The sequence below is a fragment of the Budorcas taxicolor genome, chromosome 11, assembly GCF_023091745.1.
Source record: "Budorcas taxicolor isolate Tak-1 chromosome 11, Takin1.1, whole genome shotgun sequence".
Lineage (NCBI taxonomy): Eukaryota > Metazoa > Chordata > Mammalia > Artiodactyla > Bovidae > Budorcas > Budorcas taxicolor.
Window position 1 is genome coordinate 68,107,277 of NC_068920.1, and position 72,089 is coordinate 68,179,365.

Here is a 72,089-nt window from a genome sequence, read left to right on the forward strand (position 1 = left end):
GTATCATGCATTTGCTCACAGGATATAAAACGTATATACTAATTCGCAATAAAATGTAACAGCTGTCAGTGCATTTTCTGCTCTGTTACTTCAATAAATTGGAACTCTGACTAGAAAATGGGAATATTGCATTTTTACACACCCTGTAATGTGTTTGCTTTTTTGCAAATACAATTTATTTTTTTCATGACAAAAATTGTGGTTTGTTATTACTGCTAGTGGATAAATATTCCTGTATCAGAATGAATTACATATGGTATCTGTAAAGAAGTAGTAATATTTTCTGCTTTTTATTGTAGCCTGTCTCCAGTAAACAAAATACACTTAACCTACTTCTGTCACATACTGAGTGTGTGTGTGTGGTTTTTTTTCTTTTTTATTCATTATAATGTCTGTGTGTAGGGGGTAGGGAGAGGAAATAGGAATTTGTTTTTTACCCTACCTTCTCAGGTGACTGGGTTGATCATTAACATTTATTTCCACATACCATCATTCCTTTCAAAGCTTTTTTTCTTTTTCTTTTTTTTTTTAAGTTTTCAATCTTTTCTTTCATATAGGGGCTAATCAGGTTTCCTTAGAATATGAAGCAGAGGCTCTGAGTTTTATTTAAAATAAAATGCCTGCACATTTCTGTAATTTTGTTACTTCAGGTCAGACTTTTCACAGATAATTAGCCTTTTACACACTGTGAAATCAACCTGCATTGGTTATTTGGCTAGATTCTTTGCTTCTGTTCTTTATTTCCCAGAAGGTTAACGTGCTGAAAATCCAGCTTCCAGCTCCTAGTACTGCCTCTTTGTGTTGCTAATTATCCCGTTGCATAATTATTAATATCAGGAGCAGGAAGAGGAAACAAGAACACCAAATAGTCGTGAACGCTGGTGTTCTGGCAGGAAGCACGTCCTGCAGTAATAAAATGTGCCCGTGCCATCACTATCACAGGAGATAGGCGCGTTCCTTGTTAAGGATCATTTATTAACTGAGATCATCTTTTAGTTCGCCTTGGGGTAATGACTAATGTCAATGGCAAATTTCACAGTTGTCTAGAGAAATGAATTAAATTTGTAATAAAAAGCCCTTCGGCTTGTTGTACATGTTCATTTATTGGAGTAGTTGAACTAGGAGGACTGTAAGGCAACCAAGAACATCGGCTTAATTTTCCTTACATATAATAGTGACCTTTAGCTCCATATTGAAAAAGTTACCTATTATGGATGGGTAAATTAAACGAGAAGTTCCTCTAATGCAAAATAAACTAGATGGCTGAGCTAAGTTAAATGGCCTTTGAGCCTATAAGATTCCTCATAGAAAAATCTTCCTTTTTTTAGTATGACTCTTCTATTTAGACCATCATAAAATAAGTTGCTTGACATATAAGCAGGAAAATAAGGTAATTTAATGTGAAATTTCCTGCAGTGTTACACCTACTTCGATTCCTGTAAGTTTTTGGATGGTTTCATTTTCTGCTCTGGTACAGAGTTTTTGAAAGCGTTAACACACTTTTCAGTTCTAAATATACAGTGTGTTTTTTATTTACTTGGCATAGCATATTGGTGCTGTAATTATTTATGGGGATTTTTGTGTTGCGTTATGTAGTTGAGGAAAAGCATATTTCCCAGGAGAAAGAACAATTACACCACTATCCCTCTTTCTGATTTAGAAAGACTAATTCCAGATTGCTTTTCTGAGAGAGAATTGGACTTGGAAAATGATAATTACTTTTAAAACAAGCACTATGATCAAGTATGATATTCTCATTTTATAGCAGAAAATATAGAAACCAGTCTCCTTAAGCAATCTGTTATCTATATCGTAGTGCACTTGAAACAAATTATCCTAATCGGGGTACCAGCCCAGCTAATGATGGCAAGTGAAAAAAAATGGACATTATTTTCAGCAAGTAAAGGCAATTGCAACATGTATGAAAATTGAAATGTGATCTTTCTTTCAAAGAGATCAACTTTCATCCCATTTTTAACTTTAAAATAATGCCTAAATATTTTCACTTTTAAATCTCATTAGGAAAACATTTTCACGGATCTACAAAAGCTTCATTTCCTTTTACAAGGGGACCATCCAGACTCAGAAAAATACACATGGACTTCATATTATTGACCTACGAGACGTATTATTAAAGATGAATAAAAAATATCTAAAGGGCCCATGGGATTACAGACAATAATAAAAACAAGCCATCGGAAATGTCGATTTTAATTGCCCTTCTTTTTAATCATATTTGAAAATGCTTGCTTGGAGTTTGTTTCCTCCAAAATTCCAGGTTTCTGGAGCAAATTTCTTAATGTAAATTATTTTCCCAACTACTTCTCTCCACGCATTCCCTTTTAGCCTGATGTTCACTGTACGTTATACCAGCTATCGGATCCTGCAGAAGTGGAGGGGGTGCCCTAGAGTTGTTTTGTCTCTGCAGCTTGCTGGCTACACTCTGGGGTCTACTCTCTACTTATTCATGGCTTAGGAGAGTCTCAGAAATTTGAACTTCTGTTCCCCCTCGTTCATGCAGATGCTCACAGCATTCCTAATAAGGCCAGGAAAGGAGTTCACAGTCTCCTTTTAGCCACTCTCTCACCTCAGCCCTTTCCAGCATGTAACCTTATTCTCTGTGGGATTACTTGGTTGAAAACCAATTAGAGAGCAGCTCGCAAGATAAATGCATACAGATTACTCCAGATTGAACACAGTCCATGCCAACTAATCATAGAGTGTATGATGCCCTGAATGGAATAAATATTAAAGAGTCGAGAGGAAATGGAGACACGATACTGAGAAAAGACTCCGGATGCCAAATCAGAGCTAATGTGACATGCCACCGAGTGTGTCAACGTCCCTTCCACCCCACTCCTTCTCCCTCCTGCTTTTCTTTCTTTGTGGAGAGGTGCCCACGGGCCTCCCGAAGTGTGTTCTCCTCTGCTAATCCTGCCGCAAAAGTCTCCACGAGTTTCTGAGGGGTCCCCCATGCCCTTCTTTCGGGGACTGCCAGGTCCTGTCTAATAAGCCAGTCACCCTCCCTGCCTCTTGCAGACGGCCTCATTCTCAAACTGGGAGGGACAGGATCTCAAAGGCTAGTACAGCGCTGAGAATGACTGAACAGGCCGATCAGTCATTAGTGGCCCTGCTTTTCAGCCTGCTGACTGAAGTGAATGCAGGAAAGAAGCGGGAAGAGAAACTTCCAAGATCCTTCAGGCTTTCAGAAGATGGTTTGGAAGCCTCTCTCGAGTGGCAAACTACAACCAACGTTGACGACGAACATGACCCTGTTGATTATGACTCTCTGTGGATCCGCACTTAAGACTACTCTGGTAGCTGGAGGAGCAAGGGTGTGTCTCCGTTCCCTTGCTCATCTGTCTCAATACAATGCCTCTTTCTTTCTCTCCTCTCTTCCATTTTGTAGAGTATGTGGGTAGCTTGCAAGCTAAAAGCATCAGCCCAGTAGCAGCAGCAGCAGCACTCTTTGATCAGATACTCAAACATTCCCTCCCCACTCTTAGGTCTTTCTACCTAATGATTTTTTTTTAATATATTTCTTTTTTATGTAGGCCATTTTAAAAGTCTTCATTGAATTTGTCACAATATTGTTTCTATGTTATGTTTTGGATTTTTGGCCGCAAGTCATGTGGGATCTTAACTCTGTGGCGAGGGATGGAACCCGCACCTCCTGTACTGGGTCACCTGGGGGAAGTTTCTACCTTTAAGTTCATATATGAGTTGAGTTCTTCTGCTAAAATTAGAGGGGTGGGAACATTCCGGGACTTCACTGAGACTACTAGATCCATGCGCATCTTGTCTCCATTAAAGTGAACCCACCTGTCTTATCATAAGTACTAAGTTGAATGAGATACTCTGTATCATAATTATTTAGTCAGATCCTTCCAAGTGAAGCTGGGTGACTGATACATTGGGGTGTGTGAATAATGGTTATAATAAAGTCACTGATAAGGTCTGCAGGATTTGGCAGAGGATTGGTGTGTCCAGTTTTAACCTTTTTCTGTCTTCATTCCCTGTCGGTTTCACTAGCTTTTCATGGGATCAAAATCTGTGAGTCTTTTGACAGTTACAAGTTAGAATACTGAAAGCGAGAGGCAAATATAGTCCTACTTTTTTCCAAATACTGTATGAAAGTGACATTCATAAGCGTTTTATTTATTTTAATTTTAATTTTTACTTTATTTTACTTTACAATACTGTATTGGTTTTGCCATACATTGACATGAATCCACCACGGGTGTACATGCATTCCCAAACATGAACCTCCCTCTCACCTCCCTCCCCATAACATCTCTCTGGGTCATCCCCGTGCACCAGCCCCAAGCATCCTGTATCCTGCATTGGACATAGACTGGCGATTCGTTTCTTACGTGATAGTTTACATGTTTCAATGCCATTCTCCCAAATCATCCCACACTCTCCCTCTCTCTCTCCCTCTGAGTCCAAAAGTCCGCTCTACACATCTGTGTCTGTTTTGCTGTCTTGCATACAGGGTCATCATTGTCATCTTTCTAAATTCCATATATATGTGTTAGTATACTGTATTGGTGTTTTTCTTTCTGGCTTACTTTGCTCTGTATAATCAGCTCCAGTTTCATCCATCTCATTAGAACTGATTCAAATGTATTCTTTTTAATGGTAAGTGGAAAGAAAAACAGAGATGTCCTTATAAAGTCACATTTCAGGAGAAAGGAAGCTAGAATGCTTGTTTTTTTGTTTTTTTTTTTCCTGTGTACAAAGGGATTACTGATTACTTTTGCTTTCTTCTAATATTTTTCTAGCTTCCATTGATTTTCTGCAGTAAGCATCTTTTGTAAATATTTATAGATAGTGCGAGTGGTAAAGAATCTACCTGCCAATGCAGGAGACCAAAGAGATGTGAGTTCAATCCCTGGGTTGGGAGGATCCCTTGGGAGAGGAAATAGCAATCCATTCCAGAATTCTTGTCTGGAGAATCCCATGGACAGAGGAGTCTAGTGGGCTACAGTCCATAGGGTCACAAAGAATCGGATACAACTGAAGCGACTGAACATGCAGGCATGCACATAAATGTTTAGGGGAAGACAGCAATAAGATGTGTTTTAAGTGTGCTGGTTTTGGATGAAAGCAAGGATTGCAAAGCTTAACTGACTTAGGATCATTTACCTGCAAATTCCTCATACTAACTCCTGTCAGTTTCTAGAATTCATCAATTTTCTGCCTTTGAGGCTTTGTATAGTCCGTTCCCTCGATGGGAAATATTTACGTATCTTCAGCTACCCTCATCACCTCTAAGTTTCACATATTTGCGCCTCTGTTAATATGTAACTTCCTCAGAAAGGCTTTTTCCTCACTCAATTGATATGTGGTCATTTCCTTCATAAACTGACACACTGATTACATGCTGGTATGTTTCCTGGTATAGTGACATTTATCTTCCAGTCCAGACTGTCAATTCTCCAGAGGTATGATGCCTGCAAATTTGCACACACACCTGATAATTACACAAGGACTATGGCACCCCACTCCAGTACTCTTGCCTGGAAAATCCCATGAACGGAGGACCCTGGCAGGCTGCAGTCCATGGGGTCGCGAAGAGTCGGACATTACTGAGTGACTTCACTTTCACTTTTCACTTTCATGCATTGGAGAAGGAAATGGCAACCCACTCCATTGTTCTTGCCTGGAGAATCCCAGGGACGGGGGAGCCTGGTGGGCTGCCGTCTATGGGGTCGCACAGAGTCGGACACGACTGAAGCGACTTAGCAGCACATGGCAGTTCCTTAAAACTGTTGTCAACTTAATGAATGGTTAAATAAGTTGTGAAATCACAGTCAAACTCCTCATCACTGCTAAACCTCAGTTTTGTCATCCTTAGAATTAAGATACTTCCTCCTTTACAGGGCTCTTATAAAGGAAAAAATAAGATACTGTTTATAAAGTGCTTAGACAATGGTGGTAGCTAGTATTAAGATTGTTGTATCCTATATTGCTATTTTATGAAATTTGTTTATATATATATGATTACATAAATGTATATTTATATAAATAAAATAGTAGTAATAAAGGGAAGCAGAAGGTTTAGAGGATTTGTGAATAAAATATTTAACAGCTAAAAAAAAGACTATAAATTCTAGGAATAGCTTGTAGCAGCTGGCCCTTCTGTGTGTAATAGGGGAGGAGTAGGCAAATTGGACCACTTCCTTGTTCATTCGTATCCTTTCTCTCCAGCAGTCTGAACCCTGGTTTTAACCATCATCCATTCATGTTCATAAATGTTCAACTCCAGTATACTGGCGTGTGTGTGTGTTAAGTCATTAAGTTGTGTCCAACTCTTTTGTAACCCCATGGACTGTAGCTGCCAAACTCCTCTGTCCGTGGGATTTCCCAGGCAAGAATAGTGCCTGGGAAAGAGTGGGTTGCCATGCCCTCCTCTAGAGGATCTTTCCGTCCTACCGAACCCACATCTCTTACGTCTCATGAGTTGGCAGGTGGGTTCTTCACCGCTGAGCCACCAGGGAATGTGTCCTTCCTATTGTCTTTGGTCTTACAAATTCTACTCATGTCTAGCACTAGTTCAGAACCATTTTCGCCTGTCCTCTTTAGTGGGGTGTGTTCTCCGTTTCCAAGGAGCTGGGTGCTCTTGTCACCTTCTCCACAGCATCATGGAAACCATGGGTGTGCTTACTCTCTTGCTTGTCTTCCTGGAATGGCATATGATTGGAATCATGCAGTGTACAGCATATTCAGACTTCTTTTACTTATGAATATGTATTTAAGATGCATCCACATTTTTTGTGGTTTGAAAGTTTTCTTTTTAATGCTAAGTAATATACATATTCTATTGTATATGTGTGTCATAGTTTGTTTATTCATTCACCTATAAAAAGGAATCATCTTGGTTGCTTCCAAATTTTGGTGATTATGAATAAAGACGCTATCAGCATTCATGTGCAGTTATTTTGTGTATGGATATGTTTTCAAATTAGTTGGATAAATGCCTAGGAACCTGATTGCTGGACTGAATGAATGACTATGTTTTGCTTTGTAAGAAAATGCCTTCCAAAGTGGCTTCCAAACAGTCTTCCAAAGTGGCTGTACATTTTGCATTTTCACCAGTAAAGAACAAGAACTCGACACCCTCACCAGCAATAGGTACCAAGAGTTTTGAATTTTAATTGTTCTAATGGATGTATAGTGATCTTTCATTTTATTTTGAAATTCTGTAATGACCATTGACATTGGTCATCTTTAATATGAGTATCTGCTATCTTATATCTTTGATCTTATACCTGTTCAGATCTTTGGTTTGTATTTAAACATTTGGTTGTTGGTACTTACGTGGAGTTTTAGGTTCCCTGGACATTTTGCCTACAAGTCCTTTATCAGATGTGTGTTTGGCAAGTATTGTCTTAGACTGTCAGTTGATTATATTTGTGTGGGTCTATTTCTGTGTTTCCTGTTCTTCCACACTGATCCAATTACCTTCTTTTGCAAATACTGTGCAGGCTTAATTACTGTTGCTTTTCGGTTAATCCTGAAATTTAGTTTTGTGAATCACTTAACTTAGCTCTTCTTCAGTATTACATTGTTGTTGATACTGTTCAATTGTTAAGTTGTATCCAACTCGCCATCCCACAGGTAAGGTTTCCCTGTCCTTCACTATCTCCCAGAATTTGCTCAAATTCATGTCCATTGAGCTGGTGATGCCATCCAAATATCTCATCCCCCATCACCCTCTTCTCCTCTTGCCCTCGATCTTTCCCAGCACCAGGGTTATTTAATGCTAAGCCTTTGGCCTTTCTGTACAAACCTTGAATCAGTTTGTTGATGTCTACAGAGATTACTGGGATTTTGATTGAGATGAATCTATAGATCAACTTGGAAAGATATGACATTTTAACAGTATTGACTTCTTTAATGCACGAACATGAACTATCACAACACATATTTAGATCTTCTTTAATCTTCTCTATCATAGTTTTAAAGTTTTCACCTATAGATGCTGTATATATTTTGAAAGTGTATACCTGTGTAATTGTGTGTGTGTGTGTATGTGTGTGCAACCATGAAAAATATTTTTATGAAAGTCACATTCCAAGTTGTCACTGCTGGTATATAGAGAAACAGTTGACTTTTGTATATTAACCTTGTATTCTGCAAACTTACTGTACTTGTTTATTAGGTTTAATAGATTTTTTGAAAATGTATTCTTTGAGATTTTCTACATAGATGACCATGCCATCTGTGAACAAATACAATTTTATTTCTTCCTTTCTAATCAATATATTTTACTTGCTTTCCTGTCTATTGAATTGACTAAGGCCTCTAGTACTCTGTTAAACAGAAGTGGTGGGAGGTGACAGCATCTCCTTAGTCCTGATATTTAAGAGAAATTGCCCACTTTCTACTGTGATGAGTAATTTTGCATGTCTGTTTAGGTTCAAGGTGCCTAAATATTTGGTCAAACATTATCCTGGATGTCTCTGAATGAGATTAATATTTAAATTGGTAGACTGAGTAAAGCAGATGTCTTTCCCAGGAGAATTCCTCCTACTCCATGGCCTCCAAACTGGGATATTGGCTTTTCCCTGCCTTTGTGCTCAGACTAAAGCATCACTCCTTTTGGGTCTTGAGTCTGGAGTCTGTTGGCCTTTGGATGTAAACTAGAACTTTTCTGATTTTCAGACTTTTCGACTTAGGTTGAAGCTAAACCATTGATAGTCCTGGATCTCCAGCTGCCCTCACCCTGTAGATCTGGGACTTGCCAGATTCCTTAACAGCATGAGCTAATTCCTTTTAAATTTGATAAATCTATCTTTTTATAAGCTATCTATCATCTATTTATCTTTGTCCACTTGTTAGTGGTAAAGAATCCATCTGCTAATGCAAGAGACCCAGGTTTGATTCTTGGGTTGGGAAGATGCCCTGGAGAAGGAAATGGCAACCCACTCCAGTATTCTTACCTGGGAAATCCCATGGACAGAGGGGCCTGGGGGGCTACAGTCTATGAGGCTGCAGAGAGTCAGACATGACTGAGAAAAAAATCATCTGTCTATCATCTCTCTATCTATCTATCAACCATCTATCCTGTTGGTTCTGTGTGTCTGGAGAACCATGACTGATACACTGCTGCTGCTGCTGCTGCTAAGTCGCTTCAGTCATGTCTGACTCTGTGTGACCCCATAGACAGTAGCCCAACAGGCTCCTCTGTCCCTGGGATTCACCAGGAAAGAACACTGGAGTGGGTTGCCATTTCCTTCTCCAATGCTTGAAAATGAAAAGTGAAAGTGAAGTCTCTCAGTCGTGTCTGACTCTTCGCAACCCCAAGGACTGCAGCCTCCCAGGCTCCCCCGTCCATGGGATTTTCCAGGCAAGAGTACTGGAGTGGGCTGCCATTGCCTTCTCCCTACTCACCATTAAGTGCGGTGTGAGCTGTGGGCTTTTGATAGATGTTCTTTAGCACCTTGAGGAGGTTCCCTTCTATTCTTCCTTGCTGAGATTAAAAAAAAAAATCATAAATAGATATTGTTTTTTTTTTCAAATGTTTTTTCTCTGAGCACTGAATACATTTTCTCCAATTTATTTCTTTAGTTGAGTGAAGATAAAAGGACAAATTGCTAGGAGGTCTTAAGGAGAGTGATGTATAAACTATTTTTTGAGTAGTTCTTATTGTTACCATTATTATCACAAACATCATAATTGTTCTTATTCACAAAGTTCAGAGTTCATCGCATTTTGATAAATAGTTAACTCTTACATGCTGGTTATTCAGAATGAGAAACACAGTTGCAGAACTATAAATAAAATGATCACCCAAAGCATGGAATAAGAAGTAGAACCATGCTCAGTACAAACCAAATATTTCTAAAGTTTGCCCAGATTTGCTTCTGAAAGCGGAAAATCTTTACCTCTCTCTTCCTCCATTTGATCCCTACTCTCAGATCCTAAGACAAAGTTCCTGTCATTAATATAATCTCTGACAGGCAGCAGCGGTAATTTACAGGAGACTGGGTCAGATTCACTTGCAAAAGTAAATAAGTAAATAAATTAAAGAAATATTAACCTCTGACATATAAATGCTTATGTTCTACCTATAGAACTCAATTGCTCTTCATTATATTGATCCCCTTGGAATGAAAATGAACTTCAGTTTCAAAACCAGTGTGTGGGATACATTTTTATTTTTTTTCTTTTAAAATCTGGGACCAAGGCCAAGGAGATGAAGATAAGACTTCAGTAAGGAGAACTGGCTCTTTGAATGCCCAAAAGAACAGTTATGACACTTAGATTGCTGTCTCTTTGTTCATATGCCTCATTTCATGTTGGGTTACATGCTGGTTTTGTGAGACTATGACTGTTTGCTCATTTTGTACCATTGAACATATTCTTGTGTAAGTTTCATGCATTCAGGAATAGCCTCATACACTTTTCCATTCAGGGAGCCAAAGATATAGAAAAAGTCCAAGCCAGAATTGGATGGCAAATGAAGATGGAAGTCTTTTAAATTCGGAGAAGCAAACCATATTCTGGCCGAGTTCATTATTTTTCAAACTATTTAAGATATATCCTTCAGTTTTTCCTTTCCCCTACCAGCTCAAAGAGGAGAGGAACTAGATTCATTATTATGGTCTGGGCTCTTCCATTAATAGATATGCTCAAACCCTGCAGTGGCCAAGGAAGAATGCCTTTCTGAAGAGGAGCTCCCACTGCAGTCCAGATATGACTTTCGCTGGATGCTATTATCCTAGAGAGTCACCCATATTCTTCTTCTCATTGCAACTCCTGCGGCCATCCAGCCAAGCTAAGCAGAGTGCTTGCTGGCCATTAGACCAAAGGAAGAAAAGAAACAAGAAAAAGTTGGAGTTAGCATACGAGACACTGAAATATACATTTGCAAGCTTTATCTTTTGTTAAATAATTTTCAATTATATGCATTTATGGAAAAACTTGTCTGTTAATCAAATGATCCACTACTGTCCCCAACATTTCACTAGGTAGCCATTTCAAACTTTCTTCTATCAAAGCTATTTTTAAAAAGCTAAAGTAAGCAGTTTGAAATGTCTTATCCTATTATCCTAAATGTCTTATCCTATCCAGATTATTAATCATCATTTTAATGAAAAAGAGAAATTTTATGTCATGCCCCCAAATAGCCAATATTCACCTAGGATTCTGAAAGCTTAATTTCTCTATAATATTCATAAATGTCAAATTTTTCTTACTGGCTAAACTGAGAAATAGATGTTACTAAATAGAGATGGTTACATGTAGGAAAAAATAGACTTGCCTGTATCCAAATGTTTGTTCTACAGCTCAGCTGTGTGATCTTGGGGGAAAATGAACACCCTTTTGAGCCTGAAAGTCTTCTTCCTTCCTAACATGAGGACAATTAACACCTACATTGTAGGAGTGCCCTGAGAATTAAGTGAAATAATTCATGTAGGATGCTTAGAATCACATATTTTACATAGTAAGACTTCATCAAAGATTTTAAAAAACAAATTTCACATCCTAAAACTGCAAAAAACTTTACATGGCTCAAATTCTTTCATTTGAGGACTCAAGAGATAGGCTAGGGTCTTTACTTTTCTTTCTCAGATGGAGTTAGCTTTCTTTTCAGGCTGAATTAAGTTCTGTTTAGTACAGAACCATATAGCATCAGATGGATTTGTTTGGGAGCAACTGAACCTCCATGTGCAGCGACTTTGAGTCAGAAAGTGAAAATAAAATGTGGAGAGTTGTGTTCAGGTAAAAGTAGGGCAGGGCTGCTTTTTAGGGATAGAAAAATAGCAAAAAAGAAAAAAAAATTTAATTAATTAATAAAAGCCCCAATTTTCTTTCCGCTGTTATATAGGCAAGATGAAGTCTCAGCAACATCTATCCCAAGTGATTTTTAAAATACCAGTTTTATAAAGAAACCAGACCATGGCACCTGTATATTTTCCTTAACAAAATTATACACAAGGTTTAATTAATGCATTTTGTAAATTAGAGTCGTTTCGTTCCATCAAATCATATGCCAAGCACATACCAAGTTGATTCTGATTTTGTTTGTAGTATCCTCAATATAATTTCAAAGAACCATGTGAAGATGAGTGTTTGGGCTTCACACGGTGAGTGCTAAAGAATTCTATGAGAAATAACAATTGTGTTATGAAACATTTTATAGTTTACTATTGTTCATTAATCACTAAGTGATTTATATGAAACATGTTCATTTTTACTTCAATTAAATCTGGTTGACTAGAAACAAATATCAAGGTCAAAATGTATTTTACAAGTTTTGATAAAGCTATCTCTCAGCAGGACTGATCCTCGAAACCATTTTCTTGAAATGTCTACACAAAACAAGACGCACTATTGACCCAGGGGGCGTGTTGGTAGAAGAGAAGCAATGGTTTTGTGTTCCATATGACAATAAAAAGGCATATAGAAAGAAAGTAGGGAAGGGTTATGCAGGAGCCCTAAGTTAGTTTTGTGTATGTTAGAGTGTCTTTGGGTACAGCCACAGGCATGAACACACATACTTGCACACACAGACACACTCATCTGTGTTCTCCAGAAAGCACAAAGCCTGCTATCACATAACTGTTATTTAATGAAGGTATTCGGAATGCACTGCAGACAATTATTACTGGTGTTATGGCTAGCATTTCCGTCAGCACCAACATCCCCACTCTGAGCTATGCAGGATGATGGAGCCGTCCGTCACATCTGCCTGTAGGCGCACAGTCTCAAGTCAAGAAACTGACAAATATGCTGAGACCAGGCAAAGGGGAAAAGGTGGGTACCAGTCCTGGGCAGAGAGAAGGAATGTATAATATCACAGAATCCATTTCAATCATCTTCAGTCCTTTAGTTTTATTTTGCTTTAATTTTACATAAAGAATTGTATTGTTAGTGGACATTTGAGGAAATTGACAAAGACAGAAGGAAAGAGGAAATGTCCCATTTTGCAATTAATTGGGATGTTCTTAACAGTAAAGCATATGTATCTGCTCAATGTTACGTGGCAGCCTGGAGGGGAGGGGAATTTGGGGGAGAATGGAGACTGTATATGAATGGCTGAGTCCCTTTGCTGTGCACCTGAAACTGTGTACCAACATTGTTTGTTAATCGGCTATACCCTAACACAAAATAAAGAGTTAAAAAATAAAATGTAACGTTTCTCTATTTCAATAAAAATATGTGAATAAAAGAGTTAGATACACTAAGGAAAGTGACATACCCAGGAAACTGAAGAGAGAGTGGGACAAATATAAGCAAGACAAACCTGTGGGTATGTCTGAAAGTTTATAAGAAATGTATGTTCATTTTCTCCTGGGAGTCAGGGGAATTACTTTAGAAAGTGATTCTTATATATGTGTTTGTTCATATATCGAAAGACCCTTTCAGAATGTTCCTGAAATCGTATGAACTCACCCAGGGGTCAGTCAAGCTCAACATGGAGAAATATCGGAGTTCCCGTTAGGTCAGACTGTTAAAATAGGTAAATATATTCAAGATATCCTGAGGCCTGTTTACGGGCTCCCCACACCTTTTTACTAACTAGGAGGTTCTACCCAATTGTTCATTACACGTGTTATGTTCCTCTCTGCTTCCCTGATGCTTACTATACGAAAGTACAAACATTGATGAACACAACCATGAACATGCTCTTTGTGAGACAAGAGCTTATATATTTAAAAAGACAGGTTATAAAATGCATCTGCATCCAAATGTTTAATTTTGCTTTCTCATGCCAATTCTATTTTCTTCAAAGAAGAAACAAATAAAAGCATCAGTCAAAAACTTTTTAAAAAATCTGTACTTTTCCTAGCCAGGAGCATGTAATTGACTCATTGTTATCCCATGTAAATCAGGTCATTTGGATTAATAAGTGTTTCTTGATTGCTGGGTGTTAGGCACAGTGGAGAGCACCAAGAAGCTACTTCTTTGAAAATCTTACTGTTCTGGAAGTAGTGGTCTTGACTGAGGACAGGCTGATATTAGTTAAGCATCATATCAGTGACTAAAATGTCTGCTGAGGTGTAACAGCATCATTATAACTAAGAGCTAAGATGTAAGGTGTTGGAGGGACAGGCAGATTTATCCATCATCATTCCACCTAGCCTGATCCCAAAGAGACTGTTCTGTTTTAGCAGATCACATCCCCCAAATTCTCACCTTTATGTTTTAAAAAGAGTTGAGGTCCTATTTCCATCAGGTTGAGGGAAAGATGTAAAAAAAATATTTTAAGCAACATGAAACTGGCTTACATGTTTTTGTACAATCTAAATTTCTTTGTGGAGCAAAGAAGAGCTGTAAAGAAATTTAAAAAAATTAACAGGCATTTTTGTGTTATCCTCAGCATTCTGCAGTGTTAGTACTTATTATGAGCTCTTTAAGGGTATGTTAAGTAAATGAAAATTCAGGTGTGGCTGTGTAGATATACATAAGCCCTTCACGATGTCGTTGTGATTGACAGCTGGTCTTGCTTCCAATGTAGATAGACTTTCTATCTTGATGTCGTCCTCCAAAATCTATGATCATTCAGAAAGTTTCAACAATAAAAGTTTCACTTATCAAGTCTTATGACATATTTCTTTTCAATTAGAGGAAATGTTTCATTAGAGTTTTTTGTTTCCATTCTACTCGAATAGTAAATTATGATGCTTTCAGTAATGAGGAAGAAAGTGATTTGAATTGTTTTTCTAAACAATTCTAAACTGAAAATCCAATCCATTCTGTATCTATGAAATTATGATGGTTGTTGTTCTTGTTGTTCAGTTGGTAAGCTGTGTCTGACTTTCTGTGACCCCATGGACTGAAGCACACCAGGAAATTATTCCTATCTTTTACTAAATCTGATTTCAGTCTGTCTTTCATAGGGAGAGTTTTTTAAAAAATTGAGTGATGCAGAAATTGAAGGAAAATATTTCTTCAGAGGGCCCTCTATTTTATTTTTAGTCTTAAATTCTTTAATGCTAAATTATTTGAATTTTAATATTTTGAGTCTCAGTCATCATTGTCAGTGTTCAGGGGTTCATTTATGTTTATTTAATATATATGTATGTAATGTTAAATTGCTTGTCTTTGAGAGTTTTAAGACATTTAGCAACCATATTTGAGCTATTTAAAATGACTAATCTTTTCTCTATTTCATTATGTTTGCTGTGTTTATTTCTTTAATTTTTGTCTTGTGGTGTTTATCTTGTTTTAGAAGAATCAGTTTTGGAGGCTCCACATGGAATTCCTTATAATCTAGTGTATCGTGGGGTAGATTGAAATTCAACCAGTGTCTTACTTAGGTTTTATTTTACAAAATAAGTGGAATTCACTGGTAATCTTCAGAGTGTTTCTCTATACTGTTAATCAGCTAAACATAACCATCAATTATAAATGCAAATTTTCAGGGTTAAATTGAGTGTTCAGATGCTCTAATGTAGCTTTTATTGGCTGTACATTGCCAAGTCTACACAACACAAAATAAAGTGTTGGGTCAATATTTATTTTTGAATTGGTGCTCTACAGTGAGCTAATATGGGGGTAATTCAGGTCAAGAAAAAAGAAATAAGGGTGTTACAAATGCAATAAGAAGGGTTTTTTTATTTGCGTATTTTTGCATGAATTATCTGGATTATGTCAACTGTGTAGACGTCTGTCTAGGAGTAGGATCTGAAAAGTTTATTCAAATGCTGACATTTGCAGAGAATAATATGAAGAGAGCACAGAAATCAGGAAAACATATTTTCATATGTGAGGAAGATTAAAAAAAATCATGGAAATTTTAGAGTATTTTTCATATGGTCATTCTTTGCCCACAATTTTCTGATGAAAGCCTAATTAATTATCCATTTTCCTATTAAAATTTTATAAAGAAAAATAAGCAGAGCTTAATCATACAACCCACGTTTTTTTCTTTTTTATCAACATCTCCAGAATAAGAATCATTTGTAAGCTTTGCTAGCAGTATACCATAGTGACAGGCTTCCAAACAAGGAGAAATAATTTATTAGCTCACGGTGTTTTTCCAGCCTTCCCCCCACCCAACCCTGAGGTGGCATATAGGTGGTACAATGAATAAATTAAGTGCATTTTCTGCCTTCTGCTTGGCATAAATCATTACTTTTCCAGGACCAAAGGGTGAGTGACTATTTGCAAGACTATTCTGAGTTAAATAAGCTTTGTAATCAAGTAGAGTGTGGATTTCATTTTATTTATTTATTTTCTGGCAAAATATTTATTTGCAAGATAGCTATAATGATTAAAATCATAGTCTATTGTGAAAGGAAAAAATAATGTCACCAAAAAAAAAACAAAACACCAAACAAACCAAACCAAGAGAATTAATCCATGTAAAATCAAATCGGTTTGCTGGGGTTTAATTTAATGTAAGGATTTTCCCTTTACTTACAACTACAGCTTTTACATGAAACATAACATATCCTAATGTTATTTTTGTGATTATTATTGCAGCTAATCATATCACAACCTACAAGGAGAATTTTCTCCACAAAGATAGTTACGCACATATAAAATGTATCTTATTTTATAATATGCTGTTTCATGTATTCCCAAGGAGACTGACTATTACTGAAGAATGTATTTTAATGTGGAACCACTGAGTTAATGTTTTAAGGGAAGACAATTAAAACCCTAGTCAGTGATGTGTATTTATACATTTTATAGCCATTTTAGATCTTAATAAACTAAAACAAATGGCAATTTTTCTCCTTAATGAAGATTTTAGGAAAAATGAAGATCATAGTCTCATCTGTAGCTTCTTTACGCTCAAGGCACTGAACTAAAATTTTCAAATCAGAGCAGCAGATACAAGTCATGCATTGCTCCACCAGACAAGGCGTATGCATAAAGGGTCTAGGACTCATTCTTGCTTATCAACCCTAAATCTTGATTAAATAAGGAACAGAATGAGTCTTCAAAAGTTTAACCAAAAGATGTAAAGTGATTGGCAATAGTAAAACGCAGGTTAATTTAAAAATAAAGATGTTAAGATAAATTAAATAGTGTACATCCGTTAAAGATGATTTTGTCGACGATAAACATAAGATCAAGGGATGGTGCCAAAGCAAGTTATGAAAGTCACTACATACATTCTAATAGAACTCTTCTCAAATTTCGTGGACTTTTAGAACTAAGTGTGGAAGGCAGTATACAGAGATTTTAATATTTTATTCCTCAGATTTATGCTGTGATGACCTGTTGCATGCTATTTTTCCTAGTTGTTCTATAACAAGAAGAGTAGGCTTGCTTCAGTATTAAGAAACAATAAGTTGCTTTGGAATTTGGAAGTACATACTAATTTTAGGGTTTTTTTCACAGATGAGTGAAAGATTTTCCTGATCCAGTTCAGTTCAGTTGTTTTGTCCTGTCCAACTCTTTGCAACCCAATGGACTGCAGCACGCTAGCCTCCCTGTCCATCACCAACTCCCGGAGTTTACTCAAACTCATGTCCATTGAGTCGGTGATGCCATCCAACCATCTCATCATCTGTCATCCCCTCCTCCTCCTGCCTTCGTCTTTCCCAGCATCAGGGTCTTTTCCAATGAGTCAGCTCTTCGCATCAGGTGGCCTGATTACCACTATTCAATAGCAAAGCATTTTATGAGGAGCAAACTTTAACACATTCATCTGTTTTGTCATCAATTTATTTATTCTGCAGTGCACATCAGTCACTGTGCCTGGATAGCATCGAAATAAATAAGCATAAGTTACGCTTTCATGGAGCTTCGAGTCTGGCTCTGGTTAGGATGTTATTTCACTCTGTAGACACCACCATGGATTTGACTTTGGAGATTCCGCTCCCATATTTCTAACTAGCATACCATGAAAAACATTAACTTTTTCAGCATAGTGAGACCCAAATAACATTCAAGGACAATATGTGTGTGAACATCTGAGTGTACTTGAATGCATTCTTTTCTTTGGGTTGCTCTGGGTCTTCGTTGCTCTTGAGAGCTTTTTTCTAGTGTGGTGTGCAGGGGCTGCGCCCTAGTTGCAGCACATGGACTTCTCATTGCCGTGGCTTCCCTTGTTGCAGAGCACGCAATCTAGGCACACGGGCTCCAGGAGTTGTGGCTTTCTGGCTCTAGAGTGTGGGCTCACACACTCAGGGTTGTGGGGCACAGCTGTACTGTGAGTTTATCTGCTCTGCAGCACGTGGAAGCTTCCCAGAGCAGGGATTCAACCTGCGTCCTCTCCTGTGACAGAAAGATTCTGACCCAATGTGCCCCCAGGGAAGTCCTCTTAAAGAAGAGCATCAGAGTTGTAACAAACAATTGCAAAGAAAGAGTTCATAGATATAGAAAGATTAGAAAGCATTTTGCCTTGACCTGGTGTTGAGATATTATTTCAGAATCCATGAAGAGAAAGCTTCAGGAAATTACAGGAAAGAGAGATAACAGGAAAAAAATGACAAGACAGAGCAATTACTTGTATGTTTTTTATACTGACTTTATTTGCCAACCAAAGATATTAGAATTTCTTCCTAGAGCTTTATTGATAAAGTGTAAGAAAGTGTCTAGAGTATGTTGAACTAGATATTTTAAGGTGACTATATAAATAAAAAGCACCATGTTATTTGTGGTTAGTAGATAGGGAAGATTGTGAGTCTTATTTTTTCTTCTAAATAATTTAAGTTTAATAATTTTCTGACATTTCAATTATTACAATGAAGGATGCATAGAACTGGATTTCTGAAAAGCTTGTGATTTTTAAATTCTATGCTGTAGTATCTTCCCACTAAGAGCTCTCTGGAAGATTCCCCTGGGTCTGGCAGAGGCACGGTGTGTTGAGTATACATGGACCAGATGCGAGGCTGAGAGCCATTTGGAACAGGAGCAGAAGGGCATCTAGTCTGAAGGATCCAACCGATGAAACAGTGGTCTGCTGCAAAAAGTTACGATCTGGCTGCCATGCTTAGTTAGGGAGTGCTCAAAAGGAGCTTAGAGTTGTGTTTGCTTGTTGTGATGTTCTTTTTTCCCTTTTTTGGAGAAGAGGTATGCTGCTCACTTCATACATACTGGCTGTTGTTGGTTAGTCACTCAGTCCTTTCTGACTCTTTGTGAGCCCATGGACTGTTGCCCACCAGCCTCCTCTGTCCAAGGGATTTCCCAGACAAGAATACAGGAGTGGGCAGCCATTTCCTTCTCCAGGGGTTCTTCCCCACCCAGGGACCAAACCCACGTCTCCTGCACGGCAGGCAGATTCTTTACCACTGAGCCACAAGGGAAGCCCTGCCATTCTGTTTCATTATAACAAAATATTTAGTATTGATCTGTGTCCTGAAAGTCATGTGATCTCCTGGCAGTTGAGTCCATCTACAGAGAATTTCAAGGAGACATCTTACCCCCAAAATGAAATCCTAATTAGAACTGAACTACAATGAACCATCTGCTTCTGATCTGGAAGAGACACAGAGAAAGTCACTTCCACTTTTCCTGACTTCTCCTGATCCTTCTTCACTCGAGAGCAGGAAGGAGGTATTGGAATTAAGAGACAAAATCTGGGACTTTCCTGGTGGTCCAGTGGTTAAGACTCTGTGCCTCATCTACAGGGACCATGTGTTTCACCCCTGGTTGGAGAGCTAAGATCCTGCATGCCATGTGGTGCAGTCAAAAAACACAAAAAATTAAAAATCAAAAAAAAAATTAAAATAGAGATGGAATCTGAAGGGTAAGCAGACTATAGGATTTTTTTCTGCAAATCCTATATTTCACTTCTCAGTCACATAAATATTTCATTCTTGAGTCATATAAAGCAGTAGGTTTCCTCTTGTTTATAATCTAAGCCTTTGGTTAAACAATAGAAATTTGACAGTAAGACTATTCTTTTTTATTTTTCTGAAAAAGAATTATTTTTTTTCAGTTGTTAACCTACATGTTATTTTCACAATGTAATTGTACCTTCAGTGATCCTCCTTGTTTGGGGAAAAAACAGTAAATTTTATCAGTGAATAATGATATAAAGAAAAAATGGGATATGTTAAAAAAAATCTTGCAATTGGTACAAAGAGGCTATATTTTGAAAAGAGTTGCTAATCTTACCATCAAATGAGAGATGGAGCACTTTGTTAAAATTATGGGGAACATCTCAAGTACGGGGCATTAGGTTCGACTTTGCAGAGTCATCAGTATTGAAAAACTGACTCCTACCTGTGATCTTGGGAAAATAAAATGTGACATGGATTCATGAACATATTTGGGACCAACCTCCTTGAATGAAATACCAACACCTGGTTGGATTCTAACTGGACTGGAGTAGAGAGTGAGGGCTAAGGTAGGGGTCATGGTGAACCATGGGAGATCATGCCCACGTGGGTTGTACTGTGGGGACATTTTAGGGGTTTCAGCCAGGCAGGAACTTCATAGCAGCTGGTGAGATGAAAGATGCAAAAATGCTGGGACATGAGGATTCTGTTAAGAGTCATAAATTGATTTTCTGTGAGAGAAATGGAGATGGGATTCTTTAAATATTTCTGACGGCAGGCCAGGTATCTTGCAGTTCTTCGAGCAGCTGTGTCCTGTGGGTTCCTTTGGTGTTGAGGGCTGGCCTAAAGCACCAGACCTCTTCCAGAGGATGAGATCTGTCTTTTATCCAACACACATGGTACTGACTCTGGGATGAAAATTGCATTCATCCTTGCTCAGTTTTACTAGCTGGTGTTGACCAGGTTTTTAATCTGGCCATAATGTATATCATTTTTAAAATTATTATTGGAAAGGTAATGCTCTTTGCTTCCTAAAGTTTAGACAATATTGGAGAATAAAATGAAAAGGTATTAACTAAAATTCTATCACTCTGAGATAACATTTGAAAGACTAGTATGTTTCCATCCAGGCTTTTTTTCTCCTGAGGTTAAACACACACACACACACACACACACACACACTCAAACACAATGCATGTATACATACATTCATTGCCTTTCAAAATATATATATATGTATATGTACATATACATATATAATGGCATTAATCTTCAAAAACATTCTTTTAATGGCATCATAGTATTCGATCCACAAATGCTGGTCAAAGAGATTTTCTTTTAAATATTTTATTCTTTTAAGATTTTTAATATGGACCATTTTTAAAGTCTTTGTTGAATTTGCTACCATATTGCTCATTTTATGTTTCAGTTTTGGTGGGATCTCAGTTCTCTGACCAGGGATCGAACTCATAGCCCTTGCATTGGAAGGCTCCCAGGGAAATCCCCAAAGAGGAAATGTTGAGGAAAACAACTAGAAATGGAATTTTTCTTTCTGATTCTTATGAATCAATTTATCAAGCCTCAGTGGTGTTTATTTAAAGACTTTTGTATTATGCAGTGAGCATTTCTCTGTTGTGTCCAAGAGAAAAGACTGAGCATCATTGTTTTTCCGAAATGCCCGACTGAAATCAAGTTAGACTCTGTCAATGGCGCTCCCCTCATCTACCACTTGTTAACCATATCAAACATGGAAATGAGTTTAGTTTGGCATAAGTCATAATGTCATTCGGGAAGAAGGCAGAAGGAGCAGTGCCAATGTTAATGTGCACTGTGTGAATAATTTACTTTAATTTCAATTAAAGCACCAGGAGGAGGTGTAGGAAACCTTTCCTGTGGCTGCGCTAGGCTCTGGGATTTAACTTGGTTAGCAGAACAATTTAGGTAGCTTAGGGACCTAAATGTGGAGCCAAGATGTTGTGGGAAGGACACAAAATAAATAGCAGGCTCCGCAATAGGAGAATGAAAAGCCAAGAGGAAAACAACAGAGCAGCTAGACTGGGGCTGTGCATTAGTAATCTCTATGAAGGGCAAGTGAAAGAGAAGAATGAAATGGGTCAAGAGGTCCATTAGGAGAGGTGAAAAGAGAGATGATGGGTAGAGAATCACAAGAGAATGCTCACCTTGCCTTTGTAACCCAAAGATTCAAGGCTGTCCCTGTTTGTTGTGGAATTTTATCGTTGCTAATTACCTAAAACTTTCGGCCAGCTTGACTTACAATCTCCCAGAACATTAACTACCATCTTCTAGGATAGCTAGGCTGATGGGGTCATATTTCTAATTTTATAATCTCTGTGCTTATTCTTCATTAAGTTTTTTTCAATTTTTAGTGGAGGATAATTGCTTTACAATATTGTGTTGGTTTCTGCCCTACACCAACATGAATCACGATAGGTACCCCTATGTCCCCTCCGTCCTGAACCTCCTTGCCACCTTCCACACCATCCCAGCCCTCTAGGCTGTCACAGAGCACTGGATTTGAGCTCCCTGCATCAGACAGCAAATTCCCACAGGTTATCTGATTTCACACATGGTAATGTATATGTCTCAGTGCTATTCTCTCAGTTGCCCCACCCTCTGCCTTTTTAGAAAAGGCAGAGGAACCAGACATCAAATTGCCAACATCCGCTGGATCATCGAAAAAGCAAGAGAGTTCCCGAAAAACATCTATTTCTGCTTTATTGGCTATGCCAAAGTCTTTGACTGTGTGGATCACAACAAGCTGTGGAAAATTCTGAAAGAGATGAGAATACCAGACCACCTGACCTGCCTCTTGAGAAATCTGTATGCAGGCTAGAAAGCAACAGATAGAACTGGACATGGAACAACAGACTGGTTCCAAATAGGAAAAGGAGTACATCAAGGCTGTATATTGTCACCCTGCTTATTTAACTTATATGCAGAGTACATCATGAGAAATGCTGGACTGGAAGAAACACAAGCTGGAATCAAGATTGCTGGGAGAAATATCAATAACCTCAGATATGCAGATGACACCACCCTTATGGCAGAAAGTGAAGAGGAACTAAAAAGCCTCTTGATGAAAGTGAAAGAGGAGAGCGAAAAAGTTGGCTTAAAGCTCAACATTCAGAAAACAAAGATCATGGCATCCAGTTCCATCACTTCATGGGAAATAGATGGGGAAACAGTGGAAACAGTGGCAGACTTTATTGTTTTGGGCTCCAAAATCACTGCAGATGGTGACTGCAGCCATGAAATTAAAAGACGCTTACTCCTTGGAAGAAAAGTTATGACCAACCTAGATAGCATATTCAAAAGCAGAGACATTACTTTGCCGACTAAGGTCCATCTAGTCAAGACTATGGTTTTTCCAGTAGTTATATATAGATGTGAGAGTTGGACTGTGAAGAAGGCTGAGCGCCAAAGAATTGATGCTTTTGAACTGTGGTGTTGGAGAAGACTCTTGAGAGTCCCATGGACTGCAAGGAGATCCAACCGGTCCATTCTGAAGGAGATCAGCCCTGGGATTTTTTTGGAAGGAATGATGCTAAAGCTGAAACTCCAGTACTTTGGCCACCTCATGTGAAGAGTTGACTCATTGGAAAAGACTCTGATGCTGGGAGGGATTGGGGGCAGGAGGAGAAGGGGACGACCGAGGATGAGATGCCTGGATGGCATCACGGACTTGATGGACGTGAGTCTGAGTGAACTCCAGGAGTTGGTGATGGACAGGGAGGCCTGGCGTGCTGCGATTCATGGGGTCACAAAGAGTTGGACACGACTGAGCGACTGAACTGAACTGAACTGAACTCCTTCCCCAGCTATATCCATAAGTCTGTTCTCTATGTCTGCATCTCTCTTGTTGCCCTGCAGATAGGTTCATTGGTACCACCTTTCTAGATTGCTTATACATGCATTAATATACTACATTTGCTTTTCTCCAGGTTTATTCTTATTTTTAATGAATTTGTTATAATTGGAGGGTGATTACTTTATTCTTTAGTGTTCTTCTGCTGTCTTTGTCTTTCCTCTCAGAACTACACTGATGCTGGAGTTGATGTTTAACCTACACACTCTCTTGGCCTAGACAGACCCAACCAGTTATGGACCTCTCTCTTCCAGTACCTGCAATGCCTTCTATTTAGGGCACCTTGAAATCTTAAAGGTGCAACCGGTCACTTCTTATGTCTTCAAAATTGATCTTAAAATCATAGGCAATGTAAAAACACTTAGCCTGCGAATGTCAGATCAGGGGCAAAGTGGATGATTTCCACCCATTTTCAAAGACTGCAGTGCTGAAATATTCAGTGATGTGCCTAAGATGATTTATTCAATAGAAAATGAACTGCTGATAGAAGCCATGACCCCCTAAGTCTCTGATTACTTTTAACCTCCTCAACCTGTCTACTCAGCTATTGAATGAGGTAAGATACAATGATGAAGATTACACAGAGATGCAATTCTGTTAATTTAGGATATAATTTATGCACAGTAAATGCTATTACATGGTTTTGAAAGTAAGGGCAATATTGAATATACTTGAAAAATATTTTGAATATTGGTTAATCTAAATTTTAATTGACATATTGTTGCTGTATAATTTATAAATATATAATATATAAATTTTCCTATATTAAAAGAACAGACTGATCTCTAGTCCTCTATCATGGGGCTTAGCAAACTCAGATCTTGGGCCAAGTCTGGCCCATCACCTGTTTTAGGCAATAAAGTTTAATTAGAAAATAGAAATATGTATTCCTTTACATATTTTCTGTGACTGCTTTCAAGATAAAATAGGATGAACCTAGAACCTATTATACAGAGTGAAATAAGTCAGAAAAGCAAATGTTGTATATCAACACACAGACACACATATACATACATGGAATCTGAAAAGATGGTACTGATGAACATATTTGCAGGACAACAATGGATCACAATAAACTGTGGAAGATTCTGAAAGAGATGGGAATATCAGGCCACCTGACCTGCCTCTTGAGAAACCTGTATGCAGTTCAGGAAGCAACAGTTAGAACTGGACATGAAACAACAGACTGGTTCCTAATAGGAAAAGGAGTACGTCAAGGCTGTGTATTGTCACCCTGCTTATTTAACTTCTATGCAGAGTACATCATGAGAAACGCTGGGCTGGAAGAAGCACAAGCTGGAATCAAGATTGCTGGCAGAAATATCAATCACCTCAGATATGAGATGACACCACCCTTATGGCAGAAAGTGAACTAAAAAGCCTCTTCATGAAAGTGAAAGAGGAGAGTGAAAAAGTTGGCTTAACGCTCAACATTCAGTAAACTAAGATCATGGCATCTGGTCCTATCACTTCATGGCAAATAGATGGGGAAACAGTGGAAACAGTGGCTGACTTTATTTTTCTGGGCTCCAAAATCACTGCAGATGGTGACTGCAGTCATGAAATTAAAAGACGCTTACTCCTTGGAAGGAAAGTTTTGACAAACCTAGATAGCATATTAAAAAGCAGAGGCATTACTTTGTCCACAAAGGTCTATCTAGTCAAGGCTATGGTTTTTCTAGTAGTCATGTATGAATGTGAGAGTTGGACTATAAAGAAAGCTGAGAGCTGAAGAATTGATGCTTTTGAACTGTGGTGTTGGAGAAGACTCTTGAGAGTCCCTTGGACTGCAAGGATATCCAACCAGGCCACCCTAAAAGAGCTCAGTCCTGGGTATTCATTGGAAGGAGAGATGCTGAAGTTGAAACTGCAATAGTTTGGCCACCTCATGCGAAGAGTTGACTCATTGGAAAAGACCCTGATGCTGGGAAAGATTGAGGGCAGAAGGAGAAGGGGACGACCGAGGATGAGATGGCTGGATGGCATCACTGACTCAATGGACATGGTTTGGGTAGGCTCTGGGAGTTGGTGATGGACAGGGAGTCCTGGCATGCTGCAGTTCATGGGGTCGCAAAGAGTCAGACACGACTGAGCGACTGCACTGACCTGAACTGAATGGAAATGCAGACTTAGAGAACAGTCTTGTGGACACAGAGGGGGAAGGAGAGGGCGGGATGAGCTGAGAGTAGTCTGGGAACATACACATTACCGTATGTAAAATAGATAGTCAGTGGGAATTTGCTCTGTGATGCAGGGACCTCAAACCCAGTGCTCTGTGACAACCTAGAGGGGTGGGATGGGGTGGGAGGTGGGAGGGAGGTTCAGGAGGGAGGGGACATATATCCACCTGTGGCCGATTCATGTTGATGTATGATAGAAACCAACACCATATTGTAAAGCAGTTATCCTCCAATTAAAAATAAATAAATTTTAAAAAACAGAGAAGTTATGTGATTGCAACAGAGGATATATGGCCTCCAAAGACAGAAATTTTTACAATCTGCTCCTTTGACAAAGAAGCTGGTTCATCCATGGCCTTCCACTTCGGACTACATACAGAAATTCAAGTGACGGATAAAGATACTAAAACATCTTCCACATATCATACAGTCACATATTACAGAGCACCTATTCTCAACACTGGGAATATAAAAATGATGGAGCCCATATCTCCAGTCTCTTAGAATGGAACAGATTCAACAAGAAATTATCAGGAGATGGTTTAATCAAGATACATGGGGAAAGCAGAGTGTTTGCCTTGCATGGTCAAGCGAGTTGTAAAACAATACCCCAAAGACAAGAAGAGCTGAACTGATCCAGACAGAGGAAAACATCTAGTGCTGAAACTGTACTGTGCCTGTTTCTTTTGCAAAAGGTCTAAGCAAGGGAAATATCAGTGCCTTTCAGATAATAGGAGCTGGTTGTGGAGCTGGCACTGTCCCCAGCCAGCCAGGTGAGGGGCATCGGAATCTCGACCTTCTGTTCTACACACCAAAGACTGGTCCAGGAAGTCTCTCCTCCACTCCCCTACTCCTCCTCTCTTCTTCTCAAGTCTGTGACTCTACAGTTCAACCAGGAATTCCTGAGATTTAAAATAAGAATGCCAGGCTCCCTGTGTCAAATGAAACTTTACATGAAATTTTAGAACCTCCAAAGACCACATGGCTGGCTTTCTTTGCACAGATGATTAATCATGGGTTTTTATGGCCTGTTGTTCTCGGGGTACTTGTTTGACTCATTTTCATGGAATGCTTTTGTCCCAAGATGTGCAGAAATCATCCAGTTATTTTCGAATGACAAATGCATGCATGGTTTATTCATATATGCTCTTAAATTTAAATATTCAAAGGTTTCAAGTAAAAAAATCTTGAAAGAATCAATTTCGCTGCTTTTCAGTACATTGAAGATCCCTTCTCACACCATTTGCTCCTTAAAAGTTGATGTATGCATAGCAGTGGTCCCGGTTTCATATGGAATCATCACCTGGCTTCATCTGCTCATGCCTATATTCAAGAAACACATCTTAAACAGCCTCCAATGTAATCCTCAATCCTCTCATCCCCCAATAATGAGTTATGAAACTTTCCATTGAGATGAATTCATCCAAGAACATCTGCTTCATTTGCTCTTCTTTAAAAAAAAATTTTTTTTAATTAAATTCAATATCAGTGTTTTCTTAAAAATAATTATTTGGGGTGGTGCTGGGTTTCTGTTTCTGCATGCAGGCTTTCTCTAGTTGCGGCAGGCAGGGGCTGCTGTCCAGTGGCCATGTGCAGGCTCCTCATTGCAGTGGCTTCTCCCGTTGCTGCACACGGTTCCAGGGTGCTCGGGCTCAGTAGCTGTAGCATGTGGGTTCAGACGCTGTGGCTCCCAGGCTCTAGGCACAGGCTCAATAGCTGTGGCACCCAGGGTTTGTATTTCATGGCAGATGGGATCTTCCTGGATCAGGGATCAAACCCATATCTCCTGCACTGACCAGAAGATTCTTTGCCATTGAGCCACAAGGGAAGCCTAGTTCTCCTTTTTTTGTAAAAAAAAAATTTATTTTTACTTTATTTTGCTTTACAATACTGTATTGGTTTTGCCATACATTATCGCTGGGCAAATAAACTGAATCTTGTAAGTGATTATCAAGTCTCTTAATTGAGATTTGATAGAAGTGTGCTGTGTAGCTACAGAGCTGGGCATGAGGAACTTGGGAAACTCCAAGTGTAAGGATAGAAGAAGACCAAGTGGAACATTAATCAGATTCTGTGTCTAAAGTTAAAATCTAAAGAAACAGGGAATGGCAAGCCACTTCAGTATTCTTGCCTTAAGAACCCCATGAACAGTATGAAAAGGCAAAATGATAGGATACCAAAAGAGGAACTCCCCAGGTTATTAGGTGCCCAATATGCTACTGGAGGTCAGTGGAGAAATAACTCCAGAAAGAATGAAGGAATGGAGCCAAAGCAAAAACAATACCCAGCTGTGGATGTGACTGGTGATAGAAGCAAGATCCGATGCTGTAAAGAGCAATATTGCATAGGAACCTGGAATGTCAGGTCCATGAATCAAGGCAAATTGGAAGTGGTCAAACAAGAGATGGCAAGGGTGAACGTTGACATTCTAGGAACCAGTGAACTAAAATGGACTGGAATGGGTGAATTTAACTCAGATGACCATTTTATCTACTACTGTGGGCAGGAGTCCCTCAGAAGAAATGGAGTAGCCATCATTGTCAACAAAAGAGCCCGAAATGCAGTACTTGGATGCAATCTTAAAAATGACAGAATGATCTCAGTTTGTCTCCAAGGCAAATCATTCAATATCACAGTTATCCAAGTCTATGCCCCAACCAGTAACGCTGAAGAAGCTGAAGTTGAACGGTTTTATGACCTTTTAGAACTAACACCCAAAAAAGATGTCCTTTTCATCATAGGGGACTGGAATGCAAAAGTAGGAAGTCAAGAAACACCTGGAGTAACAGGCAAATTTGGCCTTGGAATGCGGAATGAAGCAGGGCAAAGACTAATAGAGTTTTGCCAAGAAAATGCACTGGTCATAGCAAACACCCTCTTCCAACAACACAAGAGAAGACTCTACACATGGACATCAACAGATGGTCAACACTGAAATCAGATTGATTATATTCTTTGGAGCCAAAGATGGAGAAGCTCTATACAGTCAACAAAAACAAGACCGGGAGCTGACTGTGGGTCAGATCATGAACTCCTAATAATGAAATTCAGATTTAAATTGAAGAAAGTAGGGAAAACCGCTAGACCAGTCAGGTATGACCTAAATCAAATCGCTTATGATTATACAGTGGAAGCGAGAAGTAAATTTAACGGCTTAGATCTGATAGATAGAGTGCCTGATGAACTATGGAATGAGGTTCGTGACATTGTACAGGAGACAGGGATCGAGACCATCCCCATGCAAAAGAAATGCAAAAAAGCAAAAAGGCTGTCTGGGGAGGCCTTACAAATAGCTGTGAAAAGAAGAGAGGCGAAAAGCAAAGGAGAAAAGGAAAGATATAAGCATCTGAATGCAGAGTTCCAAAGAATAGCAAGAAGAGATAAGAAAGCCTTCTTCAGCGATCAATGCAAAGAAATAGAGGAAAACAACAGAATGGGAAAGACTAGAAATCTCTTCAAGAAAATTAGATATACCAAGGGAACATTTCATGCAAAGATGGGCTTGGTAAAGGACAGAAATGGTCTGGACCTAACAGAAGCAGAAGACATTAAGAAGAGGTGGCAAGAATACTCAGAAGAACCATACAAAAAATATCTTCATGACCCAGATAATCACGATGGTGTGATCACTCATCTAGAGCCAGACATCCTGGAATGTGATGTCAAGTGGGCCTTAGAAAGCATCACTACGAACAAAGCTAGTGGAGGTGATGGAATTCCAGTTCAGCTCTTTCCAATCCTGAAAGATGATGCTGTGAAAGTGCTGTACTCAATATGCCAGCAAATTTGGAAAACTCAGCAGTGGCCACAGGACTGGAAGAGGTCAGTTTTCATTCCAATCCCAAAGAAAGGCAATGCCAAAGAATGCTCAACCTACTGCACAATTGCACTCATCTCACGTGCTAGTAAAGTAATGCTCAAAATTCTCCAAGCCAGGCTTCAGCAATACATGAACCATGAACTTCCTGATGTTCAAGCTGGTTTTAGAAAAGGCAGAGGAACCAGACATCAAATTGCCAACATCCGCTGGATCATGGAAAAAGCAAGAGAGTTCCAGAAAAACATTTAATTCTGCTTTATTGACTATGCCAAAGCCTTTGATTGTGTGGATCACAAGAAACTGTGGAAAATTCTGAAAGAGATGGAAATACCAGACCACCTAACCTGCCTCTTGAGAAATCTGTATGCAGGCTAGAAAGCAACAGTTAGAACTGGACATGGAACAACAGACTGGTTCCAAATAGGAAAAGGAGTACATCAAGGCTGTATATTGTCACCCTGCTTATTTAACTTATACGCAGAGTACATCATGACAGACGCTGGACTGGAATAAACACAAGCTGGAATCAAGATTGCCAGGAAAAATATCAATAACCTCAGATATGCAGATGACACCACCCTTATGGCAGAAAGTGAAGAGGAGCTAAAAAGCCTCTTGATGAAAGTGAAAGAGGAGAGTGAAAAAGTTGGCTTAAAGCTCAACATTCAGAAAACGAAGATCATGGCATCTGGTTCCATCACTTCATGGGAAATAGATGGGGAAACAGTGGAAACAGTGGCAGACTTTATTTTGGGGGGCTCCAAAATCACTGCAGATGGTGACTGCAGCCATGAAATTAAAAGACGCTTACTCCTTGGAAGGAAAGTTATGACCAACCTAGATAGCATATTCAAAAGCAGAGACATTACTTTGTTGACTAAGGTCTGTCTAGTCAAGGCTATGGTTTTTCCTGTGGTCATGTATGGATATGAGTGTTGGACTGTGAAGAAAGCTGAACGCAGAAGAATTAATGCTTTTGAACTGTGGTGTTGGAGAAGACTCTTGAGAGTCCCTTGGACTGCAAGGAGATCCAATGAGTCCATTCTGAAGGAGATCAGCCCTGGGATTTCTTTGGAAGAAATGATGCTAAAGCTGAAACTCCAGTACTTTGGCCACCTCATGTGAAGAGTTGACTCATTGGAAAAGACTCTGATGCTGGGAGGGATTGGGGGCAGGAGGAGAAGGGGACGACAGAGGATGAGATGGCTGGATGGCATCATGGACTCGACGGACGTGAGTCTGAGTGAACTCCGGGAGATGGTGATGGACACGGAGGCCTGGCGTGCTGCGATTCATGGGGTCGCAGAGTCGGACATGACTGAGCGACTGAAGTGAACTGAACTGAACAAAGACTCCTTAGAAACCAGTGATCTGAAGAGAAATATACCATTTCTGTCTCATGTAATAGTCCAGGGTGAGAACATGGGTATATTGGAACGCAGTCATACAGGACTCCTTTTTCTTGCATTTTGTTTTTATACCAGTTGCATTTTGGAGAAGCTTGGATGCCCTGGTAAAAGTGGCATAAAGCACTTGGATTAAAGATGTGTTCCCTCACTCCAGATTTCCACTCTCTAATGCTTCTATTTTTCCCTTCCTTTATTCTTTTGAAGTGATTCCTTACTCAAGTGGAGAGAAAGGAAGCTCTACCTCCTGTGAGGGCATATCTCCATTTTTTTCCTTTTTTTTTTTGGTATTTGTGATTATTCTGCAAGGAAAATGTGCCTTTTATTTCCATTTATTTATTTATCCTGATGCTGGGAAAGATTGAAGGCCAAAGGAGAAGGGAGCAGCAGGGGTGGGATGATTAGATAGCATTACTGCCTCAACAGACGGTGCAAACTCTGGGAGAAAGTGAAAGGCAGAGGAACCTGGTATGCTGCAGTCCATGGGATCACAGAGAGTCGGACATGACTTAGCAATTGAACAACAGCAAAATTTATATATCCTGTCATTTGTTTATGTCAACATTGACTTGTGAATATTTCTTTTATTCACTGGGCCATAATCCAATACTTTAGAATCCTAGAGTGTAAGTGAGTGGGGCCATCAACTGATCAGGCGTAGATCTGGCAACTATGTAAAGGCAGTAGAAGAAAGAGAAAGGTAAGTTCTGATAATCCTGAAAAACCATAACCATAGCAATTACCGTCAAATAATCATCTCCAAAAGGAAAGAACCCATCTCTGAGATGCGTCTTCAGCAAACAATATCTGAAAATCTGGATAAACTGGAAGAGCAGTCGTTTTTGGCTCCACATTGCAGGTAAGTTCAAAACAGGGAATGGAGCTTTCTTAGGTACTTAGTGACACACTAGCGCTCTATTGTGTTTTTAATCTGTTTTCTGACGGTTGGTAATTGAGTGTCTTTTTATGTGGTGACTTGCCATCTATATATCCTCCTCCTCACTGTAATACTTCTTTATGACTTTTACCCAGTTTCTAGTAGGACTGATTAGTGTTTCTATCATTGAGTTTTGAGAGTGTTTTATATCAGTTCAGTTCAGTTCAGTCGCTCAGTCGTGTCTGACTCTTTGTGACTCCATGAACTGCAGCACACCAGGCGTCCCTGTCCATCACTAACTCCCAGAGTTTACCCAAACTCATGTCCACTGAGTCGGTGATGCCATCCAACCATCTCATTCTCTGTCGTCCCCTTCTCCTCCTGCCCTCAATCTTTCCCAGCATCAGGTTCTTCTCAAATGAGTCAGCTCCTCGCATCAGGTGGCCATACTGTTGGAGTTTCAGCTTCAGCATCAGTCCTTCCAATGAACACCCAGGGCTGATCTCCTTTAGGATGGCCTGGTTGGATCTCCTTGCAGTCCAAGGGACTCTCAAGAGTCTTCTCCAGCACCACAGTTCAAAACCATCAATTCTTTGGTGCTCAGCTTTCTTTATGCTAATTCTATGTCAAATAGATACATGGCTTGCAAATATTCTCTCCCAGTTTATAGTTTGTCTTTTCATTACGTTCACAGAGTTTTTGATACAGTTAAACATTAATTTTGATAGATTCAAGTTTTCAGTCTCATTAGTTTCAGGTGTACAGCAGCGTGATTCAGTTATACCGCATGCTTGTGTGTAGTCTCTCAGTAATGTCCAAATCTTTGTAAACCCATGGACTATAGCCCACCATGTCCATGGTATTTTCCAGGCAAGAAAACTGGGGTGGGTTGCAGTTTCCTCCAGGGCATCTTCCTGACCCAGGGATCCAACCTGCATCTCCTGTGTCTCCTGCATTGCTGGCAGATTCTTTAGAAATTATCCTCTTTCCCTTCTGTTATCTGTTTCTAGCTGAGTTCTTTATGGTCAGAGAATACACTCTATATGATTTCAACTCATTTAAATTTGTAAGGCTTGTTTTATGGCCCAGGATATGATCTACCTTGATAAATGTTCCATGTGAACTTGAAAAGAAAAAAGTGTGTTTGTTGTTACTGTAGAGTACTGTGTTATTTCTTTCTGGCATCCAGAGTTTCAAATGAGAAATTTGCTGTCATTAAAATTTTTTCATAATGTAATTTGTCATTTCTCTTTGGCTACCATTAAGAGTTTTTTCTTTGTTTTTAGTTTCTGGAAATTTACTTATTATATACCTTCGTGTGAATTTGAATTTATTCTTTAGGGATTTTTCTTACATTTTTTCAAACTTGTTTTCCAACAATTCAGAAAGTTTTCAGTCGCTAATTCTTTAAATGTTCAGCCCCGTTCTTTCTCCTTTCCTTCTGAGATTTAAAGAAATCTACTGCTATCTCACAGATTTCTGAGGCTTTGTTACTTGTTATTGTTTAGCCGCGAAGTTAATCATGAAATTTCCCAGGCAAGAATACTGGAGTAGGTTGCTATGACCTTCTGCAGGAGATCTTCTCGACCCATGGATTAAACCTGCATCTCCTGCATTGGCAGGCAGGTGCTTAACCACAGAGCTACCTGGAAAGCCAAGGCTTTATTTATTTGTATTTCTTTAATTTATTATTTTTCCTCTGTTCTTCTGATAGGGTCAATTCTATTGATCTGCCCTCAAGTGCTCAGGTTTACTGATTCTACTCATGCCATGAAAATCTCCTTTCATGTTGCCATTCATAGGTGTTTTCTTTTTGAAATTCAGTGTCATTTTAAATACCTATTTACAGCGACTATTCAATAATTTCTGCTGCTGGATTAGCCTGCTCTGAAATTACCACTTGTCTTTCATCATAAGTTCTTACAAAAAGTCGTTAATAATATTTGCCTAAAATAAGATAGACCCAGTTTCCAAAGGCTAGTTCTTGTCCTAGGAAGAAAAAAAGCATGAGTTACACACCCCCCTCTTTTTTTTTTTTTTTTAACAGATATTGTACTGTGATGGCAAGTAAAAGCGTGTGCCTTGGGGCTATGCCGAGTCTGGGGGTTGTCTAGACTAGAGACGGTGCTACTATTTTATGATTGTACAAGATAACTGTCTGAATCATCCTTTGTCTGAACCACAATGCTCAATGTCACCCTCTCATTTTCAGAAGGCTTCTTCTATACTTTCTGTCTTCTCCAATAAAATGATAATTTTGAAAGCTCATTTCTGATTTCTCATGTGCTCTTCTCAGCATTTTGAGTAGACACCCACTGCCACTTTGACCAAGAATAGGGGTGAAATTCTGGAGTGATAAAGTTCTGAACAAGTTAATCTCCTCTCCCTGGATTTCATAGAATTGCTTAGTGACACAATTATATTCAGTTTCCAAAATTAGATATAATCATTTTCTTCCTTGTAAAGGTTAATAGACACTTAAAAGCAACAGCAAGTGATTGGATAGGCTTCTAAATTTGGGATTCCAAGATCAAATAATGTGCCTTCGTGCTACACAAAAATATTGAAATAGTTTCTATTTTGATGTTACACATTCCATGCACGAGCTAGGTCCCGAATTTATTTATTTAAAGAAGACCACTACACCCGTGGTGGATTCATGTCAATGTATGGCAAAACCAATACAGTATTGTAAAGTAAAATGAAGTAAAAATAAAAATTTAATTTAAAAAAAAAAGGAACTCTAAACTTATACAATAAACTGCATGCTTAGTTGCTCAGTTCTGTCTGACTTTTTGCGACCCCATGGACTGTAGTCTCTTTCCACGGGATTTTCCAGGCCAGAATACTGGAGTGGGTTGCCATTTCCCTCTCTAGTGGACTTTCCCAACCCAAGGATCAAACTTGAGTCTCCTGCATTGGCAGGCAAATGCTTTACCACTGCGCCGCCTGAGAAGCCCCAAATATGCTGGCTGCCAAGTAAGTAGAAAGAAAACTTAGCAGGTATCAATAAAACCCTTACTACACTTCTGGCCTACTTGGCTTCCTTCAGTTTTCACCATTTCAATTAATGGGTTATTCTTCCTCTAGTTCTTCAGATCCCAAATTGAATTCCATCTGTTTGTTTGTTTATCCCTAAATTTCTGTGTGGCATCAGTAAGGTACTAAGAATCTTAACATTTCTCCTTCTCAACCTCCCTTTCTTCTTGCTCTTCTCAGCTTAAAATATGTGCACTGGATCACTTTGCAGCCCTACCCACCCTGTGTTTTGTTAACTAATATTTTATCTCTAAGCTGCCTTTGCTGTGCTCCGAAAAGAAAACAAAATGTAATGCTATAGCTGCAGGTGAAAATAACTCGATGTGTCCAGATCGCCTGTGATCACAAAGCATGATAAACTTCTTAGAGGCAAAGTTTAAAACATCCAGCAGGCTTAGATTTCATGATTAAATTTTGAAGCCAAACATTTCTATTTCCTGTGAAATTTTAGTGTCCTTTAGAGTTGGAGCATGTTTGTTTTGTTAAAAGCAACTTTCCCTTTGATTGCTGAAGCGTTTCATTCTCTCTATGAATGTTATAGCAAATCTCCATAGTTTATGTTTTCCATTTTTTTTTCCCCAAGAACAGTCAGCAAAAATTGTGTTCTCAAGTGCCCTGAGAACAAGGGCATTGGTCGCTCCAGTTGGAGTTTTAGGCCACCTTCTTCTTGTCACTCTCAGCTGTAATTTAAGATATCAGCTTTAAATTATTTAGCAGCTTATAAGTATAAATAATTTACCAGTCAACAACTCAGGCGACAGCCCATTAATCAGTCTGTGAACGTGCGCACTGATGTCATGCCGTGGTCTGTGCCGGGCTGAGTCTTGATGAGATCCATGTGCCCAGAGCCCCTTTCCTCCCCTCCCCTCCCTAAGATGTGACCTGTCTTGCTTGCAGATTGAATTAATTGGGGCTCACATTGACAGGTGCGCTCAAGAACTCTCACCTCCAGAGGTGGGACCAAACTTTGTTACAGCAGCAGGTGCAATCGTGGCTTTGCTGCCACTGACTGATTATGGCTGCATTGTGGCATCCCTGAAGGACATGTGTGGAGAAGATAAGTTAAGGAAAAGCATTTTACCAGAAAGGTGTGATTTTTTTTTTTTTTAATAAAGGATGTGTAGTAATGTTGAGTGTTTATTTTTATCTTCTTGTCTAGGTGCTGGGTTTTTAAGTTTTGACTGATCATTTTTTTCAGGAACTACATTTCCTTCCTCCATCCCTGTGCTCTAATGACAAGGTGGCGGTTTCTTTCCATAATCTTTGGGCATTTCATTTTTCATTCAAGTTTTTTTTTTTTTCCTTTTCTTTTTTTAAAATTTTTTGGCTGTGCTGTAGGGAATGCAGTTTTCTTAGTTCCTTAATCAGGGCTCGAACCCATGTCCCTTGCATTGGAAGATCGAGTCTTAACCACTGGGCCATCAGGGAAGTCCAGTTTTGTGTGTGTGTGTGTGTGTGTGTGTGTGTGTGTGTATATACACATATAATTCAATATATAACATATAGTGTGTATATATATTTAATTCAATATATATAATATATATAATTCAAGTTATAGTTGGACCTTTTTTTTAACAATAATGTTAGTACTCTTTTAAGTCTCATTAGCCTTATAAGGATATACAACATCTTCATGTAAAAACTATGACTTATTAATATAAAACACATTCAAAATTTGTACAAAAGACTGATGGAGTAATCTTTTGGTAAAATTGTAGACTCTCTTCATAGGGTAACTAGTAGCCCAAGTTATTGCGTGGTTATGCAGACCCTGCTTTTGAGTATTAAGATGAAGAGAAGTAAACCATCGACAGAGTACTCTGGTGGCCTCTCCAGGCACTGTGCTTCTAGTCTCTGTCTTCTTCAAGAACTGCTGAAAGCACAAAGTCAGCTCCAAGGTTCTGGTCTGCCCTCCCCCGCAGCAGTGTGCATCAACCCTGCCTGAGCTCTGGGTGTTCCATGAGAAGGTGCCCCCAGACACAGTCCGGCTTCTCTCTGTCTTGCTGTGTCCTTGTTGGTTCAAGCTTCACTGTGGCCTGAGAAGGACATTCGTTTCCAGCTTTAGCTTTCATTTAACATCCTGGACCAGAGATTGTGCGGTTTCTGTCCAAACCCTTTTGACACTATAATAATTAGACCACTTTGGCTTTCACTGAGGCAGACACAGAGGCTAGTTTCAAGGTGGTGTCCAAAGTTTACAGTGAAATTTTATTGGAACTGTTTTCCAAGCTGGAGCAGGAGCCCTCTACCTGGGGTGTCTCTCCCTGGGGATGCCACTTGCATTCAACCCTGCCCTGGATCTCCTGGGGTGTCTCTCCTTGGGATTCCACGTTGTATTCAACCCTGCCCTGGATCTCCTGGGGTGTCTCTCCTTGGGATTCCACGTTGCATTCAACCCTGCCCTGGATCACATAATCCTCACTAAGCGGAAGCTCTTTACCCAAGCTCACCACAGACGTAAACTCCTGTCTACAGAGACCATCTGCCCTTTTCAACCAGTTTCCTGACTCAACCAGCTGCCCTTCACCTTACTGTAATCCACGTAACTCCCATAGGATGAGGGCTTGTTACATGCCAGGCACTAACGACGTAGCTTTGCAGACAATTTACCACTTAATGTCCCTCACTACACAGACATGTTAATGAGGATGCTGTAGGATACTGAACCGAACAGCAGGAGAGTGAAGGTCCAAATTAGGCCTTCAAAGTTCACACTGGGTACTCTTTACTTTGTGGTCCTAGTTGTGGCTGACTCTGCAACTGCATGGACTGTAGCCCATGAGGATCCTCTGTCCATGGAATTCTCCAGGCAAGATTACTGGAGTGGGATGCCACTTCCTCCTCCTGGGGATCTTCCCGACCCAGGGATTGAACCCATGTCTCCTGCACTGGCAGGTGGGTTCTTTACCACTGAGCAACAAGGAAGCCCCCTGTGCTATACAGTAGGTCCTGTTTTAATGTTAACCTCTTGAATCCGCTCCATCTCCTGATACTCCGTATAGCTTTCTTCTTGAATTGCTGTTTGCTAGTCTCCCACTTTCTTTCCATCCTTAGCTGTCCATGGAAACCATGTCCATCTTCCACTTTACTAAGCATCGCATGTCCCATGTCTCTTTGTATTGACTTGTTCTCTGCCCTCTCTGCCCAATGCCAGGGATTTTTCAAGCCAAACCTCTGCCAAGGACTGTTCATAGGTTTTCCTGTATAAAATCAACCATATATATAAGAGATAAATTATGCTGTATGTCTAGAAGACAGTTCTTCATACATATTGTCCAATCAACTATTTGCTGAGTGAAGACACACACTTCCTGTACTTGCCATTAATGTTGGCACACAATTAAAAATAATCTGGAGTGTATGTAACAGTATCAAATCAACTAGCCTATGTATGTGTCTGTGTGTACTCAGTCGCTCAGTTGTGTCTGACTTTTTGAGACCCCAGGGACTCCTCTGTCCATGGGATTTCCCAGGCAAAATGCTGGGGTGGGCAGCCATTCCCTTCTCCAGCCACTAGCCTGTGTTTAAGTGGCTAAATAAGCCACTTTATAGTCACTTTGAAACTTCCACAACAACTTTCTGTAATAGCAGATGCCGGGCTGAGCAAAGCAAGTTATTTAGATATTACTGAATTAATTTTACTCAGCACACAGTTCCAATCGCCTACTGCTCTGAATGAGTCCAGAGAATGAGCACAGAAAAATGTAAATATGCACAAGGCTCAGTCTTGCTGTTCCTCTCTATACAGGAGGCTCACCCCCTCCCCAGGCCCACCACCTGGGCGAGTTCTGGCTCTATTAAAGATTTGCCTTAAGCTTCAGTTCACCAGCAAATCTTTCTCTAGACTTAACTCCCTGGCGATGACAATACCACCTTCATTTCTCTAAATCCAGTGCCTACACGGCATCTGCCACAGAATTGCCACTCAGTAGGTATTTGTTCAGTTAATTTAAACCATGATTCTGTACTTAACAAGTTCACAGGACTGATTCAAAGCACAGCAGTCTTATCTAAAAACAATACTGATCAATTGTTCATTTCTTAGGAGAAAATGATAGCACAATCAATCATTAACACTTGGCCAAATCAGATGTTAAATATTTTTTAAAAATATTTTGCTTTGTTCTGTCATGATCTGTGTCAAATCCTTCTCATTAATCATAGGCATACTATTATATATTCAGCAGATTTGGGACCCATCCTGAATAGTAGTAAGAAAATATGACTTTTCAGTAGAATAAATGCTTTGCTGTCCCCATGATAGGTTGCTAAGCAGTAGAGTGGCTGGGGAAAAAATTCTCAACATCTCAGGAAACTATGAGAAAGTTTAAAATATATAAAAATAACAAAACAGCCAGAAACAGGACCCAAACTGGAAGTGCACTCAAAAGTAAGTAAAACAGTTACTCCCAACAACAAGACAGATACTGTAGTAACATCTTCCACTTCAGTATTTGTGACTTTTATTCAAATAAATACAGAATCACCTTTGGAAAATGCATTGGTAAAGAAGCATTTTTGTAAATAATTGCTAAGAAAGCCTGGACTTTTAAATATCAAGCTTTATTGTGTAATGCATAGGAGTATATAATTTTCTTGGGAGAGGATTCATATGGCTCCTAGAAAGCGTCTGCTTGAATTGGTGTTCCCAGCAACCTGAGTTCTCCTATAGCTGCAAAGCTCCTTGTGTACATCTTGTTGGTTGTGGAGTAACAATTTCTAAGTGGTCAATTATTAGAACTATTCTAACAGGGTAAAGAGGACCCCAAGAATCCCCATTTCAGGCCTGGGCACAGTGGTTTGACTGTAGTGCTACATGAAGCCCCGCAATATTTCTAAGGAAATTCTTTTCTTAATGGACAAGTAATTTCTCTTAATGGACCATCATAGCCTAAATATCCAGCTGAAAATATTATCTAGATATATTTCCTTCTCCTTCTTTAGGATATTTTGACTAGCTTCTTGGCCTTTTGGCTAAGATCAGGTATAGTGTGGGGGCTTTCCTAGTGGCTCAGCGGTAAAGAATCCACCTGCCAGGGAAGGAGAAGCAGGTTCAGTCCTTGGGTTGGGGGTATCCCCTGGAGAAGGAAATGGCAACCCACTCTATTATCCTTGCCTGGACAATCCCATGGACAGAGAAGCTTGGTGGGCTAGAGTTCATGGGGTGCAAAAGAGTCAGACATGACTGAGCATACATACACAGTAGCTCTTCACGGCTGTGAATACAAAGAGGATGAAACCCAAGATGTCAGCTGTGTTCACCGTTTGGAAGTTCCATAAAGCTTGTAGATATCTTTAAAATGTGGAAATTCAATATGCGAGGTTTATTTCTGGTCATAAATAAAAGTAATTGAATGTTGATGATTTTGTATAATGCCTATTCACAGCTTTTTAAATTTTGGAGATTGGTTTGAAATAGTGAAAACTATGGCTTACAAGGTCTTGGAATGGCAAGTGATCTCGATGCAAAGAGGATGCTTAGATTAGAAACCTAGGAGATTTATAGACCCAGAGCCTAAATCTCCATTTTCTGGCATAGAGTCATTTGAACAACTAAGAACACATTCAATTCATTTCAGGAAAACAATAGGAATATTCAGATAGATATTTAATTTTTTTCAGAAGTGATCTCCTCACAAAAAGTCAGTCCAGTACTTGCAATTACATTTAAACCCATTAATTTCCCCCACAAGCTTGTTTATAAAGATACTCTGATGAGTGAACATCACAAGAGACAAGCAGAATTGTCACAAATTATATGTCACTGACATCAAAATAATGGGATTTTGACAGAGTTATGAAAACATAATTCTTCATGCAACTTATCAATCCTACAAAAATGTGTGAATTACCTTTGTGTGTGTGTGTGTGTGTGTGTGTGTGAGCGTTAAGTTGCTTCAATCCTGTCCAACTTTTTGTGACCCATGAACTGTAGCTCGCCAGGTTCCCCTGTCCCAGAATACTGGAGTGGGTAGTCATGCTCCAGGGATCTTCCTGACTTTGGGATCGAACTTGCATCTGTTGCGTCCCCTGCATTGGCAGGCAGATTCTTTACCACTAGTGCCTTTCTTTGGCAAAGACTGAACAGTCAGCCCAAAGTGTCCCATGCAATGTACTGAATGAATGCTTCCCCCAAGTAGCACTAATCTTAGCAGTTCTTTAAATTTTATTGAACAAGTATAATGAACATTAATGAATTTCTCATTGTTTCAGTGGGCAATATCGGACAGTATTTCAATAGTACAGCTTTATATTTTAATAAGGCAGTGCAAAGGTTGTAACAAAAGCTGTAAGCACATGAAATGCAGGAACTATAGAAAACAGCAGAATATTCAATGACTGAATTATACTTTAAAACCAAGGAGTTGAAAACATTTTTCCTGCCCTGTTAGACTCTAACTTATTTACAAAATTATAAGCTTTACATACCTCTACATTCTACACACCTTTACATTCTACATACCTCAACATTTACATACCTTTACATTCTTTTGAAAAAATTCCATATTCCAGTAGATATTATCCATATTTTATGAATAAGTTGCTATGTAGTGCCGTGTGCTTAGTCGTGTTCGACTCTTTGAGACCCTTTGGACTGTACCTCTCCAGGCTCTTCTGCCCACGGGATTTCCCAGGCAAGGATACTGGAGTGAGTTGCCATTTCTTTTGAACCCACATCTCCTGTATCTTCTGCATGTAGGCAGATCCTTCACCTGCTGAGCCATGAATAGGTTAATGTAGTGCAAAGTTAAATGGTTTACATAAGGACCTCACTGGAGAAGGCAATGGCACCCCACTCCAGTACCCTTGCCTGGAAAATCCCATGGACGGAGGAGCCTGGTGGGCTGCAGTCCATGGGGTCGCTAAGGGTGAGACACAACTTAGCGACTTCACTTTCACTTTACACTTTCATGCATTGGAGAAGGAAATGGCAACCCACTCCATTGTTCTTGCCTGGAGAATCCCAGGGACGGGGGAGCCTGGTGGGCTGTGGTCTATGGGGTCACATAGAGTCGGACACGACTGAAGTGACTTAGCAGTAGCAGTAAGAACCTCAAATTCTACTTTAAACAAAGAGGAAGGTACAGCTATCTGTCCACACATATACATACCACATATGTGCATACTTATATAAACAGATAAATAAAATGTTACATTAGAAATTTTCAACATATAAAAAAGTGAATTAAAGGATATATTTCCCAAAAACTGATGCAGCATATAGAAGATATCTAGTGAATATAGTAATTCTCTTTTGGATTTGAATTTCTGTAAAAAAAAAAAAAAATTATACCATTCATTTTCCTGAGGGCACATGGGTAAGTAAATTATATAACTTGAAAGTGAACACAGTCCTCCAAAACAGGAAAACATTTTGCTTTACACTTTAGCAGAATGTGTTGGGTTTAAGGGCCTGGGGGAAAAAGGCATAAACTCAACTACAATGGATACATGTTAAAGTGTACATGCAACATATTAAAATGAGCAGACATATAAAAACAAAAAATGATGTTTATAAATGAAGTTATGTTCTCTTGGGCATTTTGAAATCTATAGGGACCATGTTTATAATAGAAATGTTAACATACCTGGAAGGTAAAATCAGCAAAATAATTTAGGAGAAAATGTAAAGTTGAAATGGGTGCAAATACTATAAGCGCTTTTTCTGTTGCTGTAAAAAAACAAGTTGACAGAGAAGAATCAGGATGAAGGTAAACATGAAAGAAAACCAAAACAGGAAATGGATCTCTGCGTGTCTGCCACGGACCCCGAGACTGGCAAAGGAAAGAATGAAGTGTCCTCAATTGAAATAACATAACCGTATCTTCCATGAGGGAATTAAGCTCCTTAGATGCACAGTGCATTAAAAAATACATCCAAATTTCAATGACGTTTTAACAGAGATGGAGTGAAATTGATGGGCAAGCTGAGCAGAGAGAGAGACAGAAGAAGAGGAAATGAAGAAGAAAATGAAAAAAAGGAAGGAAAGAAGGAAGGAGGGGAAGGGAGGAGGAAGGTAGAGAGGGAATAGAATAGCTTCATAAAGCTTACAATAAATTCTTAAAATTCAAGAATCTGCCTTGCGGAAAAAAAGAGATTGTTAGAAGTCAGGAGTCTGAGCATATATTATTTGAGAAAAAAGTAATTTAGGGAATTTTAAAAACCTGTTAGCAAAAGTTGAAAAAAAAAAAAGAATGAAAGCATCCTAATTTTCACCTTTGCGTTTAGACGGGCCTCTGGATACAGAAGAAATGGTCTTTAATACTGAACTTAGGGTTTCTTTCCTTTCTGAATAAAGGGTGGGTTTTTGCCATATTTAGGTTTGTTTATGGCTTTCATTCACTAAGTTTTTTTTCCTTAGAATACATGTTCTCTACCCTACCTTTGTGACTTCTAGGCAATGTCAGTGCATCAAGAATGAAGCTACATCATTCATAAGGATGAAGCTACATCATTCATAAAACATTAAAAATGGAGAATGGTCCAAAGTTCAAGTTATTCATTGCAGTCATCTGTGGCAAGAAGTAGCAGTCCACACTGGGAAATATTTATAAACAAAGTAAATTCTCTCCACCAGGGATTTATATTTATTAGTAATTACAAGAAATTTTTGAGCATCCCTAGAAAACAATGTGTGTGTATAAGAAGTAATAAGGATTTGGAAAGAAATGAATATTAATAACTGTTATCTGTTGTTCTTCAAGAGATTGTTAGCATAAATTCAGAATGACACACATGATCTGGTTGCCTTCTATAAAATTGTGGCCTCTTCTTAGATATGTAATATTAACTAAATGTAATAAAAATTCCTTTCAATCTTAGGACCAGCTCCATGCTCAGCTATAGAAGGAAATAAGTAATTCAGCCTCAGAGTTACTAGGCCTGTGGACCTTGCTCTGCTAGGCCCAATGGATGGAGGTGCCTTGTGTGGTTCACGGCAGGGCTCCGCTGGCTAGAAGCTGATGCAGGCAGCAGAGGGCTTCTTCATACAGAGACAGAGCTTCCTAATTTACTCCCTGAAAGAATTATCTTAAAAGAGTAAGAAGCACTGGGAAGAATAGAAGCAATCATTGTTGACTTCACTTTCGTCTTGTACCAGACAAGAAAAGGTCCTTGTGGATTTAACCACCAAGCGGACATGCCCCACAGGGAACCCGCCCCTGCCGACCAGTCTTGCAAACCTGGCCCTATTGCAAAACCTCTGTATCAGCCAGTGCCCAGCAAAAACGGCTGGCTGAGAGCATAACCCAACCGGTGCTTAGAAAGGCCATCCTTCAAAGGTGTGGGAAGAGCTGAGGGGACAGGAAGGGTGAAACACCTTGGAACCAACACTAGCTGACAGCCACGACCATGCTTGGGTTTGGAGGCTCACGGGGAGGGTGTGGTGTGCTTGAAACTCAGAGAAAACGAAGGAAGTTTCTTACACCCCAAGGAAGAAGCGTAAGATTCAATGGCGATCACTGCCAGTCCCTGCTGAGCTAGGTTGCTGTTGTTTAGTTGTTAAGTCACATCTGAGTCTCTGCGGCCCATGGACTATAACCCGCCAGGCTCCTCTGTCTGTGGGATTTCCCAAGCCAGAATAACTGGAATGGGTCACCTTTCCTTTCTCCAGGGTATCCAACCCGCGTCTCCTGCATTGGCCAGAGGATTCTTTACCACTAGCACCGTCTGGGAAGCCCTTAGGGGCAAATGTACCTCCACTAAACACTGTCCACGTGCTCCCCAGCTCCTGCTGCTGCTCCCGCTGGCAGAATCCAGTGCTACATCGCTCATCCCCACTGCTTTTTCATTATTCTTTTTAAGATTTTTTTTTTAATGCAGATCATTAATAAAAAAAACTTTTTTGAATTTGTCATAGTACTGCTTCTGTTTTACGTTTTGGTTTTTTTGGCCCCAAGCCATGTGAGATTTTATCTCCCCAACCAGGAATTGAACCTGCACCCCCTGAATTGGAAGGTGAAGTCCTAACACTGGCTTACCAGAGCCAGCCCCATTATTCTTGTAATAAAATCTAAAAATACAAACCTCTTTCAAGGCTCTACATGAACAAGGCTCTACTCTTCCAACTCCGCTTAATACAACACACCCCTCTTGTTCACTGTATTGTAGCTGCATTTGACTTCCTTGCTATTTCAGGAAATATTTGGGGGTCTTTGCTGGATATGCTGTTTTCTGTTCTTGAAGCATAGTTCCTCCAGAATTTAGTTGCCTCCTGTTTTTCTCCAAGTGTTCTTTTGGTAAAGCCAGATCCCAGCTCTAACCTAAATGGACTTGTTCTACTTGGGTTCACCACTCTAGCTGAGTTAGCGTCTTCTCACATTAGAATTATCTCATTTACCTGTTTATTTGTTGCCTTTCTTCCTCTACTAAAATATTAGCTCTATAAGAGGAGAGATTTGCCTGTCTTGTCCACCAATATTTCTCCAGAGCCTAAAACATGGGGAAAGTCATCCAGTTGTGTCCCATGAATGTTCACTCTGTGAACCCATGGACTGTAGATCACCAGGCTCCTCTGTCTAGGAAATTCTCCAGGCAAGAATATTGGAGTGGGTTGCCATTCCTTTCTCCAGGGAATCTTCCCAACCCAGGGCCTGAACCCAGGCCTCCCACCATTGCAGGCAGATCCTTTACTGTCTGAGCCACCTGGGAAGTCCTAGAACATGATAGGACTCAGTAAACATTTGTTAAGTGAATGAATGTGTATAAAATTGAATAAACGTGCATTCCAACTAGTTTGCCTAATTGGAAATGCCTAAAAGCACTCAAAATCCGAGGCTTTAAAAAATTTCTTTCAGATACGACCTTTAAATTGTTACCTCCTTTAACTTACAACAAACAAAATAAAACGCTAGGCTCTGAGAAGGTTAAAAATACTTATAATTTAGCTCTTGTACTTGACATATTTAAGTTCAATAGAGGAATAAGCAATTTATATATAACTGTAACACCAGACGGAATATACATGCAATAATAGGAATTATATGTGTTAAATGGTTTTAAAAAATGCAAATATGTCATTTGAATAGAAATTGGGAGGAAGTTTATTCGAGGTAGACATTGAAAATAGTAAAGATTTTAACAGGTGGGAATGAAGAGGAGGAGACATAATCAGACAAGTACAAGCTAAGGTGAAATATGAAAAGTTCTGGACCACATTTGGGATGAATGAGTGATACAGTTTTGTTGGACAATAACAAAGATTAATATGTATGGTGTGATTATCATTAACCACGTATAATATAATTTAATCTCAAAATAACTCTATAATGATAATTATTATTATGACCATTTCATAGATGAAGAATCTGAACAACAGAGATGAATTTACTCACCCAAAGCCTAGGAAGCTGTAGAAACAAGGAGTTGAACTAATGCAGCTTGAATGCAGACCAGTATTTTAAAATAAACCAGAAAGGTAGATGGAAGCATAGGAAGAAAACTTCTTGAATGCAAAGCTACAGATTTGGTGTGTAATCAAGAAAGTGATAGAGAATTGAGCATGATTTTGAGTAAGGTTTATATGGAAACAATATAGAATAACATTATATGTTATACTTTTGTATAATATTAAACATAATGTGTGTATATACGCTATCATGCTTCCCAGGTGGCACAGTGGTAAAGAAGCTGCCTGTCAATGCGGAAGACTCAGGAGAGGTGGGTTCAATCCTGGGTCAGGAAGAACTCCTGGAGAAGCAAATGGCAACCCACTCCAGCAATATTCTTGCTGGAGAATTTCATGGACAGAGGAGCCTGATGGGCTACAGTCCATGGGGTCACAAGGAGTCCAACATGACTGAGTACCCACACATAGTTCATCTATACTATATGCATATAATTTACATACATATGTATGAAATACATAGAGAGAAAGACAAAGGAAATACAGCTAAAAGTTAACATTATTTACAAGCATATTAATTATGGGAAAATCTTAATCTTCTTTTATTTCCTGTGTTTATTAAAATTTTAAAATTTCAACATACTTTGTTTTAATAATCAGAAAAATAAAATTTAGAGTTTACCACTCATGTCCAGAAGTTCATCTATAAAAGTCTAAGGTAGGTCAGTCCTCAAGGTAGCAGGAAGAACGTCATGGACTCCAGGGCAATGATGGAGTTCAAGTAAGAAAAGGTGAATGGGATGCCCTTCAAAGAAAAAGTCTAAGTGTCAAGGCAAATGGCATTCTTTATGAAGGGAACAGGCACATGGCTCTGATCTCCCAAGAAAACAAGTTGGTAACTCATGGCTTGTTTTATTTTGCCAGAGCTTCAGCTCTTATTTACATAGAAACACATTTCTATTTTTGCAGAGAAAGTTGGAGGAGAATTAGGAATCCATATACATTTTTTTACACATATAACTTTTTTTTTTTAAAGATAGGAGTTATTTATTTCACATAATGGACTTGGATATATTTTTTCTTATTTTTGAAGAATGTGGTAAAAACACTGAACATGAGGCCTACCTTTGTAACACAAGTGTAACCACAGTTTTGTGAGCCATAGGCATGATATATGGCAGATATCTGGACCTGACATATCTTGTCTAGCTGAAACTTCATAAAGTTTTCAAGAGTTGATTTATCATGTACATGAAGGCATCGATTTTAAAGCTTAATTTAGGTTCAGCTTCAATCAAGTCACCCAGTTGTGTCTGACTTGTTGTGACCCCATGGAATGTAGCCTGCCAGGCTCCTCTGTCTAGGCAAGAATACTGGAGTGGGTAGCCATTCACTTTTTCAGGGGATCTTCCCAACTCAAGGACTGAACCTGGGTATCTCGCATTGCAGGAGGATTCTTTACCACCCGAGCTCCCAGAGAAACAGTCATTAGGAATAAAGCATGCTTCATTTTTATCATCACTATTCAGTCCTTATCAGAATCATCTTTATCCAGAAGGATTAATAATATAAGCAGAATGAAAATCTTTCTTCATACATGCAAATGTGAAGCATATGTACTTTGTTGCTATGGATCAGTCTAATTTTTTTGTTAGCGATTAAGTTTTGAAAAGATTACAATGGTAAAATTTGCTCAGTGTGAAAAAATTTAAAATAGAAGAAAGAAAGTAATTTATAAAAATATATAAAATAGAAGAAAGAAAATATTGTTTTTCAATATGATCATGTGGACATCACTGAAAAATTTGATGGTCTTTCCTTGTTGTCTATTTCTAAAATATATATATATGTGTATTTGACATCATAATATATGTATAATTTTCATGTCTTTTAATTTTGATGTTATAAAATAAAATTTTCCCATATTATAAATAAACTAATTAATAATTAGCTCACATTCAACCATATGGAAGAATCACAATTTGACTATTTTCCTATTATATCAGCACCGAACTTCAATCTTCAATAATATCTATATGAGTAAATTTATTTTCCCACTTATCTCTATCCATATTTCTGATATAATATTTAATAAATTTTATTTTATTGATTCTTAAGGTTATGCATTTTCATTATTATTTAACATGCACAATTATATAACATGGGAAAATTTTTAATTGTCCATATATCTGCCCATATACATGCCATCACTGCCAACTATTGTCCACATTTTGCTCCATTGCCCTTTTTATTTTCACAAATGAAGCACTGCATGTTTTACATGCAACAACATATTGTAAATACCAATGTGTCCACATTGTTGTTCTTAGCAGATCATCACATGGATTTATCAGAATTAACCAGTCCAGTTCTTGGGCCAGAACCTATGGCAATTCTGTGTATAGGTCCTTAGCCTACCCTGAAGTGTCTTGTCATGTTTTATTGTAAAAGTGGAATTGCAGGGTATGCAGTGTACACGTTTTATCATATCCATTGTCAAATCCTCTAATGAGGATATTGCAGGGCGGTTTGACAATGGATATGATAAAACATGTACAGCACACACTCTGCAATTCCTCACTAGAGGATTTGTTATTTTCAGTCACTAAATTGTGTCCAACTTTTGGTAACCCCATGGACTACAGATGACTTGACTCCTCTATCCCTGGGATGTCTCAGACAAGGATACTAGTGTGGGTTGCCATTTCCTCCTCCAGGAGATCTTCCCAACCCAGGGACTGAACCCATGTCTCCTGCATTGCCAGGAAGATTCTTACCACTAAGCCACCTGGGAAGCCCCTTTAGAGGATTAACACGCAACGTTTCCCAGATTCTTTCTTAGCATCACCATTTTTTAAAATCGTCATTTGTCTGAAAGATAGAAAGGTTATATATGTGTGTTTCACTTCATTTGCATATAATTAGAGCTAAATTTTTTTATTGTTTGTTATATCCATGTATTTTCCAAATTAATTATGTATGGTGTCAGTTTTCATAGAGATGCTTACTCATTCTTATGAATTTGAAATTAAATTTTGTATTTCAAGGATATTAAACCATTCTTATATATTTTTGCATGTGCGAAAGAATGTATTCCACATATATACATTCTGCCTTTTAACTTAAATGTTATAGCACAAAACCTTAAATTTTTATATACTCAAATCAATATCTTGAATTGTAGATTCACCTTAGTAGTATATTATGACTTCCCAAGCACATAATTATTTCACATTAATATTCACAGTTTTTTAAGCTTTTATAATTTATTCATACACGTAAATACTTAATCCATTTGATAACATTTTTTGCATTTAATATAGGTGCGTCAACATTTCTTTGCTTGTTTAGTCTTGAAATGATAGACTCAACTATTGGATTATAATTCTTCTTCCATTCAATGCCTAACATTTTCCAAATATCTAGGAGTATCTTTTGTATGCTAAAGCTAAGGCCAGAGACAATAAGATGACAAATGGCCTAATTTTAAGAAGTAACCAGTTTTCGGACAGTTTGAGGGGAGCATAGACTCATAACAATTACTCTGTAAAGACGGCTTTAGCAATGGCATCTGTACAGAATCTTAATTCTGTGTAATATTTTGATGGAAAAAAAGATGAAGTAGAAGACAGCACAGGTAAAAGAAAGAGACTGTCTCTTACAGTTTCCTTCTTTTTCAATTTTAAGGCAAACCACTATTTCTAATGTGACTTAATTTATTGACATCAAGAATGGACGTTTTCTAGTTTTAGCATCATGGCACTATAATATGCTATCTCTGCCTGAAGATATCCCATCTGTGTTTATATTCACATATATATTCATTACATAAATGCTAAAGGAATGGGAACTTGTCCAGTTTCATAATTTTTAAACATAGATCATTGTGCCTTAGAAAGATTTTGGGGACAATGTATTTGGCTCTTTCTTTTCATTTATCTATTATTATTATAAAGCTTAACTTTCGTTTAGGCCCCCAAACTTTCTTATTGCCTTAGTACATAGGGTTCACATGAGAAACTCAAGAGAAAGGACTATCTTGGTCCACTCACCCTAAGTTGGTTGTAAAACCTTGAGTCTTCTTCATGGTTAAAATGTTGTACTGACTATAGAATTACAAGGCAACGAATAAGCTCTGCTGACAACTGCAGAAAGTATTCCATGAGGAAAAAAAAAACTCATCAGTTTTCACAAGCTGATTCTCTTTTCCTCAGACATATTGTAAGCTTGCATTGTCCTCACATCCAATGATGAATGTATGTTGATGCCTTTTTCTGCGTTAAAAAATACATTTCCATCTGAGTTGTTTGTCACAAGTGTTTAGACACACAGCTGTCTATCTGCAGTGGTTCTGCATACTTGTATGTTGAAGAATACACTCCAGGAAATGTTTCTATAAACCAACAATACTGTTTGTTCCTTCGTTCCTGACTCAATTCTGGAGTCTTCTTAATTTTACAGAACTATTACTTCTGCTTATGACTAATGGAAAACAGCAATCCAAACACAGCTTGAAAATTAGAACCTAAAGCTAAGGAATATTGCCATTTTAACACTCTAAAATTTGAAATACTCTGTCACTAGTTGCTGCAAGAACAATATTACTAGAGTGAATATTAAGGGATTGGGGGTGAGGGAGCAAGGCACAGATGTTCTCTAACAAAGCATGAGGGGAAATAAAAGGGCGTGACTGTGCACACTTTCAAGGAATGAGGATAATCTGCAAGCCAAATCCAAACTGTGCTAAATATCAATATCTTGTCCTGTGCTAAGTCACTTCAGTCTTGTCCAACTCTTTGCAACCCAGTGGACTGTACCCCACCAGGTTCCTTTGGCCATGGAATTCCCCAGGCAAGAATACTGGAGTAGGTTGCCATTTCCTCTTCCAGGGGATCTTCCAGACTCAGGAATCGAACTCACATCTCCAGTGTCTCCTGCATTGTAGGCGGATTCTTTTACTACTGAGCCACCTGGAAAACCAATTTTGGTGGGATGATATATTATGAAGCGCATTTTCCTTTCACTTCCTTTAGTTGCAGAGATTCTAGTTACAGTCTGCATAAACGCTGTCCTTAAGCAGGATGTATCTAGGAATAGCTTGTATTAGTCTTTGTGTTCATAACTGGAGCTTTATCTTACATCAGAGCTTATGAAGCACTTTCAGGAGACGGTTTCATTACATAATTGAGGCAGTTCTGTGAACACCCATTTTGTGGGTGAAATTAGCAAGAATCAGAGACTTAAGAGATGCTCGCCGCAGAAAAATGCTAATGAAAATTAACCTCACTCAGACAAACACATGATTAACTTTAACCATCTGAAAATGGTTGAATATTGACAGTTTCATATGGGTCAACCTGATACATCTGGAAATATTTGGCTGGCCAAACGTTTGTTCCATAAGATGGTAATGGAACCACCAGAATGAATTTTTTGGCCACCCCAATAGTTAACTGACAATACAAGACAGGATACACATAATCAAATGTCAAAGTGAGTGACAAATATAATAAATGCCACTGACAGACAATAATTATGTCAACTCAAGATGAGCACAGCAAAGACTGAGTGATCAGTCTCCCCTGCATGACTGTCTCCTGTACCTGACTTCTCCCTCAGGGCAGTACCGGTGTCTCTTCAGGGCCCTGAGTCAGGTAGAGGTCTCCACTTGACGATGCTGCCGCAAGCCCAGACTTGGTCTCATACGCTGACACCTAGGCCTCCTCATTCGTAGCTTCACCTTGCTCTTTCTCCCATTGTCCCCACATTAGAAATTCTACATCTCTCTGGGCCGTATCCTTATCTTCCTTTTTCTGTGGCAGCTATGAGACCAAGACCAGTGGAAGCTCCCTTGAAGTCATTAACACATCAGTTTCCCTTTTGAAAATGTCTACCACTTTTATAATTCATGCAAAACTCTTATCAACCAACAATAGAATCAGCTATTTTTTAAAAAATTGTTTTTTTAAAAAATAACCTCTTCATTGTAGTACAAATGCATGTAGTACAAACAGTAGAAATCTACAACTCAATAAATTTCACAAACTTGGCAGCTCCATGGACACACACCCAGAGAAGAAAACGAGATTGTTAATGATTCAGAAATGTCTTCTTGCCTGCTCCCAGCCACCATTCCTACCTCAGACCAAGTATCTTAACCTATCACCATCATGTAGTTTTGACTTTTTTGAATTTTCTAATTGTTTATTTACGTATCGTTTTGCACTGGGTTTTCGTTGGTGAGTGGGATTTTCTCTGGTTCTGGCACACGAGGGGGCCGCTCTGTTTGGAGCGCACAGCCCCCTTATTGCCATGGCTTCCTTTATTGCAGCGCATAGGCCCTAGGGCGCACGAGCTCAGTAGTTGCAGCTCCCGGACTCCGAAGCACAAGCTCAGTAGTTGTGACTCACAGGCCTAGTTGCTATGTGGCACGTGGAATCTTCCTGGACCAGGGATCGAACCTGTGTCTCCTGCATTGGCAGGTGGATTCTTTACCACTGAGTCAACAGGGAAGCCCTGAACTTTCTATATATATGGGATCATACAGTATGCACTCTGTCGTGCAGGACTTTTTTCTTAACAGTTTGTTGGTGAGATTCATTCTTCTTATTACGCACTACAGTATTTCACTCATTGTTTTTGGAGTATTTCATTAAATAAACCTACGGGGTTGTTTTCAGTTTATGCCTATTAGGAATCTTGATGGTGTTCATATCCTAAGGCACATATTCTGCTGCACAAAGTGCAAGCATTTTCGTGGGGTGTATAACCAGTAGTGGTGGGCGTAATTTCTGCTTCGATAGATAATGCCAAGAATTTTCCCAAAGCTTTTGAAATGATTCATACTCTTCTCCAATAGTTAATATTGTGGTCTCATAAGTATAGAGAAATTCCAGTGAGAGTATAATAATATCTCATTGTGTTTTTAATTTGTAGTTTGCTAACATAAATGACCTAGAGCAACTTCATAGGTTTGTAGGCTATTTGGATGTCATCTTTTAAAAATTCCAACTCAAGCCTTTCCTTTTAACAAAAAACGTGCTTTTTGTGTGCGAATTTGTAGGAGTTATATATTCTGAACATAAGCTCTTTGTCAGATACGTGTATTGCTAGTATTTTCGATCACTCTTTTTTTCTGCTTTCTTATTGGTATGTTTTAAACAATTGAATTTATTAGTTGTAATAATATAGCCTAGCTGATCCAGGTTTTTCTTAGGATTAGTAGGAATTATATCTTGTTTAGGAAATTTTTGTCAATCCTCAAGACTTTCTCATGTTATTTTCTGGACACTTTATAAATTGTTACCTTTCATAACTGGATCTGTGTCACTTTAAAGTTAATTTGTGCATGATATGAGACAAGGCCAGTATTCATTTTTTCCTAAATGACCAGCAAATTGGGCTACTAACATTTATTGAGAAAACTGTCAAAAAGGTTTAGTCACTCTTCTGGAAAGTTTAATTTTCATAAGATATATGTTCATATATATTGATAGATATGTTTCTGGATTTTTTAAATATTTGTTTATTTATTTGGCTGTAACAAGTCTTAGCTGCAGTGTGTGGGTTCCTGACCAGGTTTTGAACCCAGGTTCCCTATATTGGGAGTGCAGAGTCTTAGCAACTGGGCCACCAGAGAGGTCCCTGTTTTTCTAATTCTATTGGTCTATTTGTATTTCTTTAAGCTAACACTATACTGTCTTAACTATTGCTCATTAACATATTGAATTGAAATCCTTCAACTTTGTTCTTTCTCATGATTACCTTATTCTTAACCATGTTCATGTTCATATAAAATTTTAAATCATCTTCATAATTTTCACAAAAAAATTCACCAAAACTCTTGCAAGGATTTTCACTGGGATTTTATTAAACCAAATGACAGTGGAAAGAATTAACATTTTTCCATGCACAATAATTTGTTTCAATATTCTACAGGGTTTTTGTGCAATAGTCTTAAATGAATTTTAATAGATTCAATTATAGACATTTGATGCTTTTTCATATTAAGGTAAACAGCATCATCTAAAAAATAATTCATTTCTGGGTTATTGCTGGTGTAGAGAAATGCAACCTATTTTTGTACATTGGACATGTACCCAGTGACTTTATCAAATGCGTATAATAAGACATATAGGTTGTAGATTTTAAGTTTTCTGTAAACATGATCATGCCATCTGCAAATATTTATTTTTATTTTATGTTTCAAGTCTATGCCTTTCTCTTACCAATTGCTCTGTAAGGAACCTCCAACCCAATGTTGAATAGTGGTGGTGATCATAAGCATTTCTGTCTCCTCTTCAATTTGACTTGGGGAAAGCTGTTAATATTCTAATATTAAGCATGATTTTTTTTTCAAATATACTGTATCAGATTAAGTTTACTCCTACCTTTCCACTTTACTAGAACTTTAGGGGATGTTGTTTTATAATATTTTCATTTTCTCTGTGTCTCTCTTTGTCTCTGTCTTTGTGAAACTATCAAAATCTCTGATCAGTTTCTTGTCATGTGGCCATCACTCATTAATAGGTAAATATTTTGAAAGAGAAAGCAGTACAGAATGTTGCACCCATGTCTCCTTGGAATTCTGATTTCTCCACCTTGACTACAACATTTCATTCATCTGAAATGTTATTATCTCAGCTCCATGGGGCTACTTGAAGAGTCTTTGTTGAATTCTTTATCTTCCTAGAAGCTACTTAACCTTAAATGCTCCATCTGTCAGCTCATTTTGCCTGAGAAAATGCCTCCAGAGGAAAAGCAGAACCAAGATTGACTCATTTGACTGGACTTTCCACCATCTTTGCCCCTCAAGTCTGGGCTGCCTGGGTAGGTCTTTGATTCCATATTTTAACCAGATTTCCCAGTTATTCTTGGCAGCAGGGTTAATCTTAGCCAGAATCTAGCACATCTTTGCCAGAAAATGTTATTCACTCAGTCGTGTCTGACTCTTTACGACTCCATGGACTGTAGCCCGCCAGGCTCTCCTGTCCATGGGATTCTCCAGGCAAGAATATTGGAGTGGGTTCCCATGCCCTCTTCCAGGGGATTATTCTGACCCAGAGATCGAACCAGCATTTCTTACGTGTCCTGCATTGCCAGACAGGTTATTTACCACTAGATGGTAAAGCATCTGCCTGCCATACAGGAGACCTGGGTTCCATCCCTGGGTTGGGAAGATCTCCTGGAGAAGGAAATGGCAACCCACTCCAGTATTCCTGCCTGGAGAATCCCAGGGATGGAGGAGCTTGGTAGGCTACAGTCCATGGGGTCACAAAGAGTTGGACACAACTGAGTGACTTCACTTTGCTTCACTTCATATATATATATATATATATATACATATCTATTCTTTTTCAGATTCTTTCCTCATATAGGTTATTACAGAATATTGAGCAAAATTCCCTGTGTTGTATAGTAGGTCCTTGCTGGTTCTCTATTTTATATGTAGTAGCCTGTATATGTTAATCGCAAACACCTCAATCCCCCCTTTCCCCTTTAGTAACCGTAAGTTTGTTTCCTGTCTGTGAGGACGCATGTCTGTTTTGTCCTATGTCCTATGTCTGCTCCATAATAAGTTCATTTGTATCACTTTTTATTTTATTTTTTTTAATTTTTATTTTTACCTTATTTTACTTTACAATACTGTATTGGTTTTGCCATACGTTGACATGAATCCACCACGGGTGTACATGAGTTCCCAAACATGAACCCCCCTCCCACCTCCCACCCCATATCATCTCTCTGGAATGCAAACTAGTACAGCCACTGTGGAGAACAATGTGGAGATTCCTTAAAAAATTGCAAATAGAACTGCCTTATGACCCAGCAATCCCACTGCTGGGCATACACACCGAGGAAACCAGAATAGAAAGAGACACATGTACCCCAATGTTCATCACAGCACTGTATCACTTTTTAGATTTCACATTTAAGTGATATTATACGGCATTTGTCTTTCTCTGACTTCCTCCATGTGGTATGATAATCTCTAGGTTCATCCATGTTGCTACAGCATCATTTCATTGTTTCTTTTTAATGGATGAGTAATATTCCACTAGGAATTCCCTGGTGGCTCAGTGTTAAATAATCTGTCTGCCAATGCAGGAAAAATGGGTTGAATTCCTGGACTGGGGAGATCCCCTGGAGAAGGAATTAGCAACCCACACTGGAATTCTTGCCTGGAAATCCCATGGACAGAGGAGCCTGGTGGGCTACAGTCCATGGGTCACAAAAGGGTCAGACATGACTGAGCAACTAAACAACAACAAGAAACGTTCCGTTGCATATATGCACCACATCTTCTTTTTCCATTTGTCTGTTCAGGGGCCCTGAGGTTACTTCCATGTCTTGGACTCTATAACTAGTATTGAAACAGTTCACTGCTGTGTTCCCCTTCCCTGGAATTGGTGTACTTGCCTTTAGCGTTCGCTTCTTCACTTTATGTTGGCTCCTGGCCTGAATGATGGAGGGTGCTTTTCTCACTTACGCCTAAATCCTGGTGGCATATGCCACAGCCTCTGCGCAGTCAAGTTCCTCAATAGAAAATACTTCATTGTGCGTAGCCCCTCCTAACACTTAGATGGTCTAAACCACAAGGACAGCACTTGCTGGCCTCTCTATTAGCATCTTCTGGGCTGCAGCTCCTACAGCCATATTCTTTAATTCAGCATGTTTCTATTAATAACTCTCCATCAACACACAAGTGCACAGTTGGCCCCTCCCCATATATACATAGACATAAACATCAGTCAGTCAGTTCAGCTGCTTAGTTGTGTCTGTCTCTTTGTGATCCCATGGACTGCAGCACGCTAGGCCTCCCTATCTATCACCAACTCCCAGAGTTCACTCAAACTCGTGACCATTGAGTCGTTGATGCCATCCAACCATCTCATCTTCTGTTGTCCCCTTCTCCTCCTGCCTTCAATCTTTCCCAGCATCAGGGTTTTTTGCAAATGAGTCAGTTCTTCGCATCAGGTGGCCAAAGTATTGCAGCTTCAGCTTCAACATCCGTCCTTCCAATGAATATTCAGGACTGATTTCCTTTAGGATGGACTGGTTGGATCTCCTTTCAGTCCAAGGGACTCTCAAGAGTCTTCTCCTACACCACAGTTCAAAAGCATCAATTCTTCTGTGTTCAGCTTTCTTTATGGTCCAACTCTCACATCTATATATGACTACTGGAAAAACATCCCTTTGACTAGATGGATCTTTGTTGGCAAAGTAATATCTCTGCTTTTTAACATGCTGTCTAGGTTGGTCATAACTTTTCTTCCAAGGAGTAAGTGTCTTTTAATTTCATGGCTGCAGTCACCATCTGCAGTGATTTTGCAGCCCCCAAAAATAAAGCCTGTAACTATTTCTGCTATTTCTTCATCTATTTGCCATGAAGTGATGGGACCAGATGACATGATCTTCGTTTTTGAATGTTGAATTTTAAGCCAACTTTTTCACTCTCCTCTTTCACTTTCATCAAGAGGCTCTTTAGCTCTTCTTTGTTTTCTGCCATAAGGGTGGTGTCATCTGCATATCTGAGGTTATTGATATTTCTCCCAGCATTCTTGATTCCAGCTTGTGCTCCATCCAGCCCAGCATTTCTCATGAGGTACTCTGCATATAAGTTAAATAAGCAGGGTGACAATATATAGCCTTGATATACTCCTTTCCCTATATGGAACCATATGGCATAAACATATTACCTTCAAATCTGTGAATATGACTATATCGGTGATCAACTACAAGGTCAACCAATTTTCAATTATTTCATAGAAAACTTTAAATTTGTTCTTTGGAAATTTAACTTATTTAGTTGTTTGTTTTATTTTCTCTTACTCTGGACATTTGTCTATTAGAGACTATTTAAATCTCAAACGGAATAATAAAAAATGCATTTTTATTAGTAAAGCAAATGAATAAATATTGTGAGACATCACATTGTAAATAAAGCATTCAAAATGGTCAGCTATCTGTTTATATGGATATTTGCAGTTTTTTTTTTTTAATCTCAAAATGAGCTTATTTCATGTAATAACTATATGGGTCCCAAGGAGGAACAAGGGTACAAATAGCTGTAAAATGAGATCCATCCTGTAGTTAGGAAGTTTGAGATGGCCATGGACACATTGCTATATTCAAAATGGATAACTGACAAGGACCTACTCTACAGCCCAGGGAACTCTGCTCAATGTTATGTGGCAGCCTGGATGGGAGGGTGGTTTGGGGAGAATAGATACATGTATATGTATGGCTGAGTCCTTTTGCTGTTCATCTGAAACTACCACAATACTGTTACTGATAACCACCCAACACAAAATAAAAAGTCTGAAAAAAAAATGAGACCCATCCCTTGCTTTCTATAAGGTAAAGGTTAGTTTTAAAAATTATGATTTTGCTTGGGAGAGAGGGCAATGATAAGTGAAAATATATAAGTAAGTAGTGGAATAAAATAAGTGTTCCCAAAAAAAAAATGCTTAAAGATTAAGTATGGTAAAAGATGACACCACTTTCAGCTGAAGTTTTTCCTAAAGGCTTGGTGGATGCCTGGGGTTTGAGTGAGGTGTTAATGTAAGGCTGAAGAAGGATCTAGGGAGGCGGAGAGGCATGGAAACAGAAGATTATCAAAGACGTCTCGTTAAGAGCACAGTATGCCTAGAACAGAGTGTGCGAGAGAGGATGTGAAAGGACTTAGGGATGCAGAGATCAGAGTATGAACCTACTGAGCTTGGAATGTAAGATTTAGGACTTGAATCCCCCTGTGGGCAGTCAGTGGAGAACTACTGAAGAATCTCGATCAAGAACGTGACAGAAAGGAGAGAATGGGTGAGATGGATTGACGGGAGGGAGGCAGGGGTTGGAGGAATCTGATAAACCTGGAAGCCAGCTGGTTCAGTCCAGTGTGGCAGGAGTGACATCAGTGAGCAAACACTTTGAGAACAAGCACTTGGGGGCATCTGGGCCACAGTGGGAACTTGTTAATCCACTCACGCATCCTTTCAAATTCATTGGATTAATAATCAGTAGTAAATCTTTGCAAAATCAACGGTTGAACCGAGAATATTCAAGCACAATATTCTGTGTCTAGCAGAAACTCCAAAAGTGTTTTTAGAACAAATGAATAAAAGAATGCCTGGGTGGCTCTCCATGGTGTCTGAAACCTCAAGGGTGATTTTGTACAAAGACAATAGTCACTGTACAGATTTGTTCCTACGTGAGGGCTTTTTCCTCCCTTGAGAGCAAATTGAAGGCAGAGAGAGTTGCAGGCAAAACCTAGATGTTTTATCCAGGGAGACTGCATTTGTACCTAAAAACTTTCTATTTCAAATAAAAGTAGGTAGAGAATCGAAGCTTTAAAGAGTTCCTGGTGTTGGAAAACCTATCTGCTGCTTTCACAAGTTTTAAAAAATCAATGGGACCAAAGGGCTCCTGTCCAGATCAAAACTCGTCAGTTGCAGGTTCTCTGGGACCACAGACCCGTCTGTGGTCCTGTCTGTTTGGTATTCCATGCGTGCTGAACAACCAGGAAGCAGCCAGAGGAGCTTGTCCACCAGCTTATAGTTAGCATGGATATTTTCTCTCTCTCTCGGACACTTCTTTCCACTGTAAAAAAAAGGCATAAGGCATTTCATTATGTTAATGGAGCATGAGAGACACAAATAAAGCACTCAGGTCATACTGGGGATCTGTGAGAAGAGAATATTTTTAAATACCTGTAGGTGGTTCACTAACACAGGTAATTGAGTTTCACCATATTTCTCCTTTGAGCCTTTCCATGGGGTGTTCTGTCACACGGTTAAGAAAGGTGGTGGGGAGTAAGTCAAGCCTTTTAAGGAAGCACTGCCTTCCTTAGCTTGATCCTTTAAAAAAAATGCACTTTCTTAACTTGCTTAATGCTCCCTTTTATAGCAATCTTTTTTTTTAACTCTAAAAGAAGCCAACCCATTTTTAGAGAAATAGCAAAGGTGTTAACACTCCCACTTAAAGTGACACAGATATTTCACAAAAGAGCACGGGACGTGTTCAAGGCGGTGTGCACAGTGATGACACGGGCGCCCCTCCGTGTGCATTAGGAGGACAAATCGCTCTCTTGGTAATTCTAAACATGTGTAAGTTATAACCTCCCTCCTGAAAAAGGATTTTCTTCCCTCTCTTTATTGTAATCACATGCCTTTCAGTGCAGGCTTACTTTACCTTTCATCTACATTAAGAATAGTTGGCACTCAGGGATGCATTTAAAATTAGGGATTTTTTTCTCTCTTGCTTTTTCTGAGTTAATAAATCTGTAGATGCACTTCTTAAAAAAAAAATATGGGACAATGGAGCCTAGGCACTGCCACAGTCTTGTTTTGATTTCCTAGTTCTTATTTTCTCGCAGACCTCCCAGTGATCAGGGGAGCTCCAAAAGATGAGCCCTAAATGGTATTAATGCACCGGAAGACGTTGTTCACCACAGCATGGGCTAGACACAAGGCCAGGTCCATTCTTTTCTTTTAAACTTGAGGGAGACATTATATAATTGAGATACAACTTTGTGTAAGTTTGAGGGGTGGGCTTCCTAGGTGACTCAGTGGTGAAGAATCCACCTGTCAATGCAGGAGATGTTTCACCCCTGGATTGGGAAGATCCCCTGGAAGAGGAAATGGCAACCCACTCCAGTATTCTTGCCTGGGAAGTCCCACGGACAGAGCAGCCTGATGGGCTACAGTCCATGGGGTCACTGAGTACTCAGGCAAAGGATAACCTGCAGTTGTATATTGCAAGATGAATCCAAGGATCCTTTCATGAATGAGACCCCTATCTCACTTATGGGTCTAAAGAAAGACTGAAAGTGTATGAAAGTAACTGTAGAGCTAGAATAGACATCACTTCAGTGCCAGTCCCTACAAACTATGACACCCAAGTCCTGAAGGCTTGTCTGTGCCTCTGAAGGGTGGGACAGCTTGTTCAGAGCAGAGGCTCACCCAGTGTTTCTGTAGCACTCAGATCTCTGTGCCAGTCTCCCAGGTCTCCCATGGCTGTCCATTCACTGACTCAGAGGACAGCACAGTCAGGCTCCTACATAGGGCTATCCAAGTTCAACAGGAGAAAAGTGTTCCCAAGTAGACAAAGGGCTAATTTCCATTCAAGGTTTAACAATAGTGCCTTAGGAAACATGCTTAAAGATGTGGCCTTCACCCTGTACATTTGGAAGAAAATCATTCTATTTGGCCCAAAAGTTTTGGAAAGAGATCTTTTCCATAAATTCATGGCAAAATATTCTATGTACTTCCACAGGATGGCAAAGAGGTATTTTAAATAATCCAGTCATTCATTCATTTATTAATGTATTTGTTCATTTATCCACTCAATCAATAAATGTTTACCGAGTTCTAGTAATGTGGAAAGAATAATGAAACAGTAAAAAATCACTGCACTTGTGAACTCATATTCCAGTGAAGGGAAGACAGACAACAAGCTTAAAAAACAAACAGGGAAATTATAGAGCATAGTGAATAGTATTCTAGAGAAAGAGAAGTGGGGGACAGAGGAGAGAAAGTATCTTAGGAGTGAGGGTGGGGTTTGGGCAATAAAGATACTTGCTGCTTTTAACAAAGACATAAAGGGGATACACCCACCAGTCATTGTAAGAAGCACTGTATACATTGTCTCATTTGCACCTCTCCAAATCTATGAAGTAAGTTCTTTTTTTTAACCTCATTTTAGGTTCCAAGAGGTCTGGTGACTTGGTCAAGGTCACACAGTTCATATATAAAAGCACCAGAAATGTGCACTCAGGTTGATTATCAGGTGGCTTTCTTGTTAAGACAGTACCATGATTCTATTTTCAGCAAGACCTTGTTTGTTATCAGACAGTATGTTTTGTGTATGTGCCTGTGTCTAAGAGTTTAAGGTATAATTAGGAATTTCACTCTAAAATGTTAAGAAAAGAAAGGGATAAGCAATCATTCAAAGATATTTTAATAACAAAAATAAAATAATCCAAATTTACTTTATCTGATTCCCACAAGAAAAAATATCAAAGGTACAGCTGATGCTGCCTCTGGACATTGATGCATTAAGTAATTGAACAAGAAGCATACGCACTCCGGTCCAGCATCTTGGCACGTGGAAAATCATCATATTTCCACCCTCTAAAACAGAAGGGTCCAGGCAGGATATCTGTGCAAGGTGTGCAAGAAACAAAAAGACATGTTTTGGAGAGGAACACAATGAGGAAACAGTTCAAGAGCCACCCCCCTATCTTTCGCATTGTGAGGAATGTTCACACCAATGTCTTTGCCAGCTTGCTGCTGGTGTTTAATCGTCAAGTTGCGTCCCATTCTTTTGTGACTCCATGGACTGTAGCCCACCAGGCTCCTCTAGTGGACTGTAGTCCACTAGCCTTGGCATTCTCCAGGCAAGAATACTGGAGTGGGTTGCCCTTCCCTCCTCCAGGGGATCTGCCCAATCCAAGGACTGAACCTGGTTCTCCTTCATTGGCAGGCAGACTCATTACCACTGAGCCACCTGAGAAGCCCCCTTGTCAGGCAGTTCTTTAAAAGTTCTTAAGTCTCAATGGGTGAATATCAATTCTGTGTGACTTAGTTTGGGGAGCTCTATCCTTCTACATTCCATATGCTGAGAAGTCATGCCTGCAGGGAGACTACATCAGAGAAAAATCGTGCACTTTGGCGTCCTCGGAGCAGCACCAGCCAGTTCTTACTGCCAAACAATGTTTTTTTTCACTTAAGCTTGCCTCTATCACAATTATGTGATTATGTCATATATATATACTCTCAGATTATTAAAGGCATCAATTCATTCTTTAATCCATGTACATTTGATTGCTTGGCTTTTTCCCCTCCCAAGATAACAAACTAACGGTTAGGGTCTATATTCCAAATGCGAATGAGGTGTCCTGGAGGAGACATTGGAGTGAGATATAGATGGGGGTGGTGGGTTAAATTGCATGCGTCTGAGTAGCAGGGTTCACGACACACAGTGAGGGGTGGTCTTCTGCAAGCCGATTGTGCTTCAGACCCTGGGTTTAGACAGCAGCTGTGCGGGCCCTCTGTGAGGATGGCAATGACCCCCCTACCCCACCCCGGCCCAGCACACATGGAGGGTACTGCTGCGTCTGCTGTCACTATTCAAGTCACTTCCTATGACATTTGGCAGGCAGCGCCCAGGCAGCAGGGAATGATTGAGGTGGCGGGGGCGGGGGTGGGGACCAATCGGCCAGTGTGCAATTGATATCTGATTGATGAATGCAGGACATTGTGGAAAGGACCCATTAGAAGTGGAGCTCTCACAGTGAGAGAGTTGAGAGATACTTTCTTGTGAATTAAAAAAAAAACAAAACTCAAAACCCTTTGCTTTTTCATAAGAGGAGAAAACTATGTTCTGTGTATTTCTCTGTTAAAAATAAAAATGCAAAGACAATATTTTCATATCGAGAAAGCTAAACAAGAGGAAAACAGTTTTAAATTATTCAGAGGGAAAATGAATTGAGCGTTCCCAATTAGACTGAAATATTTAAAGCATTAGCATTACGGGTCCTTCCCCACGTGGAGTAAAATAAAATTAAATAAAATTTACTATGAGATCAAGGTTGACTTAGAAAAAACACAGATTCTTTTAGTTGAAAAGTTAAAGAAACTTAATTATTTTTCACCTGGAGAAATTTTTTTGTATTTTTTTAATCCAAGGTTAAAAAATCATCACATTAGTTTTGACTTGTTTTTATTTTTATTCCTCATTTAAATATAGTAATGAATAGCCCCTTACCACATGGTCTTACACCCACATTGAATCTTTTTTTTTCTCTTTTTTGAGGGCTGATATTGAATCAAACAATTGAAATTTTCCAAATTTGCTTTTCCCTGTAGAACACACATTATCATTCCCTGCTGGGAAGGGGAATCCATTCTGATATTGATTATGCTGTGTTAGATCTTAGATTGTTCTATAAATGTGTAAAGGCTGTAAACACCAGCAATTCCCAATGGTTTAACAGAATCATTCCTCCTCTGACCACATAATTGCTAAATTGTGCATGTCAAATGGCTTCAGGATATTCGGCCCCCTTTCCAGCAGGTTTATCAAGGAAAACTTGCTGGAGAATGGTGTTGTTTGTGTGTCCTTTAAGTCAGGAACTCAAAGGTCAATAGTTGCCAAAAGCATTTTCACTGAGTAACTGCTTCTTTTCTCAAGCTCTGTAACGTGCTGTCTCAACCAGTGATCCTTATCAGTTATTTCTAAATGTGTGCATTTCATTTCGAAGCCAACACCAACGTTTACATCCAAGCTTGATTATAATTCATCACACGATTGTTTATATCATGCCTATATACCAAATCAGCAAGGTAATACTGTGTTGTTTTTCTCATGATTATCTTTGAGGACATTCTGAAATTAAATATGCTTTTCTTTACCCCCAAAGATTTGAATTCCAGTACAAGAAATAATTAAATATATGGTGGACAAGAGTATTTAGCAGGGTCTAAGAGCCCTTATGTGTAGTGGGATAGAAATTTATCTTCTGAATGAATGTGTTTTTGCTTGATTTCAGAGCTAACTTAAGAGTAAAATGATTCTGTTAACACACTGTGAGTAATGCTAGCCCTGAGCTGTTAGATCCACGTAGCGTTCAGTTCAGCATCTCTGCTCTTCCTGACTGTTTTCTATGAGTCATATGCCTAAGCAGTTACCATTGGTTGTTATCCTGGTTGAACTATTCTTGCAGGATTCATCTTTAGTTTTGACAGTTAAAACAGTTGCAGCAATTAATTACTAGGGAATAATTCCCATCCCAAAAGTGCAGACGATAAAAACATGTTCATAAATATGCTGTAATTCTTCACTTCTCTCCTCAAAGTATAGCCCAAGACATCTTTGCAACAAAAATGTCTAAAAAACTCACAAGTTGCATATTCCTATAAGTAAAATAACTGGGGGGTAGGGAAGGCAGTTTGATTTTTTTTTTTTTTAAGCGCAATGTAAAAAGATATTTGACGTTCACTTTTGATCAGAAATCTGTAATCACATTGTATATACACCTCATTACAATTTTCAATAAGGTCTTTTTTCCCTCTTCTTCACCACTTCTTAATTGTGGTGATATCATTTCAAGAAATGTAGTTTATGAATGTAAAAGCTGAAAGAACAAAAGAAAACAGGGATGAACATGACAGGACACTATATCCCAAATTCAGACAAAGAATTTAAGCAGCAGACGAAAAATCATGCAGCATCTGAAACAAATGAAAGGAAAACAGATTGGCATCAAATCTTCATTTTTCCCAAAAGTTTGATACATATTTCTTTCGGGAATAGTTTGCAAATGATATATAGAATATGTGAAGTACAATTGTAAACAGACATGCAATTTACCTAGGTTACAATCTGCTCTGTGATCTTTGTTCATTCTTAAGAAAAAAAGACAGGGTGCACTACTTGGAGCAGGACTGTACCAAAAGAAAGCTGAGACTGAATTATTAGAACTGACATTATTAATATTTTTTTAATATTCCATGGCTTTCTCATGATTCTTTGCATGCCACATCTTTAGCAAACCCCAGTGCCTTAATCATTTTAAGATTTGCTGTGTTCTCAAGAGCTGTTTGCTGGTATGCGAGCATCGTCTCTTTGAATGGCAATAAATATGCATGGCTTAAAAGAAAACCGGAGTCGGAAAGCCGTCCGTCTGAAGTATTAACTGCTATATCCAGTGTTTCTCACACTCTCCTTCGCTGAACACGTGTTGCCCTGGGGTCTGAAACTGAGCTGGCCTTGGCCTTTTGCGGCACTCTAGTCTCTTTCTTGCACCGAAGGCTGGGCGCGGTGGGGGAGAGGGAAGGGGGAGGGGCGGGGGCCAAAAGGCCAAGAGGGGTGGTGGATGCCCGGAGAGGATGCTGCCCGCGGGCCGCTGGTCCTCAGAGCCTGGGAAAACCCAAGGCAGCGCCCCAGCCCGCTTCCTTCCACCCCACTTCACCCACACACCGCTCAGCACGGCCACCAGCCACTGACCACGGACTGGGCCTCGTTTTCTTTCACCCTTTGAGGTTGTACAAGTGCCAGGGCGCTGACTGACACCGCATTCTGAAGCTGATTGCCCGACATTGTCCGGCACAAGCCATGCAGAAACCGCAGCCGGCTGGCTGCGCGCGGGGCCAGAGTCCCAGCAGAGAACGTTTCTTTCTAGGTGGTCAGCCGTGGAGTGCCGATTCTGACCATTGTTATTGTGTATCTTGCTACAGAATCGCTGGAGTAAGAAATGCAAGGTTTTCAGGGGAATGAAAAGGCGAAAGATCAGCTAGGCAGAGATTTCTATCATGGCTCTTGGGCTGGGATAGTTTCTAGCAGGTGAGAAGACCCCAGTGTAAGAAGAACAGTTTAACATCCCTTTTCCCTACCTGTGCTGTGTAAGTTTCCAACAAGCCGTTCCTTTTTCATGAAGTTATTACAAGGTATAGTTTGGATAAGCCATATGCTGATCTGACTTAAATGGAGAAGATTTTTCGAGAAAAAGAAGAGATTGCAGCTGGTAGCTACGGTAGTTTACTATTTTTGAACGCCTCTTTAGTATATGGTATTTTAATTCATCCCACAGATTCAAATTGGACTCTGACTGTGTACACTGGGATATACTGTATGGTGTTCTGAGTAATGCTGCTTTGCTAAAATTGCAATGTAGATTGATGCAAAAGAGGCGGCTTTGCCATTTCTAAAATCTTCTCAGGCGTTTTGTGCAGAATGAAAATGCTGACTGGCCGGCTACCTCTGCAAACATGGGTGCTGTCAATGCACAGAGCTCCCATACTTTTACTTTTTAAGTACAGAATGAGTAATTAGTCCCGCACAGGATGTGATGGAGAAAGATACACAGTATTCCCATTTTACCAAGAATGCTGATTTTACGGAGCTCAAAATCAGGCTGGAAAAAGACAGTAGGAAAAAAAAAAAAAACTGGTACCTGATTTTCAGAGATGGGCAATCTTATTTTTACGTAAGAAACCTTGCAGTCATGTAAAATTGAGGCTATTTCCAGGCTACAGAATTCTGGTGAGTGGACATGTAAATTCTCTGGCTTTCTGGCTGATAACCTGAAGGTGTTTTCTTTTCCATTCTGTGCTTGAAACACAATTTTTCGTGTCCTGTTTCTCTGAATCTCACCCACGCCTCAGGAATAGGTCATTGCTGCCCAGCACTAGAAGACCAAGTAGGGGTTAAGTCTCCTGTGCTCTGTACATCAGATGGAAGCCCATTTTGAGAATTTCCCAGTGACCACTGGCTGCCTTAGCTGGTCAGAGTTCTGTCCCCAATATTGGTGGTCACGTTGTGTTGGGTTTCCTTATTTCATTCTCTGCTAAGCCAAGGAAAACCTGATTCAGGTGATCCCACTACTGAAAACAATTAACCTGTAACATGAGCTCTAACATTGCTGCACACTGCAGAGAACCAGCAAATATTTGTTCTTTGGCATAATGACAAGTTTTAATCCTCTCCCAGTAGAGCCCTCTTGGGGACTTTTAGCACATGGACGTTACTTAACGGACATGTTGCAACCGCCTTGGTATGATGCACTGGATTTCTTCCAAACATGGAAAATCTACCAAAAATCTAGTGCATGATACAAACAATTCACCATAAAGCATCTATTATACATTGCGTTTTGCTCAAAATCTTTATTAAGTAAGGCCTGCGCAAGTCCTAATAATGATATATACAACCTTTGGAGGAAAGCATACTGTGACTGAGTTTGTTGAGGTGAGAAAACTGTCATTATTTAGATCATTATCTGAAAACACTTTTTTGACTTCTTTAAAGTTTTTTTTTTTTTTTTAACTATGTTGTTGTTTTTCAGTCACTAAATCGTGTCCAACTTTTTGTGACCCCATGGACTGCAGCACGCCAGGCTTCCCTGTCCTTCACCATCTCCTGGAGTTTGCTCAAACTCACATCCATTGAGTTGGTGATACCATCCAACCTTCTCATCCTCTGTCATCCCCTTCTCCTCCTGACCTCACCCACGGGTCCAGTACAAAATGAGGTCATGGACCATGGCAGTATCTGTACCTGCTTTTTAAGTCTTGCCTGGCTTTAGCATCTTCATTCATTAACTCAACTCATGCCACAAATGCTGATTGTGTACCTGCTTTGTTTAGAGCTATGCATTGTGTTGCCTTTTTAAAATATATTGAAGCATAGTAACGTTTAATCCCTTCTCTTTCCCTCCACAACTGCATTTCCTCTGTGCTTTCTTCCCTTGCTCCATGCTGAACACGGTGAAGCTGATCTGGCCCCATGAAGCCATGATTTATTTCTGAGAGCTTCCCTTTCTTCTGCCAAATACCATTTCTTCCACGTGGTTCCTGATTAAAGTCTATCGATGTTAGTTAACCTAGTCAAACTAATATAGCAAAACCCAAGAACAATACAATCTAAGTATTTCACATCAGCATTTTTGCCCCATCCCAACCTAAAAGGAGAAGTATCTGTCCTCTGTCTTTTACCCCCTCCTAACTTCTCCATTTTACTGCCTCTCCATAAATAATAAAACGATTTTGACAGTGAAGTAACTCCTCCAACAAAATAGGGGTTATGTGTTTAATCTGAAACCTATTGAACTTCTCAGCCAATGAAATGCCTGGTCAAGTTGTTCTCAAGGCTGTGTTCTTTAATGATGTATTTTGCTCCTAACTAAATTGCTTTGCTTAGTAATTTGTGTTGCACCTGAAGCATTGATGTGATATTTTTCAGCTTCCAGAGGCTAAGACCAAGCTTCCCCCATCACAGCACTTTATCAGAAATGAGAACTTGTCGATCATGTATCTGTAATGCAACATTTAGTTTAAATATCATGGAATATTAAAATTCGGAAGAGACCTAGCAAATCCTGATTCACTGGGGTTTAAATGAGAGTCTTCCCTGGAGGCTCAGACGGTAAAGAATCCGCCTACAACGCAGGAGATGTGGGTTCAGTCCCGGGATCTGTAAGATCTCCTGGAGAAGCAAATGGCTACCCAGCCCAGTATTCTTGCCTGGAGAATTTCAGGGACAGAGGAGCCTGGCTGACTACAATCCATAGTGTTGCAGAGTTGAACATGACTGAATGACTGGAAAAAAAAAAAAAAATGAGGGCTGCAGGAACTGATCACCAGCCTAAGCGCTATATCTACTGACCAGTGACAGAGGAATCAACACTCAAAGCTTCTAGCATAATCACCGGCTCTCCCATTACAGCGTGATAAGAAGGAGAGTGCACAATGAAAAAGACAGCACAGAAAGGCAAAAATCCACTGTCACTATCTAGTAAAGGAACAGTGCTTTGAAGAGAGGAAACAGAAAGAGGAGAAAAGGGAACCAGCAGGTAAAAATCCTGATAGCAAAGTGAGATAAGCCTGGAAGAGCTGTTGGGTCAGATAAAACTGGGCATAGCAGAGTTTCATGTACCCAAATTCTGCACCTTACTCACCACTTAAAGCAACGCTTGAGACAAATGCCATTACTAACAAATACTCTGAGAAGACAAACACCCATTAGTATTCAATTTAATGTAAGTAACATTCACGCTTCAGGTTGAGGTATCTTCCCTGATGGTCCAGTGGTTAAGACTCCACGCTTCCACCACAGGGAGTGTAGGTTCTATCTTTAGTCTGGGAACTAAGATCCCTTAAGCTGAATGGCCAAGAATAAAAAGTCAGGTTGAAGTCTTTGTTTTTACGTATGATCACATAGTTGATTAGCACCCTTTTCTATTCACTCAAAAAATTATACCATTAAGAATTTTGCTTACACTGTCAATAACTGTGTAAGCAACCATCAACTCCAAACCCTGGCACTTTTAAAAAGAAAATAAGAAAGAAGAAGATCTGTCTTCATCTTCCCAGAAAATGGTAATCCCCTCACCCCAATGAGAGCATGTAGTTTTATTTTCTCTATGACTGCAAGGGTACTAGAGCTGGATTATTTATTCTCTTCTCCAAAGATAACCAGACAGAAAGGTTTACATCTCCCATGCTTTAAGCCGTAATTACGGAAGCCGCTGTGACAAGCACGAAGAAAGGACAGCAGGAACGCCTGAGTCCTGAGACCCCAGACTCCTCAATCTTCTGGCATATTCTGCCAGGTTAGAGGCACACTCAGGTCTCATACCAAGGTAGCTTCAGAAAGATAAATGAGTCAGTCATTATTATTTGGACAGAAGCATTCTCTCCAGTAGGATTTATTTTAGGCATTCAGTTCGGTTCAGTTCAGTTGCTCAGTCATGTTCAACTCTTTGTGACCCCATGGACTGCAGCATGCCAGGCTTCCCTGTGCAACACCAACTCCTGGAACTTACTCAGACTCAAGTCCGTCAAGTTGGTGATGCCATCCAACCATCTCATCCACCGTGGTCCCCTTCTCCACCTACCTTCAGTCTTTCTCAGCATCAGGGTCTTTTCAAATGAGTCAGTTCTTTGCATCAGGTGGCCAAAGTATTGGAGTTTCAGCTTCAACACCAATCCTATTCAGAACTTGTTTCCTTCAGGACTGACTGGTACGATCTCCTTCCAGTCCAAGGGGCTCTCAAGAGTCTTCTCCAGCACCATAGTTCAAGAGCATAAATTCTTCAGCACTCAGCTTTCTTTATAGTCCAACTCTCACATCCATACATGATTACTGGAAAAACCAGAGCTTTGACTCAATTCAGTTCAGTTGCTCAGTAGTGTCCAACTCTTTGCGACCCCACGAACCACAGCACGCCAGGCCTCCTTGTCCATCACCAACTCCCGGAGTCCACCCAAACCCATGTCCATTGAATCAGTGATGCCATCCAACCATCTCATCCTCTGTTGTCCCCTTCTCCTCCTGCCCTCAATCTTTCCCAGCATCAGGGTCTTTTCAAATGAGTCAGCTCTTCGCATCAGGTGGCCAAAGTATTAGAGTTTCAGCTTCAACACCAGGCCTTCCAATGAAAACCCAGGACTGATCTCCTTTAGGATGCACTGGTTGGATCTCCTTGCAGTCCAAGGGACTCTCAAGAGTCTTCTACAACACCACAGTTCAAAAGCATCAATTCTTCTGTGCTCAGCTTTCTTTATAGTCCAACTCTCACATCCATACATGACTACTGGAAAAACCATAACATTGACTAGACGGACCTTTGTTGACAAAGCAATGTTTCTGACTAGATGGACCTTTGTTGGCAAAGTAATGTCTCTGCTTTTTAATATGCTATCTAGGTTTGTCATAACTTTTCTTCCAAGGAGCAAGTGGCTTTTAATTTCATGTCTGCAGTAACTATCTACAGTGATTTTGGAGCCCAAAATATACAGTCTGTCACTATTTCCATTGTTTCTCCATCTATTTTCCATGAGGTGATGAGACCAGATGCCAATGTTAAGTTTTAAGCCAGGTTTTTACTCTCCTCTTTCACTTTCATCAAGAGGCTCTTCAGTTCCTCTTCAATTTCTGCCATAAGTGTGGTGTCATCTGCGTATCTGAGGTTATGGATACTTCTCCCGGCAATCTTGATTCCTGCTTGTGCTTCATCCAGCTGAGCATTTCTTATGATGTACTCGGCATATAAGTTAAATAAGCAGGGTGACAATATAGAGCCTTGATGTACTCCTTTCCTGATTTGCAACCAGTCTGTTGTTCCATGTCCAGTTCTAACTGGTGCTTCCTGACCTGCATTCAGATTTTTTAGGAGGCAGGTCAGGTGGTCTGGTATTCCCATCTCTTGAAGAATTTCCCACAGTTCGTTGTGATCTGCACAGTCTAAGGCTTTGGTGTAGTCAATAAAGCAGACGTAAATGTTTTTCTGGAGCTCTCTTGCTTTTTTGATGATCTCATGGGTGTTGGCAATTTGATCTGTGGT